This window comes from Misgurnus anguillicaudatus, chromosome 2, assembly GCF_027580225.2.
Source record: "Misgurnus anguillicaudatus chromosome 2, ASM2758022v2, whole genome shotgun sequence".
NCBI lineage: Eukaryota > Metazoa > Chordata > Actinopteri > Cypriniformes > Cobitidae > Misgurnus > Misgurnus anguillicaudatus.
Window position 1 is genome coordinate 10,712,577 of NC_073338.2, and position 72,089 is coordinate 10,784,665.

Here is a 72,089-nt window from a genome sequence, read left to right on the forward strand (position 1 = left end):
CTCTTTAGGGAAATCACTCTTTTGGTGCTCAGCTGATGATGCGCACAGGGAAAGGCAACGCACACACTAAACTCAAAACAAAAAATATGCAGAGCAGTGGAATACTGCGAGCGTCCGCTGTGTAGTACTGCTTGTCAATCAACTTCAGCAACCGTTCCCAGAAGAGCAGATAGTAGCTTCTCAGTCAGATAAAGCCGGCTTTCGAAGCGATAAAAAGCTGATTTCTACATTTGCACCTGTGGCTTATATACGCACCTGGCGGGGCGGCGCCAGCATTATGCAAATATCTCAATGCCAAGTTCATTGGCGTTTTAGTAGTATTCGAAGCAGATTGGTCTCTCTAAGCGAGTTCCCAATTCGTCGGTCACGACGTGACGTCGTAGTGACCGACTGAAAGGGAACAGATATCAGCAGATATCAAGCTGAACATTTATGTAACTCGTTTAGACCCATTTTTAGGCTGAAACAAATATTTTTAATATATTAATATTTAATAAAATATTTAAAATATTAAAGCACAATTTCATAACAATACATTTAAACTCCAATAACTTTTAGGCACATTATTATTTTTTTATTATATCACTTCTACAAAAATCCCAAGACGAATTGTATTCTTTCAAAAGAGACCAGTCATATTTCTCTACTACAAAGCATTCGAGAATTACAGCTGCAATTTTGCAAAGTGAATTTTCATGTCTATGCACAAAAAGTTGGGGGAGGGCAGTAAAGGGTTTAGAAACAAAACAATATTTTGTATAACATTTTACATATATATTTGAGCAAACCTGACATAACATAAATAACACTATCTGATAATGTACATTCTTAGTTTGATTGTTTTTAAATTATAAAAAAGTGGACTCATTTTAGCAAACTTCACCCTATAGAAATGTTTAGTATTTTCTTTAAAAAACTTGTAAAAAAAATATAATAATGCTTCCACATGCATCTGATACATACAGTGCACTTAACAGGAAACCCTCAGCAGGTTTGAAGTTGTCCTCTGATTGGTTGAATTATACCGCATTTCTGGAAGATGTGTGTGTTGCGTTCTTTAACAGTCCGGCTGGACACAACACAAAGCTGTCTGATCAAAAAAGAAAGCTGTCATCTTTACCTGACATTGGTGACAATATGCTTCATTAAGATCGAATTTTGCCTTATCAGAAGTATGCGAGTTTGACTCTGTGGACCCTGTACCGGGTCCAGAATTATCTTATTTTGACTTAATATAAAATATTCCTTTAATTTTTAATGGTCTGTCATGGACCCAGTACCACATATGAGATACTGTTTGAAAGCTTAGACTCTCTACTTTCTGCAGATATGCATCACTTTGAGATATGTTTCACTGTAAGAAAGTTAGTTACACATAATTTACACTATCACCCCCCCCCATAATTTTTAATATCATTTAATATTCACATATTTCATATTTTTCAAGTATGACAAACATGGGCAAGTCTTATATCAAATGAAAGCTCTCACTCTCAGGAATAAGGCTGCAGTGTTAATTTTGTCCTATTATTATCACATATCCTACAATCATCGAATGAATAATGATGTAAAAAATCGTCTTTTGTAAACATATGGGATAATTGAGTGTGGACTGCCTCAGATAGCACAGATAGCCACAAATGATACACCATATTTTCTCTTAGGTCCTACTCTAAAAAATGAGTCCATTCACAGCATTTTCTTTGGTTGTGTGCATGAATAATCCCTTGCTTTTTATTATATGTGCAAAACAAAAAATTAATATTTATATGAAAAATGTATTTTCGCACACTTCAGTAAAATGAGAATAACTTTTGAATGTGACATGCTAAAGAGTTCATTCTTTTTTTGGGTGTTTTCTGTCTGCTGCTGTTAACAATCAGAACTGTCTGCAGTCTGCTAGAGCACCCAGAACCAGAGTTATACACTATCAGAGGCAGTATTTACAACATAAAAAAGAAAATTTGGTGTTTTATCATATGAAAAACCACATAAATAACAATATTTGTCACAAACAGCAGCTTTTTATGTAACTTCAAAGGGTTTTCTGCAAAATGATATAAAGCAATTGCATTTATTCCACTGTATGTGGTTATGGGAGCACTTCAAATGTTTTTTGGCACAAATTGTACTCCATAAGCGTATTATTCCTCCCATCAGTTGGAGTAAAATAACTTTTGCAATTATTATGATAGAGAAAAAAATTCCTTTTTCCTCTGTAAGCTGGCAATTGTTGGAATCAAATAAAACTGTCTACAGGTTTCGTTACCACTCAGGGCCGGAGTTATACACTTTTAAATACAGACTTTAGAAAAAAAACATCAAAAAGCGCCTATTTATTTTTGTGTTTATTAGAGGACTGACAACACATACAACCATGTTGAGCACATTTAACAGTGTTTTATGTAATTTCAGAGGGTTTCCTGTAAAATGATACCAAACTTTTGTATGTGCACCTCTGCTTGTGGGTATGAAAAGCTTTTGAAATTGGGTAGGCCAAATCCAGGCGAAAATCCCCAAAATAGCCTCAGAGTGTAATCTAAAAGTGTTATAAACTTTACAGATGTTTGTGAATGATGGTTGAACACCGGTCTGTTATTGTGCTGAAATTTCCACACCCTTAAACGTAACACGACACAAGCAAAACATTGTTAGTCAAATGGCCTCTCCTTACACAAGACTAAAAATAACCCAACCATGTCTTCTGTACAATATTGATCTAATCATGGGTTAAAAACCGCCCAGCACTTTTTTAAAGAGTGCAATGTCATCTCTTACTGATCTAGGGTGAGCGATATGGTGAAAATATCATATCACATTTTTATCAAGGATCTTTTTCACGTTTGTTTTTTAAATACTATTTTGCCACTGAGCCTTAATACAGCCATACTAATGCCCCCCTTTAAAAAAAACAGTACCACAAGGTAACAAAATATAAAATGGGATAAAAAACATACAAGTTAGGCCAAAGTAAGCTTTTTTAATCAAGTGCAAATCTGCAATTTAAGAACATTCAACAAGAGTTGCATTAAATTACAACCAAAGACTTCTCTTCACAAAATGAACATTGGTTTAAAAATAAATCTAACATTGTCAGCAGCTTATTATACACAGATCCTCTTTTTGAGGTAGTAGCATTTAACATAAGGTATACAATAAACATATTACAAGAGATCAGGTTGAACTGATGCTAGCTAAAATGAAAATTTCTCATTTTAAAAAAGTAAAAACAAGTTTCAATAAAAATATTAACTTTGTCTAGTTAAATAAATGTAACATGACTCGCAAAATAAACATTGGCAGAAGTAAACACTCTAACCCCATAAATAGTCATACATAATAAAAATAAATTTAAAAAAAAATCTAATAAAATTAGCTACCTTTATATTCTTTTAAGTAGGTTTTTTTAGTGTATTGTGAGAACCAAAACAAATCAACCAAAGGTGCAAAAATATTTCTGTATCCAGACCCTTGTAAACTTAGAATTCAGGACCTGAGAAATTACCTTTTCCTGGTCAAGAACTCTCTCAATCATGTTAAGTCTGGAACCCCATCCTGTTGGGCAGGGCCGGATTATCCATAGACGGGATTGGGTGAGTGCCCTGGGGCACCAGGCAATTGGGGGCACCTTCAACACATCTCACTCAGAACCGCGAGGAGACGCGCTGGCGCGGATTTAAAATTAAACATTGCAGAGATGAAAGACAAAGAGAGCGGGAGAACTTTTAGCCTACATTAACACCAACAACATTATGAGAATAAAGGTTTCAGACATCAGTGCCAAGTTAAGGAAAACCAGATAAAAGATGAGAAACGTGTAAAGGATACAAGTATGTAGATTGCCCTGCCACTCAATTTATTACAGTATGCTATCTGGATATAACTTATTGTATATGTATGTATCTTATGCCTAGAAATAGTTAAGGGGGTTGTATGATTCTTTGGTTTATAACTTCCTATTCTAAAAGTTTCATCAATTGTGCATATGACATATGCAGCAACTGCATAGAGTTAAGTAAGTTTATTTAGTATTTTTCAGTAAAGCAGTTATTTTGGATAAAATTTGAATAATTTGCATTGCTGGCTGATTTAAGTGTGTGCACTTCTGCTAGCACTCCTACAATTTTCAGTCAGGGGCTACAGTGCTCCTAATAACAAAAAAGTTAGTCTGGAGCCTTGAATGACTAAAGTTCAATATAATATATATATATATATATATATATATATATATATATATATATATATATATATGTATAATTTTTTGGGGGGGGCACTTGAAATTTGGTCACCCTGGGGCACTTCACTATGTTAATCCGGGCCTGCTGTTGGGGACTGAGTGGTACAACTTCCAGTCATGAATATAGTGAATGGTCAAACTTAAATAAGGTTCTAAAGTGCGGCTAGACCACAAATCAGCTGTTGTAGCAAATAAATTAACATGTTGAATTTGCATCTTGCTGTTGAATGGCAGTGCCTGAAAAATATTTGCGGCTGGGTATCTCGTAATGTGGATCTACGACTTTGAGCAGTCTTTTGAAGCGACAGTACTTTGGGTAAGTCACACAAAAATGAAAATTCTGTCATCATTACTCACCCTTATGTTGTTGTCAACCTGTATGAGTTTCTTTATTCTGTTGAACACAAAAGAAGAAATTTTGATAAATGATGGTAAGCACACAGGTGACATTACACATTGACTTTCATAGTGTTTGTTTTTCCTACTATGGTAGTAAATGGTTACCGGAAACTGTGCAACCCATCATTAATCAAAATATCTATTTGTCTTCGATTATTTTCTGATCATAAGAGATGTGTTAGTCTGTTATAGCCAGACATTTGACCACACTGCAGTATTGAGCATTTGAGTAATACTGCATCCTTTTCTAAAATCACTAAACAGAAATCACAAAATCCGCTGTGAACAAAATAAACATTTTAATATGCATTTTACTTCAATAAGCATTTGTATTTCAATGCACAAAATAAGAGTCCTTAAGTGACCTGTGACTTAATGTCTGATGAACTGAAATGTAAATGAGCTATTTAGATATGGAAACTACTGATCTCTTGTTGATTACAAATGTTCACTCTTGTGCTGCAAAATGGTTATAGTGCTAGAAAATATTCACCATAACCAAGTATCTCTCCTCCAATGTTAATTAACTCTTTCGCCGCCATTGACGAGATATCTCGTCAATTAAGAGAAAACGCTTCCCCGCCAATGACGAGATTTTCCGTCTTTCCGCAATACCGCTATTATCTATTAACTTCCGCAACTTATACAACCCGGAAGTAGTGCCTCACGTGAAAGAGAAAGAACTCCGTGTATGTTTTAAAGATCGCTCTGCATCTGATCTCTATCAAAAGTCCTTCACAAAAATGGAATTATCTCAGCTTTTTGCTCAAAATTGGGTGTTTTTGAAGAAACCTACCCATGTTTGAGAGGTGATTACAAGAGAACTGTTGAAGGTAGGATGAAACGTTTTTGTTTTTTTTGAAAGCAGAGGGTCTGTTCTTTCATCTGATATATTGTTTGTTTATATATTTAAAGAAGAACATTTTCTGGAAGGCATTAAACTTTTGTGAAAGTCATGAAAAATGCTGGCGCTGGCTGGCAACTTTTTTTTAAAAACGCTGGCGGGGAAAGAGTTAATCTGTAAATCGAACAGATTTTCATATATAGCAAAGTGCATTTTGACATGCAAATTATTTTTGTGGTGACAAATACGGAAAAACGTCATGTGTCTATTTTTCTCTTGAGAATCCACGGGCGTGCATTTTAGTTACTGACAAGATCATAAGGAGCGTGTGATGCGCTGTTCTGTCATGTTGGTGAATGATCTTAGCTTCAGCGCGGATAGTGACGAGTTCCCTGATCTCTGCTTTAGTCCATTTCTCGTCCTGAATATTGATCTGCGTTTAAATCTTTACGGGAGCGGTCCCACATTTATGGGACGCGTTTGTGTTCACACAGAAGCCTCTCTGCCAACTTTACGGAAATATTCTGGGACCAAAATGCTGTGTGAATGAGGTTTTGATGTCACAGTAGTTTTTCTCAGTATGTGTATGAAAACTCTTGGCCATAAATGTAGTTCTAAACGTAGGTTCGGGAGGAGCCTAAACATTCAGGCCTGTCAATCATCATCATCATGGGCGTATATAAGGTAGCCTTCAGGCCTCCGCATCCAACTACAATTTTTAGCCCCAGCCTCAGTTTCGCTCTCTCTGAAGGTTCAGAGCCCAGATACTGTACAGAGCTCCCTTCGAGGACAGCAAGACAATTTCGTTTACCATTAATCATTAAGACCTGAATGCGCAGGCGAACTAGTGAACATTTTGTGCTCATTTGTACCTTATAATGGACACGCTTGTGACCTGACAGCAGTGATGCTCTTTTAAATAAACACAATTTTAATACACAAAGCAGGGGTGACCATCCATGTAAAGCATTTAAACTATTTGAATGACATTATTATGATACAGTGTGCGTATCCCTTAAAAATTTCTACTAATATTTCTTTGTCAGCATATGACTTTTTTGTATCAGTCCTGCAGCAATTATGAATATCAAATTAAAATGTAGCTGTTGGCTTTTGTAACAATGGCTTTTGCTTGAACTCTTTCATTTGGAAAATGATTCATTTGAATGTTAGTAAAAGCGTGATATGCTTTGCGTTGACGTGCTAAGTAGGGGTGGGGTCAAACTAAAGGTTTACTGTATGGAGCGCTGTGATAGTGAGTTATTCACTGTAATACTTGACCATTTAAGGTGACATCAGAAGTTGTGTATAAATATAAATAGTTTAGAAGAAAGGATCCTACATTGAGGTAAGAAAGTATCATTTACACTGCAAAAAATGACTTTTTTACATAGGATTTTTGTCTTGTTTTTAGTACAAATACAAACTCTTGAATTAAGATGCATCTTCTTAATGAGTGAAATGAACTAAAAAAAAATTTTTTAGACAAAAAATATACGAAAATATATAAATTTGTGCTTAGAAACACGCAAATATTAATAATAATAATAATAATAATCTGCCAATGGGGTGAGACATTATTTTCTTGAATCAAGAGTTTAAGATAAAAGTAAACTTATTTCAAGATTTTTTTTCTCAAATTCACTTAAATTTTATTTTCTTATGTCATTTAGCTCATTAAGAAAATGCATTTTCTTAATTTAAGAATTGTTTTATATTTGTACTGAAAATAAGACAAAAATACTAAGTAAGAAAGTAATTTTGCAGTGTATGTCTGAAAAATGTTTCATATTTGATTAACTGGAAAAAATTACTATCATACATAGTATTTTTATCTTGTTTTCAAATATCTAAAAATTCTTAAATTAAGATGCATTTTCTTGATGAGCAAAAGGAAATAAGTCTAGACCATTGGCAGATATTTATTGGTTGTTTTAAGCACAAACTCACTTAAATATATGAAGAGTTTCGTTGCAAAACTAGATAAATCCATTTTTTAACATTTTTGTCAAAACATGTTTATTATTATGTTATCATGTTATTATTTTGTTTTATGGTGCTACTTAGCTGTATTTTTTTAAGTTATGAAGGTTTAAATCAAAACAAACCAACTGCAGTTGAATCCGAATGCTGTCAGGAAATGGGGAACACAAAACACGAACCCAGATGCGAACATAAATAACAAAGGGATTTATTGTCAAAACAGGGGAAAAACAGAAAAACAAAACCCACGAGGGGGCAAAACAAGACGAGGGAAACACAACACTAAACTAATACTAAACTTGACAAAAACTTACAATAACTCTACAACAGATTACACAGATCAGGATTCTGAACATCAAAAACTCACAGGAACCGACAGGACATGAGACAAGACGAACGTGCACTGGACAACAAACACAAGGACTCTTAAATAGGGAGAAAGTAAATTACATACACCTGAAAATAATTACAAGTAAGGGATCGGGGAAAAAGTGACGAGACCCGGGAAATGCGTGGTCGAAATAAACCAATACTACAACCACACATTTCCCACATAGAACATATGTACTGTCAGAACCCTGCCATGCTAAACTAGATCTAAATACCAACAGGATCTGGCAGGATTCTGACAGTACGCCCCCCTCCAAAAGGCGGCTACTAGACGCCGTCGAAGGGTGAACACTAAACATGGGACAAGACCGACTGACAGACAGAGAACATCCAAGAAAACATAACAAATAACACTAAGGGCAAACAAGACAGAATTACAAACGGGTTAGGGTGGGATAACAAAAATAATAAACAAGGGAGGGGGGGGTGGGGGAACAACAGAGTTCATAGGGGGTGGTCCATAAAGAGTCTGAGTAAACTTGGGGTGAGTTCTGGACGGTTCATGGCCAAAGATGGCAAAATCTGGCTGGGGTTGCGCTGGCTGCGACCATGGCTGAGGTTGTGCTGACTGTGCACACGGCTGGGGTTGCGCTGACTGCGTACACGGCTTGGGTTGCGCTGACTGCGCACACGGCTTGGGTTGCGCTGACTGCGCACACGGCTGGGGTTGCGCTGACCGCGCACACGGCTGGGGTTGCGCTGATTGCGCACACGGCTGGGGTTGCGCCGACGTCTGAGTACACGCCTCTGGGCGCTCCGGGGACTGCGTCGGCGGCTCTGGGCGCTCTGGCGACTGCGTCGGCGGCTCTGGGCGCTCTGGCGACTGCGTCGGCGGCTCTGGGCGCTCTGGCGGCTGAACCAGATTCCCCTTCCTCCTGTTCTTCCTTCGGGGTCGCGGAGCAGATAGAGGATGTGGTGGTGCTCTTAAGTCGGAGGAGGACCCCCCAGACGAAGACTCCCAGGTAGAGCTTAGATCGGGCCCAACAAATCAAGCCCGACCCTACCCGAGCCCGTGCACATTGTGTCCGAGCCCAGCCCGGCCCGACACGTTCACTGTAATTATAAAGCCCGAGCCCGATTTAAACCCGACCATTTTTAATATGTCGTTATAACCAGGGGCGGCGCCAGATTTTTTAACGCAGGAGCTGCTCTGATTATTTAGGCTACTGGGGAGCAGCTGCTGCACAGTTTTATATATATAATATAATATAATATAATATAATATAATATACATAAATACTATTAATAAGTGAGCAAAAACTGGTCACTCAATATTAAATATTAAATAATTTTAATTATCATAATTAAAGTTTTAATTGTATTACATTTAACAAGCACAACATTCAGCATTCAATCAAATATTCTTAAAGATTAATTATTATTAATAATGTTATTTCAACATAATATGTGTGTGGGCAACTAGCAAGATGTGCGTTTGTAAATTCGGTCATTTCGGTGGCAGCGTGTGTTGCGAGTTTCAAATAGTGTAATAACGCAGGCGCGCCGGCGCTCATGTCATTATTATATTGTCTGCTACATTGCTTTTTATGTATTAAATCCAGGCAATTGGTTGATAAAAAATGTAGTAAAATTAAGATTACAATTAATACTAAACGAAATTTACTTTAAAGAAAAACTTTCTTCAAAACTTGAAACTAAATGTGCTTATTTAATGGCTTAAACACGTAGGCTATACTTCAAGCTCTCTTTTTGTACAAATTGCAGAACATTAATTTAATTCTGAATTTTGCAAATGTTGAAATACATTTTTCTGTGCATAGTAAAACATATCTATAACATTTATCAAGTTTATAATTGTGCGTGCATTTATTATTATCTTGATGAATAATACGACAAGAAAGAAGCATGTAAACTGCGTTGTTTGTTTATTAAGAAACAACTGAATGGATCCTAAATGGATTGAAATTTCGAATAAAGAAACATAAAAAAATAAAATAAACCGTGAACAATGATGAACACAGAAAATAATGGCCTAAGATTATAGGCCTACTACTTTAATAAAATTAAACAATGTTTTAGAACAAATAATATTTTATAATATAATTTTAAACATTATAAATATTTTTAAAGCCTATTAGAAAACGTAGGCATATAGTGCAAAAACGCTGCTCCATTCTGGTAGCCTCCTGCCTGTGTATGAGCCTGTAGATTAAGAGAAATTGATTAGGCCAAGTAAGGCTGCCTGCATTTATGTAATAATTATATAATGTCATACTCATCACAAAGCTATAGCTACTTACATGGTTCTACATGTTGTCATGCAAGAACAAGATTGCGTCGACAGTTTCTGGTTTCAGAGCGGTCCTCCTCTGCTCTATCGTTCGGCCAGCTGCGCTGAACACCCGTTTGCTGCTGCTGCTGCTTGCTGGAATGCAGAGGACGGATCTTGCCAGCCTGGCTAGTTTTGGGTACACCAATCCGTTCACTTTCCACCATTTCAGTAGATCCTGGTCGTCATCCATGGCATGCTTTTGTGAATTGTACATAGCCACTTCATCCTCATCTGGTTCGTTATCATCGTCTTGGTTCTCCCACTCAGCAAATTCGGAGTCTCTCCTGGGCCTGGCTGCTGGTGGTGTGAAGCCAGTACTGCTCGTTGCACCGTGAGCCACCGCAGCATCTTCCTCCACAGGCAAGAGTAAGGTGCGAACGTGAGCATGTACTTCAGCTATCTCTACAGGAGACATCATCCTCAATTTGTTGAATTTGGGCCCTCAGGGGAATGCTTGGAGGAGTAACAAAAGAGGACATTGAGGGCTGATGCTGACCGCTATCATAATTTCTGTCATGGCAAGCCTGCTTCATGTGTCTGTTCATCGTCGAAGTACCCGTTTTTTTGCTGTCATAGATGAGCAGCGTGCCGCATTTATTGCACGAGACAAAACCAACACACGTGTTGTCACTCCCCACGACTATTTTAAAATGTTTCCATACCTCCGATTTTCCTCCAAACGTGCTCAAATTGAATTCTCCTGTTTTAATTTTTTTCTTTGTTTGTTCAAGCTCCATGATGTTGCAGTTACACTTAAGCGAATAGTGCAGCACGCACAGCAGGTGTGATGCGTTACGTGTTCGAGACTCCGAGTGAACGAGATGCTGCGCATGACACGTGACGTGCCCGACCCGACCCGAGGATGTGGCTGGAAATTTCGGCCCGACCCGGCCCGGCCCTCCTCTCACGCTTCCCTCGAAGGGACAGAGGCGAGGAGCGGCTCTCTGGAGCCGGAGGAGAGAGTTCAGGGTCGCCGAACCCCCACATCCCAACGATCCTTCCCTCTCGGATGGACGAGAGTCGATGGGGTTCGGCGGTCGGGGTCGGATTCCACCTGACGTTGGCTTCGGGTCCGCATACGAGCGGGTCATAAGACTCGTAACCCGACTCTTATGCGGGGCGGCAACTTTTTCCCCATCTCACCAGGCGAGTACCGGTGAACATGTCCGCTGGGTTCTATTTTGGCACGTTCGTTCTGTCAGGAAATGGGGAACACAAAACACGAACCCAGATGCGAACATAAATAACAAAGGGATTTATTGTCAAAACAGGGGAAAAACAGAAAAACAAAACCCACGAGGGGGCAAAACAAGACGAGGGAAACACAACACTAAACTAATACTAAACTTGACAAAAACTAACAATAACTCTACAACAGATTACACAGATCAGGATTCTGAACATCAAAAACTCACAGGAACCGACAGGGCATGAGACAAGACGAACGTGCACTGGACAACAAACACAAGGACTCTTAAATAGGGAGAAAGTAAATTACATACACCTGAAAATAATTACAAGTAAGGGATCGGGGAAAAAGTGATGAGACCCGGGAAATGCGTGGTCGAAATAAACCAATACTACAACCACACATTTCCCACATAGAACATATGTACTGTCAGAACCCTGCCATGCTAAACTAGATCTAAATACCAACAGGATCTGGCAGGATTCTGACAAATGCACAACCAAAAAACGAGATTTCTGAAAAATTAAAAAAATTGAGTTATCCGTTTTGCAACGAAACTCTTTATATATATTTTTGTCTAGACTTAATTTTAGAAAGTTTTGCTTAACAAGAAAATGCATCTTGATTTAAGACTTTTTAGATATTTGTTTTGAGAACAAGACAAAAATACTATGTAAGAAAGTCATTTTTTTGCTGTGTTTGTGATGTTAAAAATCCGTATTTTTTGTAGTCTCACAAAGATTGCAAAAACTGGGCCAGTGTTTAAACTTACATGTACCACACTAAAACAAAATGTTTTACAAACTTGCAGTTACAGGGCAAATGTGTTACAGTAGTTACAAGGTGAATATGGTTGGTAAAAATACATTGAACAGTATGACACGTCGGCATAAATGTAATGCTGATCCAGTCTCGGTTTATTAAGAAAACCATAAAAGAAAAAAATAATACAAATGGAAAATACAACTCTCAATACTTATATCTGATGTAACATCCTCATTGTTTTGTCAGTAATCTTGAAAGCTGTGTGAAGTCTGTCCATCACATTTGAGCTTACTGTACAAGAGAAAATACTTTCTCATTTTGTGTCCAATATGCATCAGACATTGAATTGATTAAAAATTAAGTAATATTAACACAGATATATTGTTTATTAAGTTGTCTAGTGTTTAACGAAATAAAATGTAAAGTGTATGTGTTTACAAAACATATGCAAATTAGAAGCAAACTGTTTCCATTCACAACAACCCTTACTTACACCGCTGCGCTACAGAAAATCATTGTTGATCTTCCTCTCAGTGATGATGGTGAAACATCAGCGAGGAGCTGTGACAGCAGTTATGAACATGAGTTTGTTTGTGCTTCTTCTGTCAGGTTGGTGTCATCATCTAAATTTGTTTTCACAAGTATATGTGTGCACATGCATATATTTAAACATGTTCATTTTAACAGCACTTCTGTGCAGTGCTTCTGGTCATGGGCGAGAGTATCAGTACATAAACATAAATATGGCATGGACAGACGCTCAGAGTTACTGTAGAGAGAGATACACTGATCTGGCTACTGTAGACTCAATGGATGATGTGAACAGGATGATAAATACAGTGAATGATGGTTACAGTGGATCAGTCTGGATTGGACTGCAGAAGGGAACACAGAGTAACTGGATTTGGTCAAATGGAGAAGATACCATTTCACAGTACAGTCCATGGTACCTAGGACAACCTAGTGGTGGAGAAGATTGTGTTTTCTCTAACAATAATGCTTGGTTCGATTATTGGTGTGGAAACGCATTATGGTTTCTGTGTTACAACGGTAAGTAGTTTGTTGACAGTGTTTACATTCAGTTAAACTGAGAAGAACAACTGAGATCTGATTTTCATTTTGCATCTCTCAATAGAAAGTACTGGATATATCAGAATAAATTCAGCGAAAAACTGGACAGATGCTCAGAGTTACTGCAGACAACATTACACTGATCTGGCCATCGTCCACAACTCTGAAGAGCAGAAGCAGCTATGTGCAGCTATTAATTGTGATTGGCACTGGTACTGGATCGGTCTGTACAAGGAATCTTGGCAGTGGTCTGATCAGAGGAACTTCAACTTTAGAAACTGGGCAGCAGGACATCCATTCATAAATTCTGGTGACTGTGCTGCCATGTCAACAACTGATTCTGGGAAATGGGTTCGATACAGCTGTGACCAAAAGTACCCTTTCATCTGCTATGGAGGTGAGTTTAACAAATCATTATAGCCGCATACTTTTTTTCTTTTAATCACATGCAGCAAAAACACATAACAGTTACGAAACTTATAAGTTAAATGCAACACTATTTATAAAAGTGTCTGCCTAATGCATAAATATAAAATTACTTTAAGCAAACAATCACTCCTAATCTCATATCACAAACAATTGTGATTTGTGTAACTGTTTTTGAAGAGTTTTGTTTCAAAACAAGATATCACAGTTTTAAATGTTTTGTCAAAACATGTTTATTAGCATGTTATCATGTTTTTATTGTGTTTTATTGTATTACTTAGCTGTACTTTTTTTAGTTATGAAGGCTTAAATCTAAATAAACCAACTGCAGTTGAATTGAAATTATTGTAATGCACAATTAAAAAAACAAGATTTTTGAAAAAAAACATAGTTATCTGGTTCTATTTCGTTTCTCCTGACCCCCAGAGGAGGTGCTTACAGCACATGGATGTCCATTACACGAATGTGCAGGTCGAGTATTAGTAACAACAAAGTCACGAGTAACGAGTAATCAAATAAATTACTGTTTCCCCCGTTATAACACTGTTACCGTTACTGACATTAAAATGCTGCGCGTTATATTTATCGCATTTTCCGGACTATTAGTCACACTTTTTTCATAGTTTGGCTGGTCCTGCGACTTAAAGTCAGGTGTGACTTATATGTTAAAATTAATTCATACTGACTTAAATGAACCAAAGGAAAACATTACCATCGACACCCAAGAGAGGGCACAAAATGCCCCCAAAAAGTAATAATTATTGTCTAAATAAATGCAATTTATAGTCCAGTGCGACTTATATATGTTTTTTCCTCTTCATGACGCATTTTTTGACTGATGCGACTTATACTCCGGAGCGATTTATAGTCCGGAAAATACGGTAATCTCACTGAGGCGAGTAGGGTCTCTTCCAGTCAGGCAATGTTTTTCTCTAGTGTGTGTTTGTGTTGAGGGGTGGGAGACACATAGCTGAAGATGATTGGTCTCTGTGTGTTAGAGAGGGTGGGACAACCAACATAACCGATGATGATTGGCTGAATTTCCATCATTAGCCAACCAGAGGCAAGCAGAGTTCATACATAAACACAACACTGCACTATTCAGACTGTGCATGTCAACTTGGTGACTTTGTCGCTATATTTAGCAATTTTCTAAACCCCTTTAACAACATTAAAAAAGCGACTAGAACAAATCTAGCGATCTTTTCTGGCGTGGTTGGAGACTGACCCGAGAGCATGTATCGCTCTCTCTTCTCAACGAGCAGCAGGTGCTTCTGCTAGCCACTCACAGGCAGCCCGGTCCTCGCGTGCAGTCCACCCGAGTCACACACACCCGAAATGACAGAGCGATGGCAAGTACAACGAGCTCAAAGGTAGTGGTCGCAAACACAAAGTATAATAAGCACTACTTTTATACAAGAATGTTATAAGGCAAGAATGTTTATGTAACGTGCAACTTATGCCGAGTAAGAAAGAGTCTCTCCACGTGTGTAATTCTGATAAAGCACCTCACATCATTACATGCTGCAACACAATTAGTGGTTTCTCTTTAGTGTCCAAGTCATTAATTTAACAAATTTAATATTGGGGGTATCCAAGTTATTTGAAATATTTGAACTTTTTAAAGTAATGCAATAGTTACTTTCCCTGGTAACTAATTACTTTTTAATGATGTAACGCAGTTACTAACTCAGTTACTATTTTTGAGAAGTAACTAGTACCTATAACTAATTACCTTTTAAAGTAACGTTGCCAACACTGCTCGGCAACAAAAGAGAAGTCAACCTAGGAAGTGACCTCTTGCATCTTCTCGCGATTGAAGCAGGATCGAAGTTGGAATAAGACGCTGAAGTTTCGCTACCCATAGAGGTTGGAGGTGTAACCAACTGCGGACTCGGGGGTGACTATTTTCCACGGTCAGCTCCGGTTCATCTAGGCCAGGGGTGTCCAAAGTCAGCCCAGCAAGAGGAGTCAGACCTGAGGGCAGAGTTTTTATGTCCGGTGCGCCCTCAGGATATACATTGTGAGTACGGAGGGATTCCACCAGTGCGACGCCTTTTTTATCTGCCACAAAAGACCAAGGAGGGGTCAGGCACTCTCCAAGCAGAGATTGTCTAGATGGATAGTGGAGGCTATCCAGCATGCCTACAGGCAGAGTGGCTCCCCAAAACCTCAGCCAGTCCGAGCACACTACACAAGGAGTGTAGCAACTTCATGGGCATCACTGACATCACCTTTCTGACATATGCAGAGAAGCCCCCTGGGCATCAAGCTGGACTTTTACAAGGTTCTACAGGGTCAATGTGGTCCCCCATAACCCCCTGACGACAGTAATACTCCCAAGCCCGTCACAGCATCTCTAGATGGGTAAGCACTCCTCATGACTTTGTAGGTACTAGTCATCCATGTGCTGTACGCACCGCCTCTGGCGGTCAGGTCACTTCCTGGGTTGACTACTCTTTTGTGCCGGGGCACATCGATGACGTCAACCAGGTCACAGGTGACTTTGTTGTTACTAATACTCGACCTGCACATTCGTGTGATGGACATCCATGTGCTGTAAGCACCGCCTCTGGCTGTCATCCGAAACTCATAGAACCGTGGTTATCTGCATAACCTTCGTTTTGGAACCAAACTTTTCATTTTTATAAAAAAATTGCTTTGTTTTTCTGTAGAGGAAAAGTTTGTTAAAAGACAGACTGTGAGACTGAACGTTGATGGAAATCACAACATGAATGATCCTTCGGTACAGACTTCCATTCTGAATGAGGTTTGTCTCTGTTTTATATAGACTATCTTATTAGATTTATTCATGTTAATGGCTGCGTCTGCAATTGCATAAGGTGAAAGTAGGTACTGAAGCAGATGAAGACTGTTTAAACAGTATAGTATAGTTTCAACATATAGTACGAATGTGGATAATATGAATAATTTCGGGCGTACTAAATCCGCCATGTTGATACATCCCATGACATACGTCACCATAACAAAAATTTTAGTTTTTAACTGGAATGACATTAAACAAGCGCACTTTAACCACAAGGGACAGTTGTTTAACATATGGATTTGCATTTGAATAAAGACACGTTCCCGCATTTGGACATTTTTGAAAAAACATCACCCCTCCATCTTCTTCGTTGGGTAACTGCTCTCCGGGGATCACGGGGTAGCAAAGTGTCCATCGATCTTGCCAGAAGTAGTTGGTCATCCGGGTACTTTTCGCCTACTTGAATACTATGAATTCACACATACTACTTGCCTCGCCTACTGCTCTTTGCCAACTATATGGAAGTAGGCTATTTCAGACGCAGCCAATGTGTTGAAATGCCCATCCACTTCATCATTTAAAGTTACTCTATCCAGTAGCTCTCATTCATAAATCCCAAAAGTTATATTACATTTGTACACTATTTAAATAAAGCTGCTACACCGTGCCATACTAGAGCCATTTTGGGCTGTAAAGTAAACCTTTGTACCTAAAGGGTGCATAGTACCTCAAATGTAGATATTGGTATTATAAAGGTACATATCTGTATCTAAGGGTGAACTCACATACTTAACCGGACCAAAACGTACTCAAGTAAGATTGTCTCCACTCCCCCGGTGGTCTGCACTAAGATTACACTTTATGATTCGTACCCGAGTATGTTTAGGTAATTAAGTGTGCTTGCAAAAGCACACTTATTGTTCTTCTTAAGTTTTATTATTATTATTAAGTGTGCTTGCAAAAGCACACTTATTGTTCTTCTTAAGTTTTATTATAATTATTATTTTTCCCGGGTAGATTTTTTTGGCCAGCTCTAGCGACCAGACCGTTTGACGCAGAGACACCGTTCAAACTTTAAAATGTTCGGGCAGTACCGGTGCAAGTTGCTTGAGAGGATGAAGTCACAGATCCATGTCGTTCGGCCGCCATATTGGAGAGAACACAAAACCTTAAAAAAGTTTCACAGGTCACAAATTTTGTCCAAACCTCATGAAATTCCACGTACGCGATCCTTGGACCGAGCCTCACAAAAGTTACCAGAAGGATTTTTGATTTTCGGAAGCGTTTGCGCGCCACAGCCCAAACTAAATGTGCGTCAACGCCGCCAAAACAGGAAGTAGTTCAAATCTCAATATGTCTGTAACATTTATTAACCAAAATGTTTATATGAACTCTTTACTCCAATGTGAAGATGCCCAAGATAAAAAAAACATTGCAGAAACATGTCTATATTATGTTATTTTCACTTTAAAATGTCCAATTAAAACCTGTGTAAAATTAAAAAATGTCATTAGCCTTTACCAGTAGAGGGCAGCCTTTACGTTCAAACGTGTTTTTTAGACAGAATGTAAAGATAGCGGCAGCCATCTTTAGAAGCTAAGCTAACAGGCTATTGCTCCGTGGAAAAGTTTGAATAACAATGGCGGGATGTAGTTTTAATGTTAAAATGGCAAAATGGAATATAGAAGAGCTTTTGAGAGAATTGGGTGTTCCTTTACGAGCCACAACACAGCGAAGAGCTGAGGAAGAGAAAGCAGAGAAGCCCGGGGAAGAGGCGCCAGCCTCAGACTCTGCTGCGAGCCCGTGGAGGACTCAGTAACCTCGGCTGCCACTCAAGCTTCGTATCGTATATGGACAGATTCCTGGATACATATTTTTAGAATCGTAAACTTCATCTTATTCACTATACAGTATGCGGTTTCGGACGCAAAACTGCAAATGGATTTTATATTCTGAATGCTTGAATCAACGCGAGCTCTCTGGAGAATGTGCATTTTCACATACAGGTAGGAATTATATGATTCAGACATATTTTAATCCCTTTCTTTTATTTCAGTGATATATGGCACGACAAGTTTAATTCCCTTTTTCATCAATGTAATACATTGTAAACGTATTAGTTTGTAAAGACGTCAGTTTCGCGTCCTCGGGTAGCAGTGATCGTTTGGCATCGGTATTTTAATTAATTACGAAATTTGTATTTTATTTTTAAATTGCTATCTTGTGTTTCTGGCGCATTCGCGGATTAATGACTCATTTGAGTCGTTTTCATTACAAAGTGTTGCAAATAAATGAGTCTTTTGAGTCGACTCTTTACAAAGCGAATGGGCCAAATGTTTTAAAGTGGTTCGCGAATCAGTTTGAATGAATTGTTCAGATCGCTTCAAACACGGAATCGTCCGAAGCTGTTTTACTCGTAACCTATGTAGAAACACGCAGAATATAACCAGTGTTGGGTGACGTGGAAATGTATTTACCAATCTTTTAACTAAAAGCAAAACTTCACACATGTACCCGCCATTACATACGCGCGACCGCCGACCTGTTCGTCGTCAGACACAGTTAAACGCGTGCAACCTCCAGAAACACTGTAGCACAGATTGAAGAAAATCCATCGATGATTGACGTCTGATTCGCTGTTTAATGTACTGTATGATGTAAGTGATTCTCACAAAACACACGTGACATGACAACGTAAGAAAACATGAGTTTTGTCTAAGTGTAAACTGTCAATGTCCTCAGACCATCTTAGGAGATTCCAACTTTATACATATACAAAACAAAACTGTTGTCAGTTTACTTGTCTGATATTTCAGCTACAAGCTACATTTTTCTGTATACTGTTGGTGTATGTTGCAGTTTTACACATACTGTAGAAATGCCCTTCATAAGTATTCTTCTGTTTGCTGTGGAGTCAAGAAATGTCTAAACATTAAAAGATGAACATGAGACAAAAGTACAGAATCTGTCGCATTATTTTTTTTAATGGGCACTGAGCTGTGTCCTGATTGTTTACACATGAAAAGCATAAAATATGTAGGATCAGTTTGATTCACTTATGTGCATTTGTGTACAATACACATAAGTCAGCATTTAATGCTGTTGTTCTTTGTTGTTAAAGCATGTATGTGTTGAAACATAAACAAAGGTTAATAAAATGTGACATTCTAAACTTCTGGTATACTGATATTTATCTTACCAATTTCTGGTCTCCACATCAAACAGAAAAATCTTGTCTTTATTGTTCTGATACTTATGGAGGGCACTGTGTGTGTGTGTGTGTGTGTGTGTGTGTGTGTGTGTGTGTGTGTGTGTGTGTGTGTGTGTGCGTGTGTGTGCATATATCTAGATTTATTTTTTCATGAGTAACTAGTAACTCGCTACTTGAGTATTATTTTCATTGCATACTTTTTACTTCTACTTGAGTAATTATTTATTTAGTTACTTTTACTTTAACTTAAGTAAAGTTTTTGGCTACTCTTTCCACCTCTGTTAAAATCTTCATGAATCTAGGCTGAGTTTGCCACGTTGAAGCCTAAATAATCAGACAGATAGTAAGTTAATCGCCCATCGCTCACAGCCCAGCACCTGCACCACTGCATGCGTATCGCGCTGACAAACATACACCTGATTTTACTGCCCTGACGAAATCTAAAAGTATAATTTCTCTTATTAGAAGCTAGCCTAATGTTTGCCAGTTATTAAAATGGCGGTTGTAGTTTAAATAGAGGTCGTGAAATAATTAGCATTGACAAAAAACTGCATAAAACAATGTTATATTCCATATTATAAACTTTTGGTTATGTGTACTTAAGTGAGTAAATAAGTTAAATTCTCAATAAGTGTGATATGGCTCTTATTTACCCCTTTAAATGTAGAATAAAGCTTACTCGGGTATCTTACAATGCACTTATGTTGTTATGCAGTTTTAAAATACAAAATACGAACATGTCTGGATGTAGATAAAGCCTACTTGGTCATATTACAATGCACAAGTTTTGTTGTATGCAGTTTGAAAATACATGTTTGTAGAAAAAGTATATTGTACAATGCACTGATTTTGTTGTTATGCAGTTTCAAAATACAACATGAGTATGTTTAAATGTATATGTAGTCATCATCACTGATATATCTCTGGCCCTCATGACAAACTAATTGAATAGCCCTGTCGTAGATGCTCAACACACAATCATATTCATAAATAGTAAAGAAATGCAATGATATTAGGCTATCAGTGCTGCTGTCGCTCTCTCCTATCGCTTATTTTAAAAATGAGCTTATGATCAATAAAATGCAGCTTATATCTGCTGCTTTTGGTGACGTGAACTCTGGCCTACATTAAAGGTGCAGTGTGTAATTTCTGGAAGGATCTCTTGACAGAAATGCAAAATAATATACAAAACTATATTATCAGTGGTGTATAAACACCTTTCATAATTAACCGTTATGTTTTTATTACTTTAGAATGAGACGTTTTTATCTACATACACCGAGGGTCCCCTTACATGGAAGTCGCCATTTTGTGCTCCCATGTTTCTACAGAAGCTCTTAATGGACAAACTTTTTTATTAAGTTGTCTCCAATCATGACATGTTTGTCCTGTGGTGGCTACCGTAGCTTCTCTATGCATTTCAAAAGCGAGGGGTGAGCTGTGAACTGAGCTGTTGGTTGCAATTTGGAACCTCACCACTAGATGCCGCTAAAATATACACACTGCACCTTTAAGTCTCATGTTTTTAAGATTATCTTAAGTACTAAAGGATTTTTGGTATATTATGTACAAAACTAGTGTGTGAAAATAGGGCACTTTAAAGGGATTGTTCACTCAAAAATTAAAATTATTTAAATTACAATTCTAAAAAAAAATTAATAAGAAAACACTGAGGGCTTGACATTAACTTTTTGAGGAACTTGTCCTTCGGACAAGTAAATTTGTGTTTCACTTGTCCATGCACAAAAGTCACTTGTCCGGGTAAAGTTTTATAATATAATGTATTTTTTGTGTTTTGCTAATCAGTGGCAGAGCAAGGGATTTTTCATAGAGGAGTCGGACAACTAATTTTTTCTTACACTTGTCCTACAAAAAATCCACTTGTCCCGGACAAGCGGACAAGCCTTAATGTCGAACCCTGAACATGTGCAGCACAGCCGTTATAGTTGGTTCTAGGCTAGCTAGAGCGGGTTCTCTAGGCTTGTGATCCCTGTATTTACGTAAAATGGTCTGTGCTAAGCCCCGGATGTCCTTAAATGCTGGAAGCACCCCTGGTTACAAGCCTGTATACATTTCTGTGTGTGTGTGTGTGTGTGTGTGTGTGTGTGTGTGTGTGTGTGTGTGTGTGTGTGTGTGTGTGTGTGTGTGTCAGGAATGCTTTCACGTATTGAAACCAAACTTTGTACATGAACTTGGGACTCCAATGCGAGGATGCACAAGATAAAAAACATTCTAAAATTTTACATTTCACAAATCACGTTAGTGACCGCACCAGAGCAAGCACACTTTTGCGGTTCCTCTGGAAGTGCATTTTCTAGTTTTTATTATTTTTCCCGGGTAGATTTTTTTGGCCAGCTCTAGCGACCAGACCGTTTGACGCAGAGACACCGTTCAAACTTTAAAATGTTCGGGCAGTACCGGTGTAAGTTGCTTGAGAAGATGAAGTCACAGATCCATGTCGTTCGGCCACCATATTGGATAGAACACAAAACCTTTAAAAAGTTTCACAGGTCACAAATGTTGTCCAAACTTCAAGAAATTCCACGTACACGATCCTTGGACCAAGCCTCACAAAAGTTACTAGAAGGATTTTTGATTTTCGGAAGCATTTGCCCAAAACAGGTCAAAATATACCTATGGCGTAGTCCCCAAACAGGAAGTAGTTCATATCTCAGATTGTCTGTAACATATCTTTATAATTTTTTTAATATGAACTCGGAACTCCAATGTGAACATGGCCAAGATAAAAAAACATTGCAGTAACATGTCTATATTATGTTATTTTCACTTTAAAATGTCCAATAAAATCCTATGTAAAAATAAAAATGTCATATAGCTTTTACCACTAGAGGGCAGCCCAAGCGTGTTTAATTGCCTTGCCTTCACACGTGACTAGACCGAAACTTAGTCCGTGCCTATTGAAAACTATATATACTGAGGATTATTTGATACTAAATCCAATGGAATATTAATATTTCTCATATACATTTGTGTACAAAACTGCAAATGGATGTTATATTCTGAAGGCGTGAATCAACGCGAGCTCTCTGGAGAACGTGCAGTACAGGTAGGAATGTTTCGGGGATTCAGACGTAAAACCCTTTCTTTTATTTCAGTAATATATAACATGACAAGTTTAATTCCGTTTTTCATCAATGTAATACATTGTAAACGTTTGTAAAGACGTCAATTTCGCGTCCTCGCGTAGCACTGATCGTTTGGCATCGGCTCTATAACAGCTGCATGGTTTAAATGATTGTGAATTGACGCGAAAAAGTGTCACTTTACCTTAAATCATGCATGTTATGCCAAGTGTATTTAACGTAAACAGTCATGACTTTGAGAAATGTATGAGACATTAAAACACAGCTTGCCACAGCTAGAAGACTGCGTATATTTACATAATCTTCAGATAAGAAAGTTATATATCATCGTATGCTTAACTAACGGGAACACGATCGATTGCATTATGCTGTCAATCATTATGCTGTCAATCACTCAGCGAAGCATTGATTTCACATGGAAAGCAAGAGGACAGGGTCGCAATCTTGATGCGCGTGCATATGTTGTTGCATGAGATGCAGAGCGCGAGTCACCCCTTCACGTGTATTCGCGCTTTGGTCTGCCCGCGTCAAGATGCAGAGACCACGGACTCTATGGCTGTTTTAACTTTATTTATTGTATTTCCAGCTTACAACAACTCCTCTTCCGACAGTTGTTGTCTGATATGTCGGCTCAACGATCACAATGACATTAGATGTCTTAATAAAGGAAACGATTTTTGTGAACTAGATAAAAGATCCTGGCGTTTCTCCGAAGTTCAAAGCAGACAAAGGCTCAAATATTATGCGAGTCATCGTTCTCACACAAGAATGCAATTTAAACGTGTAAGTTAATCGCCCATCGCTCACAGCCCAGCACCTGCACCACTGCATGCGTATCGCGCTGACAAACATACATGTGATTTTACTGCCCTGATGAAATCTAAAAGTATAATTTCTCTTATTAGAAGCTAGCTTAATGTTTGCCAGTTATTAAGATGGCGGTTGTAGTTTAAATAGAGGTCGTGAAATAATTAGCATTGCCAAAAAGTGCATAAAACAATGTTATGTTCCATATTATAAACTTTTGGTTATGTGTACTTAAGTGAGTAAATAAGTTAAATTCTCAATGAGTGTGATATGGCTCTTATTTACCCCTTTAAATGAAGAATAAAGCTTACTCGGGTATCTTACAATGCACTTATGTTGTTATGCAGTTTTAAAATACAAAATACGAACGTCTGGATGTAGATAAAGCACTTGGTCATATTACAATGCACAAGTTTTGTTGTATGCAGTTTGAAAATACATGTTTGTAGAAAAAGTATATTGTACAATGCACTGATTTTGTTGTTATGCAGTTTCAAAATACAACATGAGAATGTTTAAATGTATATGTAGTCATCATCACTGATGTATCTCTGGCCCCCATGACAAACTAATTGAATAGCCCTGTCGTAGACGCTCAACACACAATCATATTCATAAATAGTAAAGAAATGAAATGATATTAGGCTATCAGTGCTGCTGTCGCTCTTTCCTATCGCTTATTTTAAAAATGAGCTTATGATCAATAAAATGCAGCTTACATCTGCTGCTTTTGGTGACGTGAACTCTGGCCTACATTAAGTCTCATGTTTTTAAGATTATCTTAAGTACTAAAGAAGAATTTTTGGTATATTATGTACAAAACTAGTGTGTGAAAATAGGACACTTTAAAGGGATTGTTCACCCAAAAAATTAAAATTATTTAAATTACAATTCTAAAAAAATTTAATAAGAAAACACTGAACATGTGCAGCATAGCTGTTATAGTTGGTTCTAGGCTAGCTAGAGCGGGTTATCTAGGCTTGTGATCCCTGTATTTACATAAAATGGTCTGTGCTAAACCCCGGATGTCCTTCAATGCTGGAAACACCCCTGGTTACAAGCCTGTATACATTTCTGTGTGTGTGTGTGCGTGCGTGCGTGCGTGTGTGTGTGTGTCAGGAATGCTTTCACGTAGAGGTCGACCGATATGGCTTTTTCTCTGGCCAATGCCGATATTTAGAAATCAGGGCAGCTGATGGCCGATATGTTAGGCCGATTTTCTATATGTACATAATTATCAAAATGTTCTCATCATTAGCAGATATTTTAAATGTAAAAATGTCACTATTTAAGTCAAAGTCTTTTAAAAAAATTATGACTGGTCTTTCTGAAGAGTTTTACAACCTCCTCTGCACCATGCATTTATCAGACACAGATATTACCTTACACTCTTCTGTCATCATCTTTGATCAGTTTTTTTACCATGGCTTTTATTGCTTTGTAGGATAAAATCCTTATTTGGTAGACCTGATAAAATATTTATTCATCATAAAGTTAACATAGTAAATGTCTATGGTTTTTAGTTGAGACTGTTATTTAGGGCAAATCTTTCTAAACAGATTTACATTCTCCTTTCTGAGGCGCTATAAGTGACTGATTGTGCTGACAGTGACGTCTTGTGAGTTTAGAGTTGGGACAGATCTGTTGTTTCAACCGTTCATTCAAACGAATCCGTTCAAAGGAGTCAGTTCGCGAATCGGACGCATTGTGTTGTAATCCAGGCTGAGCAGCGCAAAACTGTAAACAAAGTGTTACTGTAACAACACGAAAAACATTTCCTCGGTGGATATGATTTGGTCTTCCGACCTTTCGCCATCGAGTCAGTTTTGTTTTGAGTAATAAAAGCAGGGAGACAGTTTAAAGACAGAACTGTCTCCCTGCTCTCCAGTAACGCATAACTTATGTTGTTATGCAGTTTTAAAATTCAAAATACGAACATGTCTGGATGTAGCATTTTTTTGTGGAGGGAGGTGCCCTTTTTTTTAGGTTAGAGCAACTGCCCCTTAAAATTCCTGTGCACGTCCCTGATGCTTAGTTACTGTTGAACGGGAACACGATTGATTGCATTATGCTGTCAATCACTGAGTGAAATATTTTTTTTATGGTAAATTTTAGAGAAACAGTTGTTACAAGTCTGTATACATTTCTGTGTGTGTGTGTGTGTGTGTGTGTGTGTGTGTGTGTGTGTGTGTGTGTGTGTGTGTGTGTGTGTTTTTAAAATGTTCGGGCAGTTCCGGTGTAAGTTGCTTGAGAAGATGAAGTCACAGATCCATGTCATTCGTCCGCCATATTGGAAACCTTAAAGTTTCACAGGTCACAAATTTTGTCCAAACTTCACGAAATTCCACGTACACGATCCTTGGACCAAGCCTCACAAAAGTTACTAGAAGGATTTTTGATTTTCGGAAGCGTTTGCCCGTCACAGGCCAAACTAAATGTGCGTGGACGCCGCCAAAACAGGAAGTAGTTTATATCTCAGGAATGATTTCACGTATTGAAACTAAACTTTGTACATGAATTTCGGTCTCCAATGTGAGGATGCACAACATCAAAAGAACAATTTTTTTCCTAAAATTTTACGCTGCCAAACAGGAAGTAGTTTATATCTCAGGAACGCTTTTACGTATTGAAACCAAACTTTGTACATGAACTTGGGACTCCAATGTGAGGATGCACAAACTAAATCGGCGGCACCAGAGCAAGCACACTTTTGCAGTTCGTCCCGAAATGCATTTTCTAGTTTTTATTATTTTTCCCGGGTAGATTTTTTTGGCCAGCTCTAGCGACCAGACCGTTTGACGCAGAGACACCGTTCAAACTTTAAAATGTTCGGGCAGTACCGGTGTAAGTTGCTTGAGAAGATGAAGTCACAGATCCATGTCGTTCGGCCACCATATTGGATAGAACACAAAACCTTTAAAAAGTTTCACAGGTCACAAATTTTGTCCAAACTTCAAGAAATTCCACGTACACGATCCTTGGACCAAGCCTCACAAAAGTTACTAGAAGGATTTTTGATTTTCGGAAGCATTTGCCCAAAACAGGTCAAAATATACCTATGGCGTAGTCCCCAAACAGGAAGTAGTTCATATCTCAGATTGTCTGTAACATATCTTTATAATTTTTTTAATATGAACTCGGAACTCCAATGTGAACATGGCCAAGATAAAAAAACATTGCAGTAACATGTCTATATTATGTTATTTTCACTTTAAAATGTCCAATAAAATCCTATGTAAAAATAAAAATGTCATATAGCTTTTACCACTAGAGGGCAGCCCAAGCGTGTTTAATTGCCTTGCCTTCACACGTGACTAGACCGAAACTTAGTCCGTGCCTATTGAAAACTATATATACTGAGGATTATTTGATACTAAATCCAATGGAATATTAATATTTCTCATATACATGTGTGTACAAAACTGCAAATGGATGTTATATTCTGAAGGCGTGAATCAACGCGAGCTCTCTGGAGAACGTGCAGTACAGGTAGGAATGTTTCGGGGATTCAGACGTAAAACCCTTTCTTTTATTTCAGTAATATATAACATGACAAGTTTAATTCCGTTTTTCATCAATGTAATACATTGTAAGCGTATTAGTTTGTAAAGACGTCAATTTCGCGTCCTCGCGTAGCAGTGATCGTTTGGCACCGGCTCTATAACAGCTGCATGGTTTAAATGATTGTGAATTGACGCGAAAAAGTGTCACTTTACCTTAAATCATGCATGTTATGCCAAGTGTATTTAACGTAAACAGTCATGACTTTGAGAAATGTATGAGACATTAAAACACAGCTTGCCACAGCTAGAAGACTGCGTATATTTACATAATCTTCAGATAAGAAAGTTATATATCATCGTATGCTTAACTAACGGGAACACGATCGATTGCATTATGCTGTCAATCATTATGCTGTCAATCACTCAGCGAAGCATTGATTTCACATGGAAAGCAAGAGGACAGGGTCGCAATCTTGATGCGCGTGCATATGTTGTTGCATGAGATGCAGAGCGCGAGTCACCCCTTCACGTGTATTCGCGCTTTGGTCTGCCCGCGTCAAGATGCAGAGACCACGGACTCTATGGCTGTTTTAACTTTATTTATTGTATTTCCAGCTTACAACAACTCCTCTTCCGACAGTTGTTGTCTGATATGTCGGCTCAATGATCACAATGACATTAGATGTCTTAATAAAGGAAACGATTTTTGTGAACTAGATCAAAGATCCTGGCGTTTCTCCGAAGTTCAAAGCAGACAAAGGCTCAAATATTATGCGAGTCATCGTTCTCACACAAGAATGCAATTTAAACGTGTAAGTTAATCGCCCATCGCTCACAGCCCAGCACCTGCACCACTGCATGCGTATCGCGCTGACAAACATACACGTGCTTTTACTGCCCTGATGAAATCTAAAAGTATAATTTCTCTTATTAGAAGCTAGCTTAATGTTTGCCAGTTATTAAGATGGCGGTTGTAGTTTAAATAGAGGTCGTGAAATAATTAGCATTGCCCAAAAGTGCATAAAACAATGTTATGTTCCATATTATAAACTTTTGGTTATGTGTACTTAAGTGAGTAAATAAGTTAAATTCTCAATGAGTGTGATATGGCTCTTATTTACCCCTTTAAATGAAGAATAAAGCTTACTCGGGTATCTTACAATGCACTTATGTTGTTATGCAGTTTTAAAATACAAAATACGAACGTCTGGATGTAGATAAAGCCTACTTGGTCATATTACAATGCACAAGTTTTGTTGTATTCAGTTTGAAAATACATGTTTGTAGAAAAAGTATATTGTACAATGCACTGATTTTGTTGTTATGCAGTTTCAAAATACAACATGAGAATGTTTAAATGTATATGTAGTCATCATCACTGATGTATCTCTGGCCCCCATGACAAACTAATTGAATAGCCCTGTCGTAGACGCTCAACACACAATCATATTCATAAATAGTAAAGAAATGAAATGATATTAGGCTATCAGTGCTGCTGTCGCTCTTTCCTATCGCTTATTTTAAAAATGAGCTTATGATCAATAAAATGCAGCTGCTTTTGGTGACGTGAACTCTGGCCTACATTAAGTCTCATGTTTTTAAGATTATCTTAAGTACTAAAGAAGAATTTTTGGTATATTATGTACAAAACTAGTGTGTGAAAATAGGACACTTTAAAGGGATTGTTCACCCAAAAATTAAAATTATTTAAATTACAATTCTAAAAAAATTTAATAAGAAAACACTGAACATGTGCAGCATAGCTGTTATAGTTGGTTCTAGGCTAGCTAGAGCGGGTTATCTAGGCTTGTGATCCCTGTATTTACATAAAATGGTCTGTGCTAAACCCCGGATGTCCTTCAATGCTGGAAACACCCCTGGTTACAAGCCTGTATACATTTCTGTGTGTGTGTGTGTGTGTGTGCGTGCGTGCGTGCGTGTGTGTGTGTGTGTCAGGAATGCTTTCACGTAGAGGTCGACCGATATGGCTTTTTCTCTGGCCAATGCCGATATTTAGAAATCAGGGCAGCTGATGGCCGATATGTTAGGCCGATTTTCTATATGTACATAATTATCAAAATGTTCTCATCATTAGCAGATATTTTAAATGTAAAAATGTCACTATTTAAGTCAAAGTCTTTTAAAAAAATTATGACTGGTCTTTCTGAAGAGTTTTACAACCTCTTCTGCAGCATGCATTTATCAGACACAGATATTACCTGACACTCTTCTGTCATCATCTTTGATCAGTTTTTTACCATGGCTTTTATTGCTTTGTAGGATAAAATCCTTATTTGGTAGACCTGATAAAATATTTATTCATCATAAAGTTAACATAGACATTTATTACTATGCTTTTTAGTTGAGACTGTTATTTAGGGCAAATCTTTCTAAACAGATTTACATTCTCCTTTCTGAGGCGCTATAAGTGACTGATTGTGCTGACAGTGACGTCTTGTGAGTTTAGTGTTGGGACAGATCTGTTGTTTCAACCGTTCATTCAAACGAATCCGTTCAAAGGAGTCAGTTCGCGAATCGGACGCATTGTGTTGTAATCCAGGCTGAGCAGCGCAAAACTGTAAACAAAGTGTTACTGTAACAACACGAAAAACATTTCCTCGGTGGATATGATTTGGTCTTCCGACCTTTCGCCATCGAGTCAGTTTTGTTTTGAGTAATAAAAGCAGGGAGACAGTTTAAAGATAGAACTGTCTCCCTGCTCTCCAGTAACGCATAACTTATGTTGTTATGCAGTTTTAAAATTCAAAATACGAACATGTCTGGATGTAGCATTTTTTTGTGGAGGGAGGTGCCCTTTTTTTTAGGTTAGAGCAACTGCCCCTTAAAATTCCTGTGCACGTCCCTGATGCTTAGTTACTGTTGAACGGGAACACGATTGATTGCATTATGCTGTCAATCACTGAGTGAAATATTTTTTTTTATGGTAAATTTTAGAGAAACAGTTGTTACAAGTCTGTATACATTTCTGTGTGTGTGTGTGTGTGTGTGTGTGTGTGTGTGTGTGTGTGTGTGTGTGTGTGTGTGTGTGTGTGTGTGTGTGTGTGTGTGTGTGTGTTTTTAAAATGTTCGGGCAGTTCCGGTGTAAGTTGCTTGAGAAGATGAAGTCACAGATCCATGTCGTTCGTCCGCCATATTGGAAACCTTAAAGTTTCACAGGTCACAAATTTTGTCCAAACTTCACAAAATTCCACGTACACGATCCTTGGACCAAGCCTCACAAAAGTTACTAGAAGGATTTTTGATTTTCGGAAGCGTTTGCCCGTCACAGGCCAAACTAAATGTGCGTGGACGCCGCCAAAACAGGAAGTAGTTTATATCTCAGGAATGATTTCACGTATTGAAACCAAACTTTGTACATGAATTTCGGTCTCCAATGTGAGGATGCACAACATCAAAAGAACAATTTTTTTCCTAAAATTTTACGCTGCCAAACAGGAAGTAGTTTATATCTCAGGAACGCTTTTACGTATTGAAACCAAACTTTGTACATGAACTTGGGACTCCAATGTGAGGATGCACAAACTAAATCGGCGGCACCAGAGCAAGCACACTTTTGCAGTTCGTCCCGAAATGCATTTTCTAGTTTTTATTATTTTTCCCGGGTAGATTTTTTTGGCCAGCTCTAGCGACCAGACCGTTTGACGCAGAGACACCGTTCAAACTTTAAAATGTTCGGGCAGTACCGGTGTAAGTTGCTTGAGAAGATGAAGTCACAGATCCATGTCGTTCGGCCGCCACATTGGAGAGAACACAAAACCTTAAAAAAGTTTCACAGGTCACAAATTTTGTCCAAACTTTATGAAATTCCACGTACGCGATCCTTGGACCGAGCCTCACAAAAGTTACTAGAAGGATTTTTGATTTTCGGAAGCGTTTGCGCGCCACAGCCCAAACTAAATGTGCATCAACGCCGCCAAAACAGGAAGTAGTTCAAATCTCAATATGTCTGTAACATTTACTAACCAAAATTTTTATATGAACTCTTTACTCCAATGTGAAGATGCCCAAGATAAAAAAACATTGCAGTAACATGTCTATATTATGTTATTTTCACTTTAAAATGTCCAATTAAAACCTGTGTAAAAATAAAAAATGTCATTAGCCTTTACCAGTAGAGGGCAGCCTTTACGTTCAAACGTGTTTTTTAGACAGAATGTAAAGATAGCGGCAGCCATCTTTAGAAGCTAAGCTAACAGGCTATTGCTCCGTGGAAAAGTTTGAATAACAATGGCGGGATGTAGTTTTAATGTTAAAATGGCAAAATGGAATTTAAAAGAGCTTTTGAGAGAATTATGTGTTCCTTTAAGAGCCACAATACAGCGAAGAGCTGAGGAAGAGAAAGCAGCCCGGAGAAGAGGCGACACCCTCAGACTCTGCTGCGAGCCCGTGGAGGACTCAGTAACCTCGGCTGCCACCCAATCTTCGTATCGTATATGGACAGATTCCTGGATACATATTTTTAGAATCGTAAACTTCATCTTATTCACTATACAGTATGCGGTTTCGGACGCAAAACTGCAAATGGATTTTATATTCTGAATGCTTGAATCAACGCGAGCTCTCTGGAGAACGTGCATTTTCACATACAGGTAGGAATTATATGATTCAGACATATTTTAATCCCTTTCTTTTATTTCAGTGATATATGGCACGACAAGTTTAATTCCCTTTTTCATCAATGTAATACATTGTAAACGTATTAGTTTGTAAAGACGTCAGTTTCGCGTCCTCGCGTAGCAGTGATCGTTTGGCATCGGTATTTTAATTAATTACGAAATTTGTATTTTATTTTTAAATTGCTATCTTGTGTTTCTGGCGCATTCGCGGATTAATGACTCATTTGAGTCATTTTCATTACAAAGTGTTGCAAATAAATGAGTCTTTTGAGTCGACTCTTTACAAAGCGAATGGGCCAAATGTTTTAAAGTGGTTCGCGAATCAGTTTGAATGAATTGTTCAGATCGCTTCAAACACTGAATCGTCCGAAGCTGTTTTACTCGTAACCTATGTAAAAAACACGCAGAATATAACCAGTGTTGGGTGACGTGGAAATTAATTTACCAATCTTTTAACTAAAAGCAAAACTTCACACATGTACCCGCCATTACATACGCGCGACCGCCGACCTGTTCGTCGTCAGACACAGTTAAACGCGTGCAACCTCCAGAAACACTGTAGCACAGATTGAAGAAAATCCATGATCCATGAATTCGATGATTGACGTCTGATTTGCTGTTTAATGTACTGTATGATGTAAGTGATTCTCACAAAACACACGTGACATGACAACGTAAGAAAACATGAGTTTTGTTATAGTGTAAACTGTCAATGTCCTCAGACCATCTTAGGAGATTCCAACTTTATACATATACAAAACTGTTGTCAGTTTACTTGTCTGATGTTTCAGCTACAAGCTACATCAACATTGAGACTAAAGTTAATTTGTTAATTTGAAATGCTTGTCTATTCTGTGCTTGTATTCTTTTTCTGTATACTGTTGGTGTATGTTGCAGTTTTACACATACTGTAGAAATGCCCTTCATAAGTATTCTTCTGTTTGTTGTGGAGTCAAGAAATGTCTAAACATTAAAAGATGAACATGAGACAAAAGTACAGAATCTGTCACATTATTTTTTTAATGGGCACTGAGCTGTGTCCTGATTGTTTACACATGAAAAGCATAAAATATGTAGGATCAGTTTGATTCACTTATGTGCATTTGTGTACAATACACATAAGTCAGCATTTAATGCTGTTGTTCTTTGTTGTTAAAGCATGTATGTGTTGAAACATAAACAAAGGTTAATAAAATGTGACATTCTAAACTTCTGGCATACTGATATTTATCTTACCAATTTCTGGTCTCCACATCAAACAGAAAAAGCTTGTCTTTATTGTTCTGATACTTATGGAGGGCACTGCGTGTGTGTGTGTGCGCGCGTGTGTGTGTGTGTGTGTGTGTGTGTGTGTGTGTGTGTGTGTGTGTGTGTGTGTGTGCGTGTGTGTGCATATATCTAGATTTATTTTTTCATGAGTAACTAGTAACTCGCTACTTGAGTATTATTTTCATTGCATACTTTTTACTTCTACTTGAGTAATTATTTATTTAGTTACTTTTACTTTAACTTCAGTAAAGTTTTTGGCTACTCTTTCCACCTCTGTTAAAATCTTCATGAATCTAGGCTGAGTTTGCCACGTTGAAGCCTAAATAATCAGACAGATAGTAAGTTAATCGCCCATCGCTCACAGCCCAGCACCTGCACCACTGCATGCATATCGCGCTGACAAACATACACCTGATTTTACTGCCCTGACGAAATCTAAAAGTATAATTTCTCTTATTAGAAGCTAGCCTAATGTTTGCCAGCTATTAAAATGGCGGTTGTAGTTTAAATAGAGGTCGTGAAATAATTAGCATTGACAAAAAACTGCATAAAACAATGTTATATTCCATATTATAAACTTTTGGTTATGTGTACTTAAGTGAGTAAATAAGTTAACCGCAAAAACTAAATGTGCGTCGACGCCGCCAAAACAGGAAGTAGTTTATCTCAGGAACGCTTTCACGTATTGAAACCAAACTTTGTACATGAACTTGGGACTCCAATGTGAGGATGCACAAACTAAATCGGCGGCACCAGAGCAAGCACACTTTTGCAGTTCGTCCCGAAATGCATTTTCTAGTTGAAAGATGTACTTGTTTTAAAGAAAACTCGAAGTTATATGTGATTGATATCATTGTAATTTAGAGTTTTTGGCTTATTAGGTGAATTTGAAATCATGCCGCTGCTTAAATTGATTGACATATGGCATTACAGCAACATGAGAGCGATTGCAGAGCAGACTTCTCCTAATATGTGACCTCGGACCACAAACCCAGTCATAAGTCGCACGGGTATATTTGTAATAGCCAGAAATACATTGTATGGTTAAAAATATAGATTTTTCTTTTATGCAATACATAACGGTAAAAAACTGTTGCATGTGCGCGCCTGCGTCAAACTGATTCTGGCTGGACAGGATTAACCACGAGTTTTCAAAATCACGGTAATCAAACACGATTGTAATGATAATAAAATTGTAAATGATAATACTAACGTCATGACATTTTACCGTGGTAAATCATGAAATCAGTAATTGTCCCATCCCTAATCCTAACATAAATATATAAAAACTTTTATTTTGGATGCAGTATTTTAAGCCTTTAATCGATGCAGTTGCTAATGACTTTATTTGGACAACTTTAATGGCAATTTTATTTAGTAACACTCATTCAGTTTTTGTTATAATCAGACTATGTGTGACATGTGTGATATATACTGAATAGCTTAGTGGTAGAGCATTGCGTTGGCAACACAAAAGGTCATTGGTTGGAACTCAAGTACTGATAAAAATGTATAGCTTATAATGCACTGTAAGTTGCTTTGGATAAAAGTGTCTGCCAAATGCATAAACATATAATATATATTGTTTATGCCATGATTTTTAACAGTTTTGTTTATTTTTTTCTGACCTACAAGATAAGTAAAAAGCTAAAGATCATGGGGCTGAACGGCTTGAAGAATATAAGCTGGAGAAAGGATGAAGATGGAAAGGTGTTTCATCTGACTGGGAGACACACGACAAATTTAAATTATGTATGTAAATATATTAGGAACTAATCATCAATGTATTTCTGTAACTTTAAAACATACTGTACTCTGAGAATATTAAATAAATTATTTATCGTCTTTCAGGCGAAAACAATTTGAGTTATTAAAAAAAATGTCCTGGCTCTTCCAACCTTTGTAACGATAGAAAACCAGAAAGTAATTATTATAGTTTATACATTTTTAAATGTGGATATTTTTATTTTAAAATCGTATTGATTACAATCAAAAGGCATTTATTTATCCACCTGGAGCCTTGTTGATTACTTTTGTGAAGGATGTATGTGCTTTATTTGGCTTGAAAATCGTGAACCCTGTTTTCTACCATAATAAGGCTTGGAAGAGCCAGGACATTTTCTTGAATAACTCAATTTGTGTTCGTCTAAAAGATGATGGACATGTCCCTCGGATGACTTGAGCTTGAGTAAATCATGGGGTAATTTTTCATCTTTATGAATACAATTTATTTGGTGTGAAGTAGATACAAAAATATCTTTCTTATTTGTAATAGAAATTTAATTGACAATGTTTATTAATACAACTTTTAGTTATTACGAAATAAGAAGTTCATCTGCTGATATTCTGATTTCTGAAGAATAACAAGAACAGATCACAGAAGAGTGAATTGTTGTAAGTATTTATAAACTGTAAATGCATTTAAATTATGACAGATTCAATTTACTTTGCCTAACCTGAGAACAGATTCGGTGCTACTTATAGGCAGAGTAGGCAAATGCCTAAGACCTCAGGCTTGGAGGGGGCCTCCATAACCACTAAATCGCTAGACCACCAATCACTACTGACAGCAATAGACAAAGTTATAAGGTGACTTTGACTTCATGCCGCGTCGTAAGAATCGCAGGCGATGATATTAAAGTACAGTGAGAATGATAAGCAGACTCCTTAAATCACTTTCGCCTTGATGTCCTCCGCTTGTCGGTTCTTGCAGCGCGGCATAAAGTGGAAGAAGCCTAGCCTATATGATGAACAGCATTCAAAACTTTGCAGCTGACTGACTTTAAAAGTGACAGTGCAGCACATGATGCAGGTATTTTGAAATGATTGTAATGCATTGTAAAAATAAACTTGGCTTTGTTCTGTGTATCAACGTCATTTCAGGACAGATCAAACTTGCTGCTGGTGACTCTGTTCAGACACATTGAATGTGCGTGCACGATAGCATCGTGTGGGGAGCTGACTATCAAAATAGTCAAGTTAAAAAGTTTGTACTTAAAGTCAAACAGCAAACAAAACTGGAGACATTAAAGTACCTAAAGAAAACTGTCTATATATATTGAAAGTCATCTACACTTTATTTTAGTTTTCAAATCATGAAAACATGATGCATATTTATTGAAAAATTATCCAACAATTTAATTATTCTGCATAGTAGTTTGTCTATTTAACTTCCAGTAGCAGCTGATTTGTATGGATATTTAAGGTATATATAATGCATTGCAATGCATAATATGAATATATCCATAGTCTATAATATATAACTCTATACTGTATATTGGTTCAGAAAGAAAAAACGTGTTCATACCCAGCTAAAATAAAAAGGTAGGGTTAGGGTTTTTGTTTTGTTCTCCCAAAATTGTTTTTTTTTTTTTTTAAATGACTGCATCCACAACAACAACAACACCATTCCCCTGCCTTAAAATGTTTAACACATGTTACTTTGCATAATTTCAATTATAACATAAATTGAATCCATTGGTTAAAGGGACACTTCACCCATTTGCATTAAGCTTTGTATAGTTAGAACCCCAGACATGTTTTTGAATGGTCATGCATAATTTTCTCAGTTGCCGCTGAGACAGGAGAAATACAGATTTCAGTGTTGCACTTCCTTCTTTCAATTATGTAAAAATCATCATTTTGCATCATTGAAAGAAGGAAGTGTTGTATCTTTGTTGAGGGAGTGAGACTTCAAACACCCCTTTTCTCGGTCAAATAGGCACCAAATTCTAAATGTATGCTAAATTTCACCTACAAATATAACACACTTTCAATAAAGATTAATGTTTCTACGGGTGAAATGCTCCTTTAACTTAACAAAAAAATAAAGGGGCAGTGATGTTTATTTAGATGTTATTTGGTTGCGGCTGGTTATTTCAATAACTGACTTGTTGCCAACCGGTTCGTTATTGTGGGGACTTTCCACACTCCGAAACGACATTTCCACACTCCGTGGACAGTGGGATACTAAATGGTGGACTCAATTTTTTTGTTCTTGATAACTTTTTCATTTCTATGTATTTATCAAAACACATCCACAACAAATATTCTTAAAATTAAAGAAATATAAAAAATGTCTAATATTTTATTGTGATTGTTTGATTGTGATTTTTGTTTTGATTTAGATTGTGCTCAGTAATTCACTTGAATGGATTATTGAATAGGTAACATTATTCATGTTAGCTAATGCATAATGTCAACAAATACAGCCTTATGCTGGCGGTTTTCAGGAGAGGGATTATACTAGTCCTAGACTAAAGTAAATTTAAAAGCTGTCCAAACTGAAAACAACTTGCACTGACATATAAGTAATGTAAGTAAAACTTATATTTCCTAATTAAAATAAGGCCTAGTCCTGGTTTAAGATAATCACTGTTTGGGAAACCACCCTATGGGGTTTTATGGACACACATTTTAATACACAAAGCAAGTGTCACGACTGGGAAACAGGAAGTAGGACGCATACGCAGAGTTATGTTATTAAATAATATTTAATAATAAACAAGAACTTAGAATTAAGGCAGTTCTGAAGGCGAAAGAGGGTCAACACAGTATTAGTATGGTGTTCCTAATAATCCTTTAGGTGAGTATAGTTAAACAGTGAACATAATAACAAACATGCAAGATGAGTGACAAATTAAATGAAAACATGTTTATGCACTGAAAAAACTTATTCATTCAATTTAATCAATTTTTTAAGGTAAGTGGTTCCAATCAATTTATTTAAGCTACATTTAAACAAAAAAATTTGAAAAGCAAAGAAAAACAAAAAACTTTTGTTTAACTGTAGCTTAAATAAATTGATTGCAACCACTTACCTTAAAAAATGAGTAAATTGAAAGAATATTTTTTTCAATGTGTATTGGGTGGCAATTTACAAGTTTGGTTTGTGCTTCTCTTAGATTGAAGTGTAACTCGATATTTAGTTGATATAAGTTCACTGTAAATACTGTAAAATTTACAAGGGTGCTGTAATCATCACATAACAAAAATACAGCATGTAAAAATCTGTTGTTTTGTCTGTAAAACCTGGCAGCTTCACTGTAAACAAGTGCTTAAAATTTTCCTGAAACTATTTGCAATAAACTGTTTTTTATAATTTAAAGTGTTACAGTTTTTTTTTACAGCAGTACACTCAATAAGAGTAAGATATTGGCAACATGGATCCTAACCCCAACTCTACAGCCAGTGTCTCACAGTTTCAACCACTTCACAAACAATAAGTGCTGGAATCTTCATCCTCCAATATAACACAAAACAAGAAGGACAAGACTCAAAGTTATGACTGAATCAGAATCCAGCCTTCATGCTCTATCACAAGACACTCAACCATCAGATCCTCTTTAGGACTTGGTGTGTCATGAATGCATTATTTTTGTAGTTTTATTATCATGTGATGGTGTGGTGTCGAGTCTAAAAGTGCATTGCACATTATGCAGGCAGTGTATCTGTGAGGTGGGTCAGTTTCTCGCAACAAGAGCCACTTTTGTCCGGTCACTTGTTTGACTTTGATAACTTGGATGTAACCCAGGTTACTATTGCCCACATATCCCTGAAGTGTAAAAGTGAGAACAGAAAATTTAAAATATCCATATGAGCATTTTATTTAGTTATTTGAGTGCCTGAGCAACGCATTTCTGTAAAAAAGCAGTAATAAATATAAAAAATTGAAAACATAATTGTAATGAGAAATTGAGAATAACTCCGCCCTTAGACGATTACGTCATCGGTGCGCTGATCAGAAACGAGCAGACTCTCATCACGGAGAGAAGTGAGATGGCCTTTTGATCAGATATGTGCATAATCAGAGTTTAAAGATCGATAAAAGTGAGTAAAACACTGGATTAATTGTTAAAATGCATGGATTGAAACACTGATAACCCGATTGTGTTGTTAATCAAATCTAAAATGCGTTTGTATTGACCTTAGAGATATATTGAGACGTTGGGCTGATCCATCCAACGAAAATACAGCTTAAAGCAGTATTTCTAGATACATCGGGACTTTTTCTGATCATGATTGATTTGTTCTTGGTAAGTGAGCTCATAAATCACTATATTGAGTATGGTTTACGTGTTATTTAGTCTTTTATTGAGTCACGTGTTTAACTGGCTCTGTAATGTATGTTTTCAACCAAATTTCATTAAAAATAAGTTAATGTGTTAATATATTACTTATATTATGTGTTGATATGCTGTTTAAAAGAGTTTATGTACATTTTGTTAACTTTATGAAAGTGATGACCATGCGGTCTCATGTGCTATGAGCTAAAGCTAACTATGTGTGTGTGTGTCGCTCTAAGATGCTATTTTTCATTAATATATGATGATGATGATAAGAAATGTTTGAAGGGAAAGGATAAATGTTATCTGTAAATGTGTATTGATGCATTTTAAGCATTTATTGCAGTGAAACTGACCATTTAAAGTGTAAATGCTGTTAAGTGGAAACTAATTGTGATTTTTCTGCCTTGTCTTTGCAAGGTTGGGGTTTTTTTCTCTCCTTTTGTTTGTTTTTCTTCTATTTTATTGTTCCCTGATCTGCTACATATCTCAATGAGATTTGACGAGGATTTCCTTGGATTCTGGTGTTTCAACTGTTTCTGCCAGTAATGAGAAGTGTTTGATATTGGTAGAAACTGGCGAGCCAACCGGTTTATTCGAACTATGCACATTTCGTGTTCATCAAAGTGGTAGGATTACACACATTATTTCTCCTGGACATTGCCATACCGTGAACAGAAAACGGTCTTCCATTTTTTTGTCGTGGAGTTGCATATTTGCATTAAGTTGACTGAACATTGAACAAATAGCACAAGGGACACTGAATTGAGTCAATCCTTTTATTGGTTGAACATTTCTACAATTTATTGAAAAGATACTTTGATTGCATTGTTATTGGATATATAACTTACCTGAAGGTTAATGTTCTAGTGTTTTATTTTATTTTTTTTCTATATTGAGTTTTCTCTTTTCCTGAAAAGGAAATAGAAGGTGGTTAAAAGAAACTGTGAACTTAAAACTGGTTGTATTTCTGTCTGTGAAAGCAACAAGAGTGTTAAAGGGACACTACTACTTTTTTTTGTGTTAAAGAAATTTGAAGCTGGTATTATATATAATATATATTTGAATAATTGAATAGCTTTAAATCATTTTGAGAAGTTTTTCCAAGACCAGAAGACTTTTTTGTACATTTTGAAGGTTTCATTTGAAGCTGCTATTTTGAGTTTATTTTGTTGTTATTGTTTAATTTATTTTCCTGCAAAGAAAAAAAATTTGAATACAAAAGAAATACTTACCTTTTACTACAAACGGTTTCAGTCATTATTTCCCTTGTCTCACTGCAACACTGGCTCTCGAGCGAATTTAAGTCTTCTGATCTGGTCCATAGAAATAGAAAGAACTGATACTATACTGTAGAGCGTATGTGCTACAGAAAAGTTGGCGAGCCAGCCAGGAGTCAGTTCTTGCAGCGAGGGTAACTGTTAAAGTAACAGAAAAGGGAAATTTGTAAGACACAAGAAACAAATTATTGAACTTGCAACCGTCGCAATGGAAATTGTGAAACGAGAGGACGTTAACGTGTCAAATGCGCTCATAGTCGAGGGCCTTACGTTAACTGAAACAGACAATGAACTAGAAATGTACTTGCAAAGATATGGTTCAATCAACCGAACCATAATAATTGATAGCCCAGCCTCAGAGTTCCATAGAAATGCCATCATTGAGTATAACCATAACTCAGCAATCCAAAGTTTGTCCCCTTCCCTACCCTTAACATTGGGGAGCCTTTCTGACCCAGATGTTACCTTCAGAGTGCGCGCCTTAGCTAATGTCTACACTGAACCTGCTAACGACACTGCCACTAAAAGATATTTGGAAAAACTGAAAACTGTTGCCAAAGAGAGTAGAAGGCCTTTGCAAACTGTACTTCAAGAGGAGTTGTTGAAGCTCAGAGAAACCCACTCTGTTAACCAAGATCCAGCAGAACCTCAGAGTGTAGGAGCTATCGCTCCACCGCCGATAAGTAGCTTCCAGACCCTCAGTCTGGCTCACCCGAAAGTGACAGAGACTCAAACCTCAGAACTTAAAAACCCAACCAAGAATAACGCTACATATGTGTCTCCCCCCTCTCCAGAAACCACCACAGATGGTGTTACTGTGACAACAAGTTCTGCTTTCCTTACAAACGTAGTGGACCCACCCAGTGTCCAGAGAATGGTGGTTGAACACATAGTGAAAACAGGCGACGCTACCCTGTCACAGCAAACCTCGGTCCGTCTGAGGGTTTTCTCAGGGAGATCTCCTCGCCCTCCCAATGAACCAGACTTTGACACTTGGCGTGCCAGTGTCGACTTCTTGCTAACCGATCCTTCTATCTCTGACTTGCACAGAACACGAAAAATCCTTGACAGTCTCTTACCTCCAGCAGCCGACATTGTAAAGCATGTGCGCCCTCCAGCCCTACCTGCTGTGTATCTTGAGCTGTTAGAGTCCGTATATGGTTCCGTTGAGGATGGAAATGAGCTGCTGGCCAGACTAATGAACACCCTACAAAATCAGAGTGAGAAACCATCAGACTATCTGCACCGTTTACAAGTCCTTCTGAGTGCAGTGATCAGACGAGGTGGCATAGCAGAAAGTGAACGTGAACGTTACCTTCTGAAGCAGTTTTGCAGAGGGTGTTGGAATGATCGTCTCATTGCTGATCTTCAACTTGAAAGAAGAGAAACTCAACCACCCACCTTTGCCGAATTAGCAGTACTCATTCGAACCCAAGAAGACAAACATGCCTCTAAGGAGGAACGGATGAGGAAACATCTTGCGATGACAAAACCACAAAATGCCTATCCTAAGTCACGGGCGATCTCTAACAATGTGTCTGCCTGTCCATGTGATGTGCCCAATTCTGATAGCTCTGAAACCAGTGTTCTGAAGAAACAAATTGCTGAAATTCAAGCACAAGTTACCGCTTTGAAGCAGTCTCCTGATCAAAAGAGAACAAAGAGTCATTCTGAGAATGCCGAGTTGACCGCTTTAAAGAAAACGGTGGAAGAGTTATGCACACAAGTAGCCTTAATGAAAGCATCGGTTACACAGGGATTAAGACAAAACAATGATGAGTCAGAAATAGCTAGGCTACAACGTCAAGTAGCGGAGCTGCAAATTCAAAGTACTGCTTACAAAGTACCTCGAACTTCAAACACGCAGAGACCCTTTGAAACAGATATGAACAAAAGTCCAAGGATGGGACCACTGAAAGTTAATAGACCACGACCCTGGTATTGTTTCCGATGCGGAGAAGATGGACACTTGGCCATTAATTGCGAGAATGCTGCAAATCCTTCCAAAGTTGAGGAGAAGCAACTCAAGTTAAGAGAACAACAAAGACAATGGGACTCTCTACATGGAAGGCCTGCCCAGCCTTTAAACTGAAAGGGGTCTCTGTAGAGGGGCATATGGAGACCAGACGTTCAGACTGTCGCCCTGAATGTTACAAACATGATGTGAATAACCATGATATACCACCGTTGAAACACTTGCCCAAGGGGTTAGTGGGAATTAAATGCACAGCAAAGGTCACCATCGAAGAGAGAGAGGTAGATTGTCTGTTGGATACAGGATCACAGGTGACTACGATCCCCCAGTCATTTTATGAAACAAATCTCCCAGACATCCCTTTGAAACCATTGGAAAACTTGCTGGAAGTAGAAGGAGCCAACGGACAGGCTGTGCCTTATTTAGGTTACATTGAGTTGACTCTAAAATTTCCAAGGGCATTTGTAGGAACTGAAGTTAAAGTCCCCACCCTGGCCTTAGTGGTGCCAGATCTAACAAGCTTTTCCCAAGTTCTTGTAGGGACCAACTCCTTAGATGTGCTTTATAGCAAAGTTGCTAAAGAAAGCAGGCATAACCCCCAGTCAAGCTTTCATGGCTACCAAGCAGTACTTAAAGTTCTGGAAGCCAGATGGAAACAAGCTAGTAGTGAAACCCTAGGTTACCTGAAGTCAAGTAGAAACTCTCCTGAAGTCGTGCCTGCAGGAAGCACAGTAGTCTTGGACGGTTTCGTCCACTTAAACGGCCCCCACACAGAGAAGTGGGTAACCCTTGAGCCTCCGTCTGTCCCGTTACCAAGCGGCCTGCTAGTCGCAAACTGTTTGCACACCTTACCCTGCAAACGTCTGTCCAAATTGTCAGTTCTACTGAAAAACGGAACACAAACTGATATAATGATCCCTCCCAAAGTCGTACTGGCAGAGATTCATGCAGTCCAGGAGATTATAGACCAGCAGCATCAGAATTCAGATGTCAAAGCTGAAGAAGAAACACCTACCTGTGCCAATCTTACCTTCGAGTTTGGTGATTCCCCTCTGCCCACAAGCTGGAAAGAGAGAATATCAAAATTGTTGAACTCCATGCCTGAAGTCTTCTCTTTGCATGACCTTGATTTCGGCCACACTGAAAAAGTCAAACATCAGATTAAGTTGAGTGATGAGACGCCGTTCAAACACAGAGCTCGACCCATCCATCCACAAGACATCGATGCTGTGAGAAAACACCTTCAGGAATTATTAGAAGCTGGTGTCATTCGTGAGTCTGAGTCTCCGTTTGCGTCACCCATAGTTGTGGTCCGTAAGAAGGATGGTTCAGTGCGGTTGTGCATTGACTTTCGAAAGCTCAACTCGCAGACAATCAAGGATGCTTATGCCTTACCAAACCTAGAAGAGGTCTTTTCGACACTGACCGGTTCCAAGTGGTTCACTGTGCTCGACTTGAAATCTGGTTTTTATCAGATCGGCATGGAAGAGGCTGATAAGTGTAAAACAGCATTTGTCTGCCCGCTTGGATTCTGGGAATTCAACAAAATGCCGCAGGGAATTACCAATGCACCAAGCACGTTCCAGAGACTAATGGAACGGTGCATGGGAGACTTAAACAGGAAGCAGGTACTGGTCTTCATCGACGACCTCATAGTGTTCTCAAAGACTCTAGAAGAGCATGAATCCCAATTACTGCAAGTTCTCAACCGACTAAAGGAGTATGGGCTGAAACTGTCACCTGAGAAATGTCGATTCTTTCAAACATCAGTCAGATACCTGGGACATATAGTCTCTCAAGATGGAGTAGAAACTGATCCCACAAAAGTAGAAGCCTTACAAACTTGGCCAAAGCCCAAAAACCTAAAAGAGTTGAGGTCCTTTCTAGGTTTTGCCGGATACTACCGGAGGTTTGTACGTGACTACTCCAAGATTGTTAAACCTCTCACAGACCTTACAGCTGGATATCCCCCTCTCCGGAAGAGCAGTGACAAAAAAACAAAAGACAGAGTGTACTTCAACCCCAAAGAAGAGTTTGGTAATCGGTGGACTCCAGATTGTCAAAGTGCTTTTGATACCATAATTGGCAAGCTCACGTCCGCACCTGTCTTGGGTTTTGCTAACCCCAAGCTTCCCTATGTGCTTCACACCGATGCCAGTACTACCGGGCTCGGTGCAGCTTTATACCAGGAGCAGGAGGGGCAGATGCGCGTTATAGCCTTTGCCAGTAGAGGGTTGACTAAGGGTGAGAGTAGATACCCTGCACACAAATTAGAGTTTTTGGCGCTAAAATGGGCAGTCACCTCCAAATTTAGCGACTACCTGTATGGTGCAGAATTTACAGTCATAACAGATAGCAATCCCTTGACGTATATACTAACTTCAGCAAAGCTTGATGCCACTAGTTACCGTTGGCTGTCCAGCTTGTCAACCTACAACTTAAGTTGCAGTACAGAGCAGGTAGCCAAAATCAAGATGCTGACGGGCTTTCCCGACGACCACATGGTGAGCTCCTAGATGACATGGTCTCACAGAAGGAGAGAGAAAGGATTAAGCAATTCACGCTCCACCATCTTGCAGGACCAGGACCCGAGTCATCGGTTCTCATGGCAGATACTATAAAAGCAATCTGTGAAAGACATCAGGTGTTGGGATTATCTCAGAATTCTAGTCCTTCTCACTCTTCACTTACCTTGATTGAATCTCTTACTAATGATGAGGATGCTCTGCCGAACGAGTTCCAACATGAAGATAGACATGGTCTTCCAGATCTTCCTCACCTTTCAGAAGCTTCCTTAGTAGACCTACAGAGGAAGGATCCAGAAATAAGAACCGTTATTAAAGAGTTGGAGAAAGGCAAGAAACCTTGTAACCTGAGGAATCAACCACCTACCATGAATTTGTGGTTTAAAGAGTGGAACAGACTTGAGCTGAGAAATGGAGTGCTCTATAGAAGGAAACAGGAGAGTGGAGCCTCTCAGTACCAGTTAGCACTGCCCACCGCATTGAGAGACATGGTGTTGAAAAGCCTTCATGATGACATGGGTCACCTAGGTATTGACAGGACCATGGATCTCGTCAGGTCAAGATTCTATTGGCCGAAAATGTCACAGGCAGTGGAAGGAAAAATTAAAACTTGTGAACGCTGTGTCCGTAGAAAAACACCCCCAGAAAGAGCAGCTCCTTTGGTAAACATCCAAACTAGCAGACCCTTAGAGCTGGTATGCATAGACTTTCTGTCGCTGGAGCCAGACCAAAGCAACACCAAAAACATACTGGTTATCACGGACCACTTCACAAAATACGCTGTTGCGATACCAACTCGGAACCAAACTGCTCAAACTGTTGCTAAGAGTCTATGGGACCATTTCTTGGTGCACTATGGGTTTCCGGAGAAACTACATAGTGATCAAGGGGCTGACTTCGAGTCACATACCATAAAGGAGTTGTGTAAGGTCGCAGGAATTCACAAGATAAGGACTACCCCATACCACCCACGGGGCAATCCAGTGGAACGATTTAATCGTACTCTTCTACAGATGCTGGGGACACTGGAAAATGAAAAGAAATCTAGGTGGAAAGAGTTCGTAAAGCCTCTAGTGCATGCATACAACTGTACCCGAAACGACACCACTGGGTACACTCCTTACGAGCTCATGTTCGGACGACAGCCCCGCCTGCCTGTTGATCTGGCTTTTGGATTGCCAACGGACACCCCCACCAAGTCGCACTCTCAATACGTGCAGGACCTAAAGAACCGGTTGCGTGAAAGCTACGAGGTAGCTGTTAAAAATGCTGGAAAGGTAGCTGAGCGTAATAAAAGAAGATTTGACAATCGTGTGGTTGCTTCCACATTGGAGGAAGGAGACCGAGTTCTTGTAAGGAATGTGCGGTTGAGAGGAAAGCACAAACTGGCTGATAAGTGGGAACAGGATGTCCATGTTGTTGTCAGACAAGTCAAAGATCTGCCAGTATACACAGTCCAATCAGAGAGAGGGAATGGTCCTCTTCGGACCTTGCATCAAGATCTATTGCTGCCATGCGGGTTTTTGCGACCAAGCAATCCCGAAGAACAACCAAAGCAGAAAGTTCGAAAGCCAAGAACCAGAGCTTCTCATGATAATGAAGGGAAACATGAGTCAGAGTTTGCTTCTGAATATTCACAATCTGAGGATGAACAAACTCCATTTTATGTACCTGGGAGAATATTGGGCTCTGAAACACAAATCATTACAGGCCTTGAGCACTTACCTTATATCCAACCCCCCTTATCTGCTTTACCCAACTTACCTGTCCAGAAACCTGTGGAAAGAAATCCTGAAGAACCTTTATTGACGTACTTACCTGTCCGGGAACCTGTGGAGAAAAATGTTAATGAACCTATAGGAGTGGAAACATGTGTGGATGAGGTTGAATCAAATTGCACCAACCCAGAAATTACTGTGGAGCAAATATCAGAACCAGAACAATCATCTATGTCCCTGAATGAATACCCTACTCAAATTCAAACAGCACCTATTAATTCTGAATCAGAAAGTGAAGAGAGAAATCTGACTTCAAATGAAACAAGCCACACTCGAGACACTGAAAACAAAGAAAGGAGAACTGAACCTGAAAACAATGTTGGCCCCAGACGCTCAGAGAGAGAGCGACGCCCCCCTAAGAAATTTGAATACCCCCAGTTAGGGAATCCACTTACCTTAGTGATTCAGTCCTTGTTACAGGGTCTAAATGAAGCTTTTAGTTCTTCTTTAGAAGAGTCAGCCGTAGCCCCCATAGTCCACTTATAAATGCAACGGGACGTGCATATGTTTCAGAGGGGAGAGTGTAACCCAGGTTACTATTGCCCACATATCCCTGAAGTGTAAAAGTGAGAACAGAAAATTTAAAATATCCATATGAGCATTTTATTTAGGTATTTGAGTGCCTGAGCAACGCATTTCTGTAAAAAAGCAGTAATAAATATAAAAAAATTGAAAACATAATTGTAATGAGAAATTGAGAATAACTCCGCCCTTAGACGATTACGTCATCGGTGCGCTGATCAGAAACGAGCAGACTCTCATCACGGAGAGAAGTGAGATGGCCTTTTGATCAGATATGTGCATAATCAGAGTTTAAAGATCGATAAAAGTGAGTAAAACACTGGATTAATTGTTAAAATGCATGGATTGAAAAACTGATAACCCGATTGTGTTGTTAATCAAATCTAAAATGCGTTTGTATTGACCTTAGAGATATATTGAGACGTTGGGCTGATCTATCCAACGAAAATACAGCTTAAAGCAGTATTTCTAGATACATCGGGACTTTTTCTGATCGTTATTGATTTGTTCTTGGTAAGTGAGCTCATAAATCACTATATTGAGTATGGTTTACGTGTTATTTAGTCTTTTATTGAGTCACGTGTTTAACTGGCTCTGTAATGTATGTTTTCAACCAAATTTCATTAAAAATAAGTTAATGTGTTAATATATGCTGTTTAAAAGAGTTTATGTACATTTTGTTAACTTTATGAAAGTGATGACCATGCGGTCTCATGTGCTATGAGCTAAAGCTAACTATGTGTGTGTGTGTCGCTCTAAGATGCTATTTTTCATTAATATATGATGATGATGATAAGAAATGTTTGAAGGGAAAGGATAAATGTTATCTGTAAATGTGTATTGATGCATTTTAAGCATTTATTGCAGTGAAACTGACCATTTAAAGTGTAAATGCTGTTAAGTGGAAACTAATTGTGATTTTTCTGCCTTGTCTTTGCAAGGTTGGGGTTTTTTTTCTCTCCTTTTGTTTGTTTTTCTTCTATTTTATTGTTCCCTGATATGCTACATATCTCAATGAGATTTGACGAGGATTTCCTTTAGGGCATTGTTTACGTTTTCAAATGAAGGCGGCTTCAGCTCCGACCGGATAATACAAGTGTCATACCAAACAGCCAGAACGTGATCAAAAGTGTGGGAATACTTTAAGCAGAGACCAAATAAAACACATACTGTGTAAAACTGAAATGGCATACCACTGCAGCGCAACATCTGTGCATGATCATCTTAAAAGAAAACAACCTGGAGCTCTCCGACCTCAGAATGACGCGACGGCAGCGTAAGTATTTCAATTTTTACAGTAAGTTTTTATACAACAATAGAATCAATGCAGGCATATATTGTGCTTAATACAGCTGTGTTTACATCTTAGTTTAATACGAGCTGCGAGACGCCTGACAGACACTAGGGCTGTGTATCGCCAACAATTCCCCGATACGATACGTATCCCGATACAAGGGCCCCGATACGATGCGCATCACGATACAAGACTATTTTTAATTACATTTTTGTTCAGAATTTAGTAACATTATTATTATTATTATTATTATTATTTTTGTTTATTGTACATTGAATAAGCAGTGTTGTAACAGTTGTGTTTTTGCCATTCATTTATTAGCTATTAGAAATACTTAAAATCCCAGAGTTAGTACTTATGTTTTTTTAAAAGCAGTTTTACAAAGATGGTGCCTTACTCTTGTCTCTCATTATTCTCCATCTATGAATATATCTATAAACATGCAGTCAGACTTAATACTATTTAAAAGTCAGATTATTAATGTGACACCTATAGTTTGAAGTAGCTCTGTATCTCTTCTCTAGACGTACACTTTTCACATGCAAATCTTTGTCGTGCTTTTTCTCAAATGCATTACTACTGTTTTATAAGAGCGTGGCTAATAAAGCCCTTGCAGTAGCTAAGATATCTGCGCTTTCATACTGAACTCATTGACTTTAATCCGCACGCGAGAGAGAGAGCGCGAGTACGCGGCTCACTATGCAGACATGTGCACCAGCGAGACAGACACGCAAAGTGAAAGTATACCCCGCTACCTTTAACTCTACGTACTCCACGGGACACATGCGTCCTTTCCAGATGGATTACAGATCAACAGCAATTCGTCACGTTACTTTCAAAAGTGCATCCGAATCGTCAGGCGTCCATGACGATGTATCGTCGTATCGATATTTTGAACACAGCACTAACAGACACCACATTGCATCGCGTCTGGGCAGTATGTTGAAACAGTAAATAAAGAGCGGGACATGTTTAACTTTTTATATTAAGAAGTTATGAAATAATAAGTTACTGTTACAGTGAGATAGGCTTGTGCCCGCGTGCACTGAAAGCAAGCTGGCAGCGCAGAGTTCCCATAGCTTATTTTTTTTGCTATGTGCGCAGATATTATAAAAGCTCGTCTCGTTAGGTATTCCTGACATGCGTTTATTTAAAGTAACAGCAGCGTAAACGCCGTTTATAAAATATTAGAAGATCATACTAACTAAATTTGTATTTACCCGAGACTTAAGAAAAGTTAAATGTTAAAGTTGATGCTAAATGAGAATGCAGTAACGTTACTACTGATAGTAATAATATTAACAGTAATAATATAATGGTTACATTTTATAATAAGGGTTCATGAATCACAATTAACTTATTTTTACTTCATTCTGAACTAATGCTGAGTAAATGCATGTACTAATCATAAACTAATGAAGAGTCATCATTAAGTACAACATGACATGTTTTTTAGTTAATGTATTAATAAACAATGATTTCATGTGAGTCATTTTGTAGTTAATGATGACTCTTCATTAGTTTATGATTAGCACTAGGGCTGGAACAATAAAGAGCGGGACATGTTTTTATATTAATAAGGAGTTATTATTCAGTTTGATTTATTTTTATTTTACTTCTTTAATATTAATATATTTTATTTGTTTAAGGTGAATAATGCCCCTTTTGCACTGTTTATGTTAGGCTGAATTAATGTTGGACTTGTTTTTATGTGATTTGTTATATTTTCCTTGGCACTGGCACTGTTTGTGTATTTGTTTAATTGAGAAAATGCTTCAATAAAATGTTGGGATTAATAGCAGATGTTACATTTATTATTTGTAAAAAAATCTTTAGACTATTCGATTAATCGAAAAAATAATCGATAGATTAATCGGTTGAAAAAATAGTCGAAATTTGCAGCTCTAATTTCCTTGGATTCTGGTGTTTCAACTGTTTCTGCCAGTAATGAGAAGTGTTTGATATTGGTAGAAACTGGCGAGCCAACCGGTTTATTCGAACTATGCACATTTCGTGTTCATCAAAGTGGTAGGATTACACACATTATTTCTCCTGGACATTGCCATACCGTGAACAGAAAACGGTCTTCCATTTTTTTTTTTGTCGTGGAGTTGCATATTTGCATTAAGTTGACTGAACATTGAACAAATAGCACAAGGGACACTGAATTGAGTCAATCCTTTTATTGGTTGAACATTTCTACAATTTATTGAAAAGATACTTTGATTGCATTGTTATTGGATTTATAACTTACCTGAAGGTTAATGTTCTAGTGTTTTATTTTATTTTTTTTCTATATTGAGTTTTCTCTTTTCCTGAAAAGGAAATAGAAGGTGGTTAAAAGAAACTGTGAACTTAAAACTGGTTGTATTTCTGTCTGTGAAAGCAACAAGAGTGTTAAAGGGACACTACTACTTTTTTTTGTGTTAAAGAAATTTGAAGCTGGTATTATATATAATATATATTTGAATAATTGAATAGCTTTAAATCATTTTGAGAAGTTTTTCCAAGACCAGAAGACTTTTTTGTACATTTTGAAGGTTTCATTTGAAGCTGCTATTTTGAGTTTATTTTGTTGTTATTGTTTAATTTATTTTCCTGCAAAGAAAAAAATTTGAATACAAAAGAAATACTTACCTTTTACTACAAACGGTTTCAGTCATTATTTCCCTTGTCTCACTGCAACACTGGCTCTCGAGCGAATTTAAGTCTTCTGATCTGGTCCATAGAAATAGAAAGAACTGATACTATACTGTAGAGCGTATGTGCTACATGGACATCTATCATTGGCTGTGATCTTCTCCTGCAGTAAAATGGTATGTAATGAATGCTATTCAAAATGAATGAAAACCAATGCAATCTTCTATATAGTAAAAAGAGGAATGGTAATATGAGCTTATTTATTAAAGTGAACTATCAAAATGTTACAACACATGTTTTTGTTATTAGCAATACTAACATCTACTAATAATGACTAAAGTCGAAATACTGTATGCTGTTAAACTTATTTACTGTAATGTTAAAATACAGAAGAAAAGCTCATCTGAGCTACATTAAAATGACTGTGCATTGAATAATATACTGTAGTGAATTACATTTTTACAATCTGAATCAAATGGGTTGTATTTGCTTAAGGGTGCACATACACACACAAACAATACATACATTACATACATATTTACATAAAACAATAGAAGAAAAAGTTTAATATGTATAAATAGTAACAAAGTATTTAAATGATGTAAAATGAACTAAATTAATGTATACAAGCTGTTTCTGAACTGAACAAACTTTAAAATGTTGTCTGTTTCTCAATTCTAAGAACGCAAAGAACAGAATTGCGTTCTCGTGGAGACTGGTCTTGCCAGGCGACCTTGGAAGAACGAACTCTGAAGGTCGCGAGAACAGAGAACGCACCTGTGAGAATTGAGATGTGTGCGATCTTCCTGCTGGTCACGTGACCTCCCCAGATTTCAACGCGCAAGTCTGCACCCGATGCATCCTCGATATCAAGAACTCATCCAGGTATTTTCACGCGTCTTCTGTACTTGCGTTCTTGAGAATTGGAATTGAACTTTGACTCTTAATGATGACGTAGAGCGAGGACACAAGGACACGGAAGAACGTATATTGAGAAACAGCCGTAGTCTTGTGCCATGAGACAGACGTTTCCTGTTTACAAGTCACATATATCTGGAGTTAATTTCCTCAATATTATCATGAGACATTAAGTGTTTGCTTTTGTGAATATTTGCTCTAAAAACACAAAATAAAATGCTATTTATTTAAAAGTAATGGTGTCTAAGGCAGGGGCGGAGCCAGACATTGTAGCCATTGGGGGCTTAGGCCAAATCTAGGGGTTTCAAAGCTTGGTCCCCTGTTGATATTTTTTCTCCATTTACGGCAGCTTTATAAACTATTTTTTAATCTAAGTGTTCTCTGTCTTGTCCAGTGTTGGGTGTAACTAGTTACTAAGTAATTAGTTACTGTAATTGAATTACTTGAAAAAGTAATGTAAGGGATTACTCTTATTTTTCTTGTAATCGAGTTACTTCTGATGTAACTAAATATTGTGTATGAACTGTAGAACAATTATGTATACTATAATAAATAGTGGATTTAACATGGTTTTAGTTTACAATTCTCACTATTAACTGGTTGATTATTAGCATTAATATCACTGAGATGTTGACTGTTTTTTAGTAGGCCTACTTAAATAGCACATATTAATGCCTGATTCTGCAAAACCTTATTCTACACCCTTAACCCTCCCCATTTCTACAAATACTTAAAATAAACAACTACTTTAGTATTAATAAGCAGTAGTTGGAGTATATTGAGGCAAAAGTAGTTAATAGTTAGTTAATAGAGAGAAATGAACCCTTAAGTGGGACCAGAATAATTTATGTACTTTTATATATTGTTTCTTCGAGCCATTTCAAGCCTATCCTTGTGTCACGTACTAAATAATACTTTTTGGAGAGAGTAATTTGTAAAGTAATTTAATTACATGATTGAAGATGTAATTAGTAACTAGTAGGCTTGCCGCGATAGTCGGTGAAACGGTGATAACCGGTGCTTCAGCCTCTCACCGGTTAGATCACTTGCCCACCGCGACACCGTCTTTCACCATCGTTTTGATATTTTCGTGTAATTTAATCATTTAGTTTCGTTAGAGAGAGCAAACTGAATGTGTCTGGTGCCTGAATTAAGCGGAGCTGAACGCGCCTTACGTCACAAAGCAGCAGGTGTCAGATTTCATTTATTCCTGTCAGAGTTTGCGAGGCAAGCTGACTGACCAGACGAAGGCAGAAGCCGCGTGCTTACTCGTTTTTTTTATAATATACATATATGATGTTTAATATAAGCGAGATCGTTTTGTTGTTGTGTTTATCATCAAGAAAAATAAAAACCCATCATTCAAGCAGCGCTTTATGGAGAAGTAGCCGGTTGCTCTGCTTGGGACTGGCTGGTTCTTTAAGAATTACCTGCGCACATTGACTCAAGCACTTAATTAAATCAGCTGTTGGACTCGCATTGCACGCAAATTCATACGCAATTTAACGTAGCGTACGCAAGCACTGCATTTAAACAGTTGCGTAATTCAAAAGTGAAAGTAAAATGTGCACGTCTGCATGCGCATTTATAAGCCCCTCCCACACGGTGACACCGGTATCACCGTGTTTGTGACGCGCTGATTAACCGGTGGGAAAATTACGTCACCGCGGCAACCCTAGTAACTAGTAATTAATCACTTTTTTGAGTAACTTACCCAACACTGGTATTGTCATTTTGAAACTGCAACATAACAAATTTTGACATTAGCTGCTTTTGCACTATCGGGCCTGTGCGAGTCAGGGCTTCAAACGGGCCTCACGGAGCCAATAGCCTCAGACCTCCAGCTGTGTAGCCAAAATCACGACGCGTTTGCATTGTCAAGCCAATAGCGCCGCAGCGCTTCAGAAAACCCCGCCCTTAATACGCCTACCTGGATGTAACGTCACACAACTCCGCCTGTTTTACCGCGAGGAAGTCACTTCAATCTGACAGGAGACGGGAGTGAGATCGCATCATCATACAACAAATATAATGAAAATAACTGAGGCGGCTGTTTGCACGGTGAAAGCCAAGATGAGAAGATAGAGATGTTTGCTCCATCCGCGGTGTTACTCTTGAAGTTTATGTTGGCTGCACACGAGCGATCTCACAACGAGACAAAATCAGAAGCAATAGTAAACTTTATGAAGAAGGATAATTACAAATAAAGCGTTCATCTACCTAATGTGCCATTATACTATATACACCATATTTTAAAGAATATAACGAGTCCTTGTTTTACATTTATGAAAAATAATCTTATTTTATAATACAGGTATGCACGTGTGTTTAAAAATGTAACGTTAAGTTTGTAATTATAGTTCTATGGCGATGTAAACATACTTACACATTATAAGAGGTGTGATATCTTTAATCATGAAAACGTTAATAGTTGAGCATGAAACACAAGGTAACTGTCTAATAGCTATTTCAATAATGTGTCAGTCAATAAATACTTTTGTCTATCAAGAACTGCCTCGAATAGCTGAATAGGACTGAAAATCACTTTACTTGCATCTCAAAAATCAAAACGTTTGAGAAATCATTAGAAAATGTACTGGTTAAGAATCAACTCTGAATATACACAAGTATTTAAAAAGCTATGTTAAAGTGGTTAAGTTAATGATGGTTATATTTACCATTTTGTGGCATCTTACCATTTCTGTATTTCAGATGTGATTATTAAGCAATCATTTTCAATAAACTGACAAGCAGCCGTAGTAATAATAGCGCGGTACTTTATTTACATATGACGTTTATATCAGTGCACAAACAGTGTATTTAAAGACATCTCCTCCGGACGGATTTCAACATCCATGGCTCCTGTCGTCTCATCATCATCATCATCTTCGTTTCATCTCCTGCTCTTGCATTTGTTGCTGTGTCATCTCTCATATACAAAATAAAAACTCCTGGATGACAAACTGAAAGCTTTACGTTGGCATTTTTCTGTAAAACGGACACAAAAGAATAAAGCAGCACATGTGATGTTTTGTATAAAGGGTTTGTAAATACACATACAGTATACCCACATATAAAGTTTGCTGCATTCATATAAGAGATAAATTAATCTCCAAAATACCAGAAAGCATGGCTATGACTAATATAATAAAACCATGGTTACTTTTTCTAAGGGCTGACTAAAAAATTCAACAGAAATGACAATATAACACAAAAAAAACACAACAAACACCCATGTAAGACACTGTTGATTAATAATGACTCAGAAAAATAGTTCATGCAAAAACACACCGGCAAAAGTGTGTCACATTTACTTGGTTTTGAAAGACAAAGAAAACAACTTCTTCTACAGCTTTTATACACATACAGAAACATTGACAGAGCTCCACCTAGTGGATATCAGAAAAAGTGAATGAAAGTTTACAAAAGACAGTGTTTAACTTAATACACAAATTTAACATGATTATTTAGAAAGAGTGTAATAATAATATTTCTCAACAGACACTTATGCAATCGTTATTTGTATTGTATTTTAAGTGTTTTGTATGCAAACGTTATGTAGCATGTTAACTCACCGACTGTAGATACCATCGTGACTCGAGTGATCGCTTCTTTAATACATAGACGATGAAATGATGATCCAACACACATCTTTAATTTCTCAGCACTGTTGCACTTTAAACACTTTGTTCTGTGCCCGAAACTTTATAAACTTCTCCCGAACCGGCAGCGGTGTGCGCCGGATCCTTAGCGTGGCGAGTTCGGCATTGTAACGCGTATTTGTTTTTTACATATGCAGATCATTTTCTTCAGTCCGAAGTACGAACACAGCAGGGATCTTCCGTTAAACAGTAAATTACTGGTGATCCCGATTATTTTTAAAGTTTTAAATCTGCAGACAGATGGATGCGCATCTTGCCAGAGACTTAGATAAACTCCGCCTTTGACCTTTACCACTCCCCTAGCCCCAAGAAGCCCGCTCTGGCCCAAGGTATTCGGCGGGCCAGAAAAGCCGGGCCTTAAGCCCCAACGAAGCACCAGTGAAGCACGCTCATGCCCCGGAAGTGACAATGCAAACACGACAGGCCTCGGCAGGCACTGGCACGCCCGCTTGAAGCCTGATAGTGCAAACACGGCTAATGCTATACAATGCCCTTTTAGTACATAATAAAAGGTACCAAATTCTTATTTACTTAAAGATAGCAGAATATGAACAGAGCAAGCATGCCTTTTTTATTTTGGGGTCTCTACAGACACACTGATATTGAAAACATGAAAAAGCATGTTGCATAATATGTGACCTTTAGGATCACATTTCATTATTCCAAATAATTTTACAGACCTCCTCCATAGCGATTTCACAGATCATCTCCAAACAACAGTTGACAATCTATAACAGAGAAAGGGCTAGTTATAAACAACTGACATGAGACTAAAAAGCAATATAGAAACAAAAACAACTGCTTTATCCACTGACTCTTGCATCCAACTCTTCCTTTGAGCCCAAAGTTTGGAAGTCCCATCTTGTAATATGAACATGAGAGTTATGTGATTCCCATCCATAAATTCAAGCAATAACCAACTTACAATGTTGTTTGCTGGTGTTTGTTATAGTTCAGTTTGTTAGATCAGTATGAATCTTAATCTAATGCTTCCTCTTTTTCCTCATTTCGTTTTTTTAGTAAGATGTCAGACACTGAAGTTGCAGTATTAATTACATTGTTTTAAATACATCCTATAATATATTTGCAAGCAAAAGATATATCTGATAGGGGCGTAAAAAAATTTTTAAACCAAGAATTTTTGTCATACCAAACTAACAATTTAGTGTTATTTTAAGCAGTGTAAAACAAAATAAACCAGGTTTATATATATATATATATATATATATATCTCACTTAATTCTATATACTGAATATTATTGTTGTGCAATTCAAATGAAAAACCTTGGGCAATGCTGGGGCATGGGGGGCCCCGGTTCTTGGACTTTGCTAAGGGCCACCAAAATGGTAAACACGCCACTGACAAGACTGCACCCTAGAAGATCTCCTGTCACACATAACAAAACAATGTTTAAACCAACAACCACGGCAAACATTTAACTTTCTATTGGCGCCTGAAGGAAACGTTGAGCTCCAGATTATCCAGTAAAAAGAAACTTTACTGTTCAAATCCTAAACACAAATGTGTTGTAGGTTTCAATAGAGATGTTTAAAAAGGCTTACAAACAGCATACTACAGACATACCATGGACAAGTGCCTCAGCTACACCTGGACCATCAGCTTGCGGAGTCCTTATGGCTGCTGCTTTAGTTGATGCTGTCAAAAATAAAGTTCAATTGAATTTAGATACATAAATTGTAATGTATACATTCGTAATCTCCACAAAATATATTTCTATTTCTATTTCTAATATGCATTTATAATTGGTTATAATGTTTAAAATAGCAGAGAAAAAGTCATGAAGAATCATCTACTTACAATAGATGACACCATACTTCTAATTTACAAAAACATTTATTACCACAATGATTTTAAAATGAGGTTGTAATACACACCCAGCACTGTCTGACCATTGGAATTTAACGCTATGTCCACACCCATGCCCAGTCTAGTCTTCATGTTCTCTATGGTTATAGTGATGCAAGATATTCCGCATCAGAAAGATGTGTGAGGAGGGAGTCATCATATTAAGAAAATGGTTATTTTTTCTCATTCCAGAGAAGAGCTGTTCGGCACACTGGCTATTGAGCCAACCACACAACTCCGGGACCAGTTCCACCTTGCGCCAGGTATCCCTGGCGTCCTTTGAATTAGCCTCATGGAAACGATCATATAGGGCATAATGATCAGATGATCCTGTTATAGGGTGGCCATTTACATCTGGCACTGACTTTTTTGCCCATAAGGGTGGAAGGTTTCGGGTTTTCTAATGTTAGTGTGGGTTGCCAACCCTCTGGCAAAATCATACAATGAAATATTTGGAAAATGTTTCATTGAAAACAAAAGGTCTGTGAAGTCCCGTGGGCTCTCAGCTCTGATGTTAAATTTTACCCCATAGACCACAGCACAAGGACAGGTGACCACAGCCCATCCTCCTGTTAAAGGAAAACACAAATCATAGAACTTCAATACTATACTTCAGCCAAATGCACATTTAAAAGAACAGTAAACAAAGAACTGTTTGTACAAGTTCTCTCTCTGCAATACAACATAACATACCAGATGCTCCCCAGATCTGCGAAAACACTTTGTCGTACCTTGCTCTATTTTTCATTTCTTGCTGCAGTCTTCCAACCAAATCCATTCGTGAACCCTTGAGGTCAATGCCACACTGCCTACATAAGAACCGCACTGCCTCCATCTATAAATGATCATTAGAAAAGTTGGACTATTAAAATCCTAGTACGGTTCAGTAATACACTTATATAAACTGACATAGCTCACAGGTAGTGATTTAATGAGTAAAATACCTTGATCTTTAGAAGCTCATCTGTCAACCGGTCCTCTGTGATGATGAACTCTGATGCCTCCTTCCCACTATATGGAGAATGCACCATCTCATACTCTGTAAATTTTCAGCATTCACACATCCATCAAAATCCTCTGGCACTTCCTCAATTATGCCAACTAAAAAAATAGAATATATTACACATAAGTCTTACCCAAGGTGTGGATACAACATAAATACTAATACATGTGTGGACTTACCAGGCATACTAAAACACCCTTCTTATGAAGGTCCATTACTACGGATACTGGAAGAAAATGTGTAAGTATGGTCAGTCAGTGCCTCAAAGCTTAAGTAAGCTTGCAGGATCCTTTGTTTTGAAGGAAAGGCTTTCTCCGAGGTCCTCTCCAAGACCTCAATTGCACTTCCTACAGCCTGGTGAGTCTGCCAAAATAGAAGTTCACACTGAAGACTTTACAATACATATTTAGGACAAATGCTTTGTTGTTGTTTATAACTACAAATTCAATTCAGCAAGGTTCTTACCTGTAGCCTGGCTCTGCCCTCCTACGTGCTTCAACTTAATTTTCATTTCGCTTCAGCAGTACGTCTGAGACTGCTCTGTAGAGTTTCGTTTTCTCCTGCAAAAATCTGTAGGTTCAATCAGCGAACAGAGGGGGGTGGCTAAAAACGATGACGTTGAGGTCGTGCATCAGTGTGAGTTGTAGTTCAGTAATGGCAGCGGAGAAAGACGTGAGAAAAGCTATTCAGTCCGTTGTTGCAAAGCTGCTGAATATACAGAAGTTAAAGCCGGAGCAAGAACCAGGTTTGCTAAGTTTTGTTGGTCTGATTATTCATACTTGTTGTTTCCGGCTGGTTTCGGCGCATGATATACGTCACGACCACACGTTAGCGACTGCATATGGCAGATCCTGAGTGACTCTGGGCAGATCCAATAGTTTAAACCTCAACAGAGGACCCTCCTTAACGGAAGTAACGCTTTGCAATGGAGCGTGGCCAGACTCTCTGTACAAATGAAATGAATGTCAAGAGTCTGGTTGGACCAGGCTATCTTACCTGAAGACTGTTGCGCAGAAAATGCAAGGTGAATCGAGAGAAGTATGTGGTCGTCAAAATTATGAATACCCAGTGGTGGGCCGTCAGGAGCAGGGCCTTCTCTGCTGGCCCTATAAAAAATAAAAATGTTTTTAAGTGTGTTAAATGTTTTTCTTTACTTTGCTATTAACTTCTTTTCATTGGTGTAATGTCCGCAAAATTGCAAAATTCAAAATTGTTAAGTTTGAACCGGAGTACCCTAAAAAATTCACATAAAAATCAGCTTACTCAGCTGGGACCACTGAAGAACCACTGAAGGTAGGATGAAACCGTTTCTTTGTTTAAAAGCAGAGGGTCTGTTCTTGCATTTGGTATATTGTATGTTAATATATTTGAAGAAGAACATTTTCTGGAAAGCATTAAACTTTGGTGAAAATCATGAAAAACGCTGGCGCTGGCTGGCAACTTTTTTAAAAAATGCTGGCAGTGAAAGAGTTAAAGAAAATGACACCCGCTGTTGCAGATACACTCGATCTTGTTGCCCCCAGCACGACAAGTTATTTTGTTGGACGTGTTTACTTTTTAATACGAGTAAAGGGACATTGAATGATTCTGGCTTTGACAGTCTGAACAGCTTCAGGCAGCTCTTAAACACCAAGGCTCCGAGCGCCATAATAATGTCAGTCGTGCATTTGAAAACTTTTGGTGAATGTCATGTGGATTTGCAACTTAACGAGTATAGAAAACGGGAGATCAGTGTCCACAACGAGAGGGTCAGAAAGAACCGGGACATTCTGAAGTGTCTTGACTGTGTTCTCTTTTTGGGACGGCAAGAATTATCAGGGGACACAATGAATCCAGAGATTCGCTGAACAGGGGTAATTACTTGGAATTGTTAACGCTATTAGCGGAGCATGATGCTGACTTGCGACAAACAAACAAATTTGGTGGCAGTTATGGTGGATGAGACCACTGACTTCAGTAACACAGCGCAGCTCTCAAATGTACTCAGGTATGTGACTGAAAAGTGATGCGTGAGTGCTTTACTACTTGGCGAGTATTGTATCATGCAGATTGTGGTTTCCATCTGATAATAAGCATTATTAAGGGCTTATGCACATTGTTATTGAGTGGTTCGTGTTGCACTGATAGTAGCCAACTGTGGCATGTGGATGTGACACTATGCACACAGTGTGCATTGGGGGATTACATTTATTGATACATGCAGTGAAATTTAGTCCGAGTTCAACCCACCCTTACCTAGCATACTGCTTTAGGCTAATTGTTGATCAGCTGTCATGTTGCCGAGTGCCTGTATGTGCGGCCGAATATGCGCATTATTTGCATATGGCTGCGTTGAATGTAATGTATGTGGTTTACATGCTTACTGAAGGCCCTGACTGAAACCCCACGGCAAATTAAATGTTGAATTAATGACAAAATTCTAAAAAATAAAACAACAAACCTTCTCTCACATTAGTTATTGTTAGGATTTTGGCTTTTGATGTGATGATGAAAGGTTCACTTAGTGGAGTTACCTCTGAACATTCTGTACAAAAGGCTTCAGATGGTGTGAAGTTCAAAGGAAAATTACTAGTGGGAGTTGACTTGTGCGAGAGGACGCTGGCGTTGCTGTCGCCGCTTCTCCACTGTCTCTTTGTCTTTTTTTTCGTGTTAAATCAGTATTTACTGAACTGTGAGTTTTTACATGGATTTATACATGGATTTATACGAAGCTGAAACCTCTACTCACCTACTGTCCACTGTCATCTCCTCTAACATCAGCGGATAGACGGTCAAACTCCTGCTGTTTTCCCGGATTTTTTCTGTTGTTCCATTATTGCTTCCAACAGCTCAAAGGTTTAACTTTTCCCCTGGGGCAGCCACTTAACGCTACTTCTCCCGGTCTCATGGCGGCCGGCATGAGGCTCAAGTATTCCATCCCACAGCTGCTAACTTTCAACAACCACTCTATCCCAATGGCCATTGCTACCATCAAAGAACTTGGACTTAAACGGCGTCCACGCTACATCCACAGAAGTTTCCGACGAATGTTTGTTTACCATCAGCCGAATCTTCTTGCCTCATGTATTCCATCTTTCTGGACCACTGTCGCACGTCTGCCGCGTCATCAGAGCAGTGTTGCTCTCTGCGCTAACAACACGGGAAGCACCGCGAGATCTCCGCTCGCTCACCTGAGCGGCACGGGAAACATCGCGAGATCTCCGCTCGCTCACCTGAGCGGCACGGGAAACATCGCGAGATCTCTCAACTCTAAGCAGATTGTAAAACGTGGAGTGGATACAAGTGTATTACGGCCTCTACAAAGATCTACTACAGCATCAACACTCAAAATAGAACTTTTAAATACACAATCTCTCACAAATAAAGCTTCCTTTATACAAGACCACATCATGGAAAAAGATTTAGCCCTTATGTGCCTGACAGAAACATGGCACCAGCCAGGGGTTTACTCAGCGCTCAATGAAGCCTGTCCCCCCGGTTACAGCTACCTGGAGAGAGCCCGAAACTCTGGCCGTGGTGGCGGTCTTGCTATCATATACCGACAAAACTTGGAGCTGTCTCCCCTCCTCCTTCCGTCTACATTAACCTCATGCGAATGTCTTGCATTTAAGTGTAAACCCCCTTTCCCCATGACGATACTCCTGATATACCGGCCCCCCAAACCAAACCCAGCTTTCATTTCAGAGATATATGATCTTTTCACAACACTGTGCACCACCTCTACCAATATTATTATACTTGATTTTAATATTCATGTTGACAACCCCTCCTCCTACCATGCAGCTGAGTTTTTGCAACTATTGGATTACCTTAACTTCCAACAACACGTCGATGTTTCCACACACTCTAGGGGGCACACACTGGATCTGGTCATGTCAAACTCTGCCCCCATTAGTATCCTTCAGGTTTATGATCTGGGTGTGTCAGATCATAAGGCCATCACCATGGAACTGTCAATTCCTCTTCCACTCACCAAGGCTAAGCGAATAATCTGCTATAGAGACCTAAAAAAGATTAACCTGGATATTTTGACCACTGACCTCAAACATCTGTCTTATACTGGTCTCTCCTCAGCTACTGAACTGGTCGATTTCTACAACCAATCTCTAAGAAATCTCTTAGATCTCCATGCTCCAGTCAAAACTAAAAGTGTCAGCTTCGTACGCTCAGCCCCCTGGTATACGGATGAACTCAGACTAATGAAAACAGCTGGACGCGTCTTGGAGCGTCGCCATAGAGCCTCAGGACTCACTGTACATTTACAGGCGTACAGAGAACATCAAAGGTCCTATGCTAGCTCCTTGAGACATGCACGTTCCCAGTTTTTTTTCCAACATTATAAATAGCAACCCTGGCAACTCCAAAAAACTTTTCTCCACCGTACATGACATTCTTAAACCGCAAACACAAATTCAATCAGTAGAAACAGAAGAGAGATGCAACAAATTCATCGACTTTTTCACGAACAAAGTAGATTCAATCCGCTTCCAGCTATCAAGTTTCCCCATACTGCCTGTCCTGACTGTCGAACTACAGCCTGGGATTTCTCAAAAACTAAGCTGTTTTCTGGACATCTCCCCACAAGAGGTTGAGGTCGTTATTAAAGAGATGAAGCCATCCACTTGTTCCCTGGACCCACTCCCCACAACACTTCTAAAATCAAACCCTCTTGCTATAAGTCCTCTTATCACAAGAGTCATAAATCATTCCCTTCTGACTGGCCATGTTCCCTCAGCACTGAAAATTGCTGCCGTCAGGCCCTTTCTCAAAAAACCAAACCTAGACCCAGAAGTGTTTAGCAACTACAGGCCCATTTCCAACATTCCATTTCTCTCCAAGGTGATGGAAAAAGTAGTTGCTGCACAGCTTGTTAATCATCTAAAACAAAACCACCTTTTTGAAAAATTTCAGTCTGGCTTTCATGCCGGCCACAGTACAGAGACAGCACTAGTCAGAGTCACAAACGACCTGCTGATGGCTGCGGACGACGGCTTTCCATCTATTCTGGTACTTCTGGACTTGACTGCAGCATTTGACACTGTAGACCACAACATGCTCCTTTACCGCCTAAACTCTGTGATCGGTGTCTCTGACTCTGCCCTTGAGTGGTTCTCTTCATACCTCACAGGGAGAACAGAGTATGTCGCCCTGGGAAAGGCGAAATCTCTGTCCCACAATGTCACCTGTTGCGTCCCCCAAGGCTCCGTGCTCAGCCCCACCCTGTTTATTCTTTACATACTCCCCCTTGGTCATATCATAAACCGACATGGCATTTCCTTCCACTGTTATGCCGATGATACCCAATAAGACATCAGGACAAATCAAACTTTCCCCACTGCCGCCACAACATCAACAACATCCACTCTGACAACCTGCCTGGAGGAGATAGAGGCTTGGATGAGGCAAAATTTTCTTCAGCTTAACAGCTCGAAAACTGAAGCCATCTTAGTGGGCACTCCACATCAGGTGCGACTATCAGGCATAAACAGCATCACTTTCTCTGGACAAAACATTCAACTTCAAACATCTGTTACTAATCTTGGTGTTAAAATGGACCCCCATTTGTCATTTGATTCTCACATCAAGCATCTATACAAGACCTCATTTTTCCATCTTAGGAATATTGCCAAACTACGCCCTATTCTCAATTTCTCTGATGCTGAAAAACTTGTCCATGCCTTTATCTCCTCCAGGCTGGATTACTGCAATGCACTGCTCATTGGGATCTCTGGAAAAAACGTTCAAAAGTTGCAGTACATCCAGAACAGTGCCGCCAGGATCCTGATGAGGGTGCGGAAGCACAAACACATCACCCCCATTCTCAAATCACTACACTGGCTTCCTGTGTCTCAGAGGATTGACAACAAAATCTCCCTCCTTACCCACCAATGCATCTATGGTGAAGCCCCCCCCTACCTCAAAGAACTACTTACCTTGCAGACCTCCACTCGTGCCCTTAGATCTGGTACAGTGTTTCGACTGAAACAGCCCAAGACAAAGCTTCGGACTATGGGAGATCGGGGATTTTGTTCAGTAGCTCCTAGGCTGTGGAATGCTCTCCCTGACCACCTGAGGACACCACAGTCTGTGGATGTTTTTAAACGTGGCCTCAAAACTCACCTCTTTAATAGAGCTTTTAACTGACTCGCTATGTTCTTCTTGTTGTATTGTCTCTTATTTATCATTATCCTGTAGCACTTTGAGATTTTTCTAAATATAAAGTGCATTATAAATTAAATTTATTATTATTATTATTATTATTATTATTATTATTATTATTATTATTAGTGTTTAACACATCGGACTGGAAGACTGTGGGCAGTTTTTTTGGCATAGATGTACCTAGCCATCCAAGACGGGTGGGCTCCTTTGTCTTCCTCCAAACTTTCAACATTGGTAGGAAATTGTTGTGTAATGCTATCCTCCTCAATACTAGGGGTGGCACGGTTCATGAAAAAAATCAGAACCGTTCAGTTCGCTTGTCTCGGTTCGGAGCGTGTGTGCGTTGCACTGTTCGACGGTTCATGGCATGCGCAACGTATGTAGCCTCGTGCCCTATATGTGACCTCAGATAGCGTGCTTCCCTTTCGCGAAAAAATAAATGTAACAACATTTCATCACTTCAGTGATTCCTAAGAAACTACAGGTCATCTTGTGTGTCTTCATTTTTAGAGGCAAGTGCATTTTTTTAAACTACAATTCCACTGCATGGCACATGTGGTTTTCAAAGTGTAATGTAAAAGATAGCTTTTCATTGGTAGTGTAACTACAGCAGGGACATTCAAGTATCCCATCCTGGCAGAAGTGTTCTGCTGCATCATGCTTGTCTGTGAAATGCGTAGGATGCTGGAAAACATGGCAAACAAATATTGACATGCATTAACATTACTACACTCTAAAAACAAACGGTGCTATATAGCACCAAAAGTGGTTCTTTGCTCGTAATCATAGAAGAACCGTTTTTAGTGCCATATAGCACCGGTGAAGCACCAGTGAAGCACCTGTGTAGAACCATACGGTGCTATGTAGAACCATTTTTGGTGCTATAGTGGTTCTATATGGCCCCGATATGGTTCTACACAGGTGCTTCACTGGTGCTTCACCGGTGCTATATGGCACTAAAAACGGTTCTTCTATGATTACGATCCAAAGCAACAGTTTTGGTTCTATATAGCACCGTTTGTTTTTTTAGAGTGTACAGTATATAAGTATACAGAAATAATTAAATTGTGTCGTTGCTCAAAACCTGATTACTGTGCATGGGTTGAAAATGATCAGTGCAAATCACTTAATTAGAGTTAAAGAAAGCAGATAGCGTAACAAGATGAGCAAATGATTAAGGTAACTTTACGTGCGCCACAGTACACTTTTTGTGAATTTATTGACGCCATTTCTATCAAGCATATATATAATTACTAATATAAATACTTATTGGAATTACATTAGAATTGCAACCAAACACATATTTACTTACCGACATAGCTAATAACTTTGTCCACTTTCCTTTGACTGTCTGTCTGTATGTCTGGTGCGTGCGGTCTTTTTTTTTTTGGTGTTATCATGGCGATCATTAAGGTGCATTATCGCCATCTGCTGTGTTGGAGGTGCTTTCTGGTTCCTGTTTTAGTGTTAATGAGAATGTGACGTATATGGACATGGGCGTGACTTCTGAAGTGACGCTTGGATGTGGGCGGGGTTGGATGTCCACTGCAGGCTGCAGCGAGACCCTTCTCGTTGAGATCGGCTTGTTTATCCGGAGATTCTAGGGGGGCGTCATTAGCTACGTTTACATGGACACATTTAGCCTCCATCGAAATAAAATTCTTCTGATTGATAAATCTTATCATAGCGTTTACATGAACACTTAATAATCTGATCGGATTGGTGTGTGTGTTTATATATCACAAGCTTTAAAGGCGCAAAAGAGGATGTTTCCGCCGACTGAGAATCCAAAGACCGTTACTGAGTTTTTTAAATAAGCGCATGCGCAAGAACAGCCTCCCTCCTTCACAGCTCATATCTAGGAAACGCCTTCCATAACTCGTGCACGAGTATTTGAACACGAGTGTTTGTTTACCACTGGCATATGCTGTGTCGCGTCAGTGGATTCATTATGTGAAAAGATATGATAATAAACACATAAGACGTAAAGTTAGATCAGTCGACGCTACTCCCATTTCAACTAGCGTGTAGCAGCCTGGTCACTTACAACTACAGTACAAGAACAACGTCGATATACCTGAATAACAGTACAACAATAATTATTCCACAAAGAAAGAATAATCACTGTTATGTAACTGTCGAAGAGAATTTTTGCGACCTGCGCGTCTGACACCTCTCTGTTCCTTCATTGCTCTCCAGTGTTGAAATGTTTCTCCAATAACGACTCTGGTTAGATAACATTCTTCTGACAAATTTCTCCTCTTCTCAGCGACTTAAAAACTCTTTCTTTTGCGTCCTCCTTCGGGTTTCTTCTCTTCCATGGTGCAGATTCAAGGAGGAAAGCAGGAGCGAAAATGAAAACAAACCGAAACTTAAGACGGAGTTTCATGCGCTATGCGCATGCGTCACTCGTGTAACGTTACTGGAGCGTGCACGTCTCTCCCAAGAAACGAAATGGCAGTGATTGACAAGCCAGAGGGCCAATGACGATTGCGATGATTGCATCAACGATTGGCTGATGTTTATAAGGCCCTACCTTATGCACAGATGACATATATTAATTTTATTACTTTCAGTGCGCCTAATAAATAGTCTTTTATCATTTAGTAAAGACAGTTTCAGGTAACATTGCAAAAATGTATTAAACAAACATCCTCTTTTCCACCTTTAAATCAGATTTGATCATTTGACATGCACACATTGCACAAATATAGTTTCACACTGTTTCAAGATACACATACAAATCATCCTCCTAAAATTGCTGTGCGTCTACTTCAGGTCATAATTAATAAACGACAAGCCCACAAAGCTTTGTGCCTAGTTGATTATCAAGCAGCAGCAAAAACAACCAAACCCAAAAAGCGTATTTTACTTTACGCTGTGCTGCAGAGACCGGCCGTGAGAGCGAATCCAAACACACACGTTTGTGGATCAGATATAATGGACTGACCATACAACGCTGTCTCGTATCACTTTACGGGGGATTGGAAGGAGAACAGGAACATTTTAAGATTGACACGACAAATCATTTCATGTGACTTCCTTAAAAAAAAAAACTCGAGTTATTTGCGTCACAGTCATTACGCCCATTCTACGTCATTGCACGTGTGCATATGCTCCACACTCCCTTCCTCTAGGTGGCGGAAATGCACATTTCAGTGGGTTTGCCAACAGCCATTAAAATAGAAAAGTAGAAGAAGATTGCACATGCGCAGAGCGTCCCAGTTTCAGTTATCCATCCGATCAAGTGTTTACATGTCCTTTTGTTTGGTGCACTCGGATAAAACAACTCAGCATATCAAGGAACGGATAAACTGGATTGGGGATTGACTGCAGGCAGGAGGTGAGAGTAATGCATATTGAAGTGTCTGCTCGTTCACTTCAATGGAGCAGGGTGTGGTGATCTCAGCTCATTTCACATAATGAGTTAACAGGAGAAAGCCGGTACCTCTCCTCCTTTTCTTACAGTTCACACCAAATTAGAATTTTTTTTTATTTCACTTGCATCATTTAAAAGTAGACATTCCAAGCATTATGTAGACATTTATCTTTTCTTTTTATGACAAGTATTCACTAAGTTACAGTTCATTTTTCTGCGCGTTTCTGAAAGGACTTCACGGAGGGAGAGAGAACAGAATGCGCTTCATGGTTATTTTCCTAATTTTGCACAACATTTTTTATTTATTTTTTTTTATTGGGAGTGGACTGAAAAAAACGAGACATTTTAAATTTTAAATGATGTATAAATCCAACCTAATCTCACGAATTTCCATGGGGTAGTCACAGAATTTTTTGCTCATTTTTCTGTGGCATTCTCACGGATTGGTTACTCAGCTGTTTTGTTCTATTTTCTTACCATTGTCGCTTCGGTTCAGGGTTAGATTTACATAAAATGACATCCTTACCCAAACCCAACTCTAACCCCAATGCCAGGCAACAATTGTTTAAAGTTTAGAAAATATAAAAGAATAAAGCACAAAAAAATAGTATAAACCCTTAACCAAAGCGACAATCGTTTGAAAATAGAAAAAAGCAGTTGAGTAACCAATCCGTGAGAATGCCACGGAAAAATTTGCAAAAAATTCTGTGACTATCCCACGGAACTTTGTGAGATCATGTTGCAACAATCATATCTGTATGTCCAAAATCAGCAGAGTAATCTAAGTCTCAGACTAAGGTGAAAATAAATACTTTTATCCTGTTACCACCTCTTCCTGGTAAAATGTAAACACAAATTCTTGGAAAATTACTCTGCGCTCTTTTTTAAGATATCACTTTCAATGTATAAATGTGTATGGCTTTGTCATTGTTTTTGTTATTTCAGTTTTTAATGTTGTGTATGTTCTTTTGTGTCATTCTCTTGTAAAGTAGATTTTAAGTCCCAGTGGGATTAAGGGATACAAGTATAAATTTAAGTCTACCAATAAAATGTAAAAAACATTCAGAGTTAACAACTGGCAATCTACACGCCCATTAACACATTTCCAAACATGAAATCTCTTTACATTAAAATCAATGCCTAGGACATAAAATACCAGAAGATAAAGAAACACTCAGCAAGAAAATTGTAGCACAAAACTGCCCAGAGAACTGTGATGGATAGAGATCTGATTCTGATTAGACCTGTTTGAGTCGTGACTCACTCGATCATTCGTATCATTAACCCGGATCAGTTGAGTCCTACTACAATTAAAATGTAAAACCATAAACAGCGCCACCACACACACAAACCTCTTTCAACATTATTAATGAGACTTCACTCGCTCTACAGATCCACTCGTAACCGGCTGATCTGCGCGAGAACTGACCCGAGATTATCACTCAGAGCCGGGAAACATTGCAAACTCGAGAGACCTGCTGATCTGCGCGAGCCGCGAACTGACCTGAGATTCTCACTCGGAGCCGGAAACAATGCGGACTCGAGAGACATGCGGATCTGCTCTGACTCGAGAATCTCTCAACTCATAACCGGCTGATCCGTATCTGCTGATCCACGCGAACTGTCTCTCGAATCAGAGCCGGAAGCACTGCAGATTCGCAGATCCGCCGGAAACATTGCAGACTCGAGACTCTCTGGCTCGGGGGCTACATAATCAGGACACAGTTTTTTCTACATTTTCTCTATATTATTTTTATATTATTATTAGGACTATTTTTTTAAATGGTCAACCATACACACCAAATCTAAAACCTTTAAGCATGTTTTTCAGAAGTGAAAGGCTTTTGTTGTGGATTTGCTTTTGAGGAGACTTCAGTCGCTCTATAGATCCACTAACCGGCTCCGGCTGATCCACCCGAATCAGCGGGTTAGTGGATCTGTAGAGCGAGTCCCACGGTCTGCGAGTCTGCAATGTTTCCGGCTCTAAGAATCTCGAGTCGCGTGGATCAGCCGGTTACAAGTGGGTCTGTACTGAGTTTCCTTGGCGATTTAGCAATACTGACTCAAATGACTCAAGTGACTCACACAACCTGGATCACTTTAGTGAGTGACTTACAGTAACCCGGATCCTTAAAAGGAATTGAGTTTGCCAGGCCTAATTCTGATGCTCTTGATATTAAAGGGACAGTTCACACAGAAATAAATTTTCTATTTACATTTAATTACTCTTTAACCCATATTACTCTGCATGAAGAACTGTACAGGAACTTAAATTAACAAGCATCAAGAAGAAGCTTTTATTGTGTTATATGTAACAAAAAGAGTTATGTGGGTTTGAAACAACCTCAGGGTGAATAAATTAACATGAAAATTATTTAATGGGTGAAATGTTTCTATAAATTTTACTTACTGATGTGAATGATGACGTGATTGTCATGCACCTAAGCATTATTCCCTTGCCATTGTCTTTCTGTTTACCTAAAAATCATGTGACTTTCTGGAAATAAACTGCATTGGAACCCCCCTCTCTGTTTGCAGCTACTTCAGACTTTAGATAACATCAATCTAGATTTTTGGTTAGATATTAACCAGATCATTTTGTGAGATGCATTTATTGAGATCAGCATACGTATAAAATCAACATAAGTTTCAAAGTTTAAAGGGCTGCAATATGAGACAGTATAAGTCTCAGAACAGATTCCAGTGATACTTCAACAGGTTAAGGAAATTCACAAGCAGGTAATGTATGACATGATGGCATGATTCAGTAGGCAGATTTAAAAAAACATTACCATTTGATATATATGTTTAATATTGATATTTCTTACTCATGATAAACATTGCTGGTTGGATAAGTTATATTGTGGAGTGCTTTACAGCTTTAGGCAGTTTACCTTGGCTTTTATGTTTTAGTCCTGTAATGCATGCTTTTCTATCTAAAAAAATATTGATTATTTTATTTAGATAAAAAATGTAGAATATGTGGCTCTCTTTTCTTTAAGTGAAATGAGCTTGGGTTTAAGTGAAATGATAGCAAATAAAATATTTATATTGTGGAAACTTTGATTGGAAAAAAAATCTGTGTAGTGCACATTGCAAGGTTATTTGAGAGTGTTATGTTACTTAAAACATTTTTATTGCTTAAAACTATAGGTAAAACTACGTACTTGTAGTGTTCATTCAGTCCCTTTAAGAAAAGGGATTTCCCAGGATGCCAAGTTGTTGAGTACTATGAGCTAAGTATGTATGTAGAATGCATGGGATGTAAGCAGTAAAGTACAATACTGAAATAATTAATTTAAGGTTTTAAAGGGGACATTTCACTTTTTTAAGATGTAAAATAAATCTTTGGTGTCCCCAGAGCACATATGTGAAGTTTTATTTTAGTGAATTTATTTTAGCATGTTAAAATTTCCACTTGTAGGCAGTGGCGGCTGGTGACTTCTTTTTCTGAGTGCGCACGATGCGAAGTTCGTCACAACATGTATGTAGCCCATCATGTGTGTGGTACGTAATTTCAAAATATGTGTTCTGCGCTTTGAGAGATCGTATGTGCTAGTGCTGTGTTCAAAATATCGATACGACGATACATCGTCATGGACGCCTGACGATGCACGCATCGATACAGCATCTTCCGTATCGATTCGGATGCACTTTGTAAAGTAACGTGACCAATCGCTGCTTATGCGTGATCCATATGGAAAGGACGCATGTGTCCCGCGGAATACGTAGAAACGTAGCGGGGTATACTTTCACTTTGCATGTCTGTCTCGCTGGCGCACGTGACTGCATTGCGAGCCGCGTTCTCTCTCTCTCTCTCTCTCTCACGCGTATTTAAAATCAATGAGTTCAGTATGAAAGCGCAGATATCTTAGCCTATAGTTATTAGTCGCGAAACAGTACTACGCATTAGAGAAGAAACATGCCAAAGGTTTGCATGTGAAAAGTGTACATCTAGTGAAGAGATACAGAGCTACTTCAAACTATTAGCTGTCACATTAATAATCTGATTTCTATTAAATAGTATTAAGTCTGACTGCATGTTTACACATATATTCATAGATATAGAATAATGAAATGAGAGACAAATATAATGCCTAGAGTAAGACACTTTTTCTTTGTAA

The 72,089-nt window shown here is 38.5% G+C and overlaps 3 protein-coding genes and 2 long non-coding RNA genes across 5 annotated transcripts; 2 read left to right on the plus strand and 3 right to left on the minus strand.

Annotated features, from left to right (window-relative positions):
* The first annotated feature begins 12,794 nt into the window (after positions 1-12,794).
* Positions 12,795-35,761, plus strand: LOC129443312 (macrophage mannose receptor 1). The gene is made up of 4 exons (XM_073871100.1): positions 12,795-13,150; positions 13,236-13,568; positions 16,273-16,367; positions 34,531-35,761. Exons 1-4 carry the CDS (start codon positions 12,844-12,846, stop codon positions 34,669-34,671), a joined length of 876 nt encoding a protein of 291 aa, XP_073727201.1. The 5' UTR covers positions 12,795-12,843; the 3' UTR covers positions 34,672-35,761.
* A 4,351-nt stretch (positions 35,762-40,112) lies between these two features.
* On the minus strand, positions 40,113-51,137 carry LOC141367361 (uncharacterized). Its single transcript, XR_012371725.1, has 4 exons — positions 50,972-51,137; positions 50,589-50,649; positions 46,914-47,071; positions 40,113-40,378 (listed from the first exon to the last, which is right to left on the minus strand). It is a non-coding gene; the product is annotated as an uncharacterized lncRNA (long non-coding RNA).
* Positions 44,737-47,586, plus strand: LOC129438392 (uncharacterized). Its single transcript, XM_073872698.1, has 2 exons — positions 44,737-47,347; positions 47,450-47,586. Exon 1 carries the CDS (start codon positions 44,737-44,739, stop codon positions 47,002-47,004), a length of 2,268 nt encoding a protein of 755 aa, XP_073728799.1. The 3' UTR covers positions 47,005-47,347; positions 47,450-47,586.
* Positions 51,138-54,617: 3,480 nt separating the features above from the next.
* On the minus strand, positions 54,618-57,212 carry LOC141366065 (uncharacterized). The gene is made up of 4 exons (XR_012371026.1): positions 57,140-57,212; positions 56,839-56,941; positions 55,468-56,282; positions 54,618-54,880 (listed from the first exon to the last, which is right to left on the minus strand). It is a non-coding gene; the product is annotated as an uncharacterized lncRNA (long non-coding RNA).
* Positions 57,213-57,769: 557 nt separating this feature from the next.
* On the minus strand, positions 57,770-58,627 carry LOC129418987 (HMG domain-containing protein 3-like). The gene is made up of 3 exons (XM_073858011.1): positions 58,366-58,627; positions 58,115-58,256; positions 57,770-57,990 (listed from the first exon to the last, which is right to left on the minus strand). The coding sequence occupies exons 1-3, from the start codon at positions 58,450-58,452 to the stop codon at positions 57,770-57,772; spliced, it is 450 nt and encodes a 149-aa protein (XP_073714112.1). The 5' UTR covers positions 58,453-58,627.
* Between the last annotated feature and the right edge of the window lie 13,462 nt (positions 58,628-72,089).

Coding starts and splice junctions, on each gene's coding strand:
- LOC129443312 (XM_073871100.1), top strand. CDS start 12,844: ATGGCATGGACAGACGCTCAGAGTTACTGTAGAGAGAGATACACTGAT. Junction 13,569..16,272: donor CCCTTTCATCTGCTATGGAG/GTGAGTTTAACA, acceptor GTTTTTCTGTAG/AGGAAAAGTTTGTTAAAAGA. Junction 16,368..34,530: donor AGACTTCCATTCTGAATGAG/GTTTGTCTCTGT, acceptor CTGACCTACAAG/ATAAGTAAAAAGCTAAAGAT.
- LOC129438392 (XM_073872698.1), top strand. CDS start 44,737: ATGGTCTCACAGAAGGAGAGAGAAAGGATTAAGCAATTCACGCTCCAC.
- LOC129418987 (XM_073858011.1), bottom strand. CDS start 58,452: ATGGTGCATTCTCCATATAGTGGGAAGGAGGCATCAGAGTTCATCATC. Junction 58,257..58,365: donor ATGAGCTTCTAAAGATCAAG/GTATTTTACTCA, acceptor GATCATTTATAG/ATGGAGGCAGTGCGGTTCTT. Junction 57,991..58,114: donor GCAGATCTGGGGAGCATCTG/GTATGTTATGTT, acceptor TTCCTTTAACAG/GAGGATGGGCTGTGGTCACC.